This window comes from Quercus lobata, chromosome 4 (assembly GCF_001633185.2).
Source record: "Quercus lobata isolate SW786 chromosome 4, ValleyOak3.0 Primary Assembly, whole genome shotgun sequence".
Lineage (NCBI taxonomy): Eukaryota > Viridiplantae > Streptophyta > Magnoliopsida > Fagales > Fagaceae > Quercus > Quercus lobata.
This window is the reverse complement of record NC_044907.1, coordinates 47,228,965-47,285,413: the sequence shown is the minus strand read 5'-3', so window position 1 is coordinate 47,285,413 and position 56,449 is coordinate 47,228,965. Positions and strand designations below refer to the sequence as shown.

At 34.9% G+C, this 56,449-nt stretch overlaps 4 protein-coding genes across 4 annotated transcripts in view; 1 reads left to right on the top strand and 3 right to left on the bottom strand.

Moving 5' to 3' along the window:
- Nucleotides 1-267: 267 nt before the first annotated feature.
- On the bottom strand, nucleotides 268-5,115 carry LOC115986714 (NADP-dependent glyceraldehyde-3-phosphate dehydrogenase-like). Its single transcript, XM_031109973.1, has 7 exons — nucleotides 4,769-5,115; nucleotides 4,217-4,410; nucleotides 4,008-4,136; nucleotides 2,176-2,295; nucleotides 1,630-1,766; nucleotides 1,376-1,531; nucleotides 268-668 (listed from the first exon to the last, which is right to left on the bottom strand). Exons 1-7 carry the CDS (start codon nucleotides 4,914-4,916, stop codon nucleotides 284-286), a joined length of 1,269 nt encoding a protein of 422 aa, XP_030965833.1. The 5' UTR covers nucleotides 4,917-5,115; the 3' UTR covers nucleotides 268-283.
- A 21,114-nt stretch (nucleotides 5,116-26,229) lies between these two features.
- LOC115984087 (protein CHROMOSOME TRANSMISSION FIDELITY 7-like) lies at nucleotides 26,230-30,015 on the top strand. The gene is made up of 6 exons (XM_031106991.1): nucleotides 26,230-26,784; nucleotides 26,998-27,262; nucleotides 27,546-27,641; nucleotides 27,915-27,983; nucleotides 28,893-29,245; nucleotides 29,617-30,015. The coding sequence occupies exons 1-6, from the start codon at nucleotides 26,624-26,626 to the stop codon at nucleotides 29,768-29,770; spliced, it is 1,098 nt and encodes a 365-aa protein (XP_030962851.1). The 5' UTR covers nucleotides 26,230-26,623; the 3' UTR covers nucleotides 29,771-30,015.
- A 6,106-nt stretch (nucleotides 30,016-36,121) lies between these two features.
- Nucleotides 36,122-46,187, bottom strand: LOC115983827 (multiple myeloma tumor-associated protein 2 homolog). Its single transcript, XM_031106652.1, has 4 exons — nucleotides 46,031-46,187; nucleotides 45,135-45,224; nucleotides 42,035-42,302; nucleotides 36,122-36,597 (listed from the first exon to the last, which is right to left on the bottom strand). Exons 1-4 carry the CDS (start codon nucleotides 46,071-46,073, stop codon nucleotides 36,330-36,332), a joined length of 669 nt encoding a protein of 222 aa, XP_030962512.1. The 5' UTR covers nucleotides 46,074-46,187; the 3' UTR covers nucleotides 36,122-36,329.
- Nucleotides 46,188-51,088: 4,901 nt separating this feature from the next.
- The window catches only part of LOC115985348 (zinc finger BED domain-containing protein RICESLEEPER 2-like), a 26,180-nt gene continuing 20,819 nt past the window's right edge, over nucleotides 51,089-56,449 (bottom strand). The window contains exons 4-5 of the mRNA XM_031108295.1: nucleotides 51,318-52,614; nucleotides 51,089-51,210 (exon numbers count right to left, since the gene is read on the bottom strand). Of these exons, the coding sequence (XP_030964155.1) occupies nucleotides 51,089-51,210; nucleotides 51,318-52,614 (1,419 nt within the window). The remainder of the gene's footprint in view (nucleotides 51,211-51,317; nucleotides 52,615-56,449) is intronic.

Genomic DNA, 56,449 nt, shown 5'->3' with positions numbered 1-56,449 from the left:
AGCTATGCATAATCTTTAACAAATAAATAAAAGGCATTCATTTTCTGCAAACTCCAGACATAATCAGTGAGAGCTCCCTAAAACCATTTCCCAGCTATCAACAAAATTACAAGGCAGTGATTGAATGAATAAATTGGCCTGTGCTTGTATCAAGGAAAACAGGGCTGCGCTAAATTGAATTTGATAGAATTTAACAAGTAATGAGAGTATAACACCACATTTTTCCCTTGACCACACACAGTAGAGGAAAACTAGAATACCGATATCAGAAAATAAAAGAAATTTATACCTGGAGTCCAAAATTGCTAGCATTGCAATGGTGGATTCCTTCTTCTACAGAATTGATCCTAAGAACTGGCAGAACTGGTCCAAATGGTTCTTCCCATGCAATCCTCATATCAGGCCTTACATTATCTAACAACAAAGGCCAGATAAGGTTGCCCTCTCTTTTGTACTCTTGGCAAAATGTAGCTCCTTTTTCTTTAGCATCCTTAACCAATCCTTCAATGTAATTGGCAGATGACTCTGACACCACTGGAGTGATATCACAGTCATCCTCAGGTGGCCCAACAGTCAATTTTGCCACTTTAGCCTTCACTTTCTCAACCAAGGAATCAGCCACAGATTCCATCACCAAGACAACCTTAACAGCTGTGCATCTTTGGCCACTGTCATAGATATTGGTAGAATAGAATCATTTAAAAAGTATGTCTTATCAGCCAAAATTAGAAAATGTAGCAGAAACAATTAGGCTCAATGTATTACAGAGAAGTAGATCATGAGACGTGGTTTCATAATGCTTCTATCCACCTTTTATTTAAATACAATAAACATCGAAAACTATGTTGAGAACAATTTCCATATGCCATTAAAATGGAGGAGAATGGCATCCTTCAGAGATAGTTGTCAACACTGACTCTGTAAGACATAAGCCCAATCCATGCAAGCCACATTCATCTCACATTATGTATTAGATTGAATATTTTAATAATAGTTAGCAACATTATGATAAAACCTCATTTGCTAGTTGTTTCTGACTATATTTTCAGCTAAAACAAATGGAAAATAATGAAGTTGGAGGAGCAAATAATGTTGTCAAATCAGAACTTGGTCTGATGTTTGATGCACATTATAAAATGAATGATGCATTTATAGCCACCTTATATCTGAAAATGACTTCCTGCAGACATTGGTAAATAAGTTTTCCTTTGTTATTGACAACATAGATTGTAGCTTGAAAAAAATTCACTCCTTTTGTGCTTAATTAAGAAGAGCAATTGGAATTTCATAGAAACAGTCCCCAACTCTTCTTTTCTCTTGCCAAATGCAACACTAAAAAGTACAAAGTACGGACATTTATGGAAAATCCTTTCACCTGTAAGAAAAGCCCCCCTTTATTATGTTTGCTGCTACCAAATCTAGGTCAGCATCCTCAAGTACAATGCAGGCATCCTTTCCTCCCAATTCCATCTGAAGAGGAATCATGCCTGCCTTTTTTGAAATTGCAATTCCTGTGTCTCCACCAGTGAAGCTGAGCAAAGCAACAAAGCAAGTTAGGGATGACCGATTATAAACCATACAAGGGAAGGGGAGATCTATTTAGTATGATAGAAAATGAACTGGATTTACCTTATGCAGTTCACCCCAGGATGCATAGTAAGGAAGTCTCCAATCTCAGAGCCTTTCCCAGTGACACAGTTTATAAGACCCTTGGGAAAACCAGCCAAGTGAAAGCAATGCACCAAATGGAGAGCAGAAACAGCACCCTGAAAGGAAGTTGAGGATGAGATTAAGAGACTGAAACAATTCAGAAGGGTTATAATGTTCAAGAAGCATCCCTGGGAATGTTGGATCCTCATACATAAGTGTAAATATTCCTCTGTTTTCAGCAAAGTAAACCATCTAATTTCGAATGATTTACTTCACGTTACAGACAGGATCACTTTTTGATCTTAGTTTTTACTCATTTTTGGCCATGACTTCAGTCTTTGGCACAGAATCCCTTTGAAGGATGGAGATTTCCTCCTTCAAATGCTGTGGATAAATTTACTTTTTCTAGATCTCTTCATTCAGTTTCAGTAATGAGGGTTGGAGGTGGATGTATGGAGATTATATACACTATTATGATGAGCAATTGGCAACATAACTCATAATTTTATTCATAGGGCAAAGTACCTGAGTTGGAGGCTTGAGCACAATGGAGTTTCCAGCTATCAGTGCAGGAGCAATCTTTGACACAGCAAGGTTGACAGGATAGTTAAATGGGGGAATGGCTAAAACCACCCCAAGTGGAATCTGCAACACAATGCAAACATAATATGTAAACAAAGTCCAAACTCCAAAATCACAAGGATGTATACATACATATATAAAATATACGTTATGTGTGTGCATCTGTTACTGTTTGGTCTATATTCATAAAACTAAACAGGATTTGCCAAGCAGCTAGCTCACAGATCTGCTAGCTGATGTAGAAGATACACCATTAGGTTGATGGTTAACACTTTCAGTTGTTCAGTACTTTTTATTTCATATCCTCGCTTACCATCCCCCCGTGGAGCAAAAAATAATTTTCTAGATAAAATTTTAATCTGTTATCATTCCCATATGCACCTCATATTTGCAATATTCTATCTTCAATGAATAGATGACTTGGAACCTCAGGGCAAGACATGTTTCTGGTTCTTATAGTTTTGCATTTTCACATTTATGAGAAAAATATGTCCTTAATGTAAACCATAACCTTCTCCATTAGACTGTCATGGCCAATTTACTGTCTGCTGCATCATATGTAGGACCTTTATGGTACCCTGTATTTAAGATCTCATTAGCATTTTGTTTCTCCAAGTTCTTTTTTTCCTTTTCATTTTTTCTAAGTAAATTTTGATTTCAAGGAGGAGGGCAAAAAGGAGATTAAAAATAGTGACCAGCCAATTGTACTACCTCTTGTGGTTTCCAAAGTTACCTATAGATAATGAAAAAAAATAAAAAAAATAAATAAAAAAATAAAATTTTAGATAAGAATAGCCTGGAGAATATAAGAGTAGAATTTTCTTTTTCTTTTTTCCTTGTCTTCCTAGCTATCAAATCAACCATAAATGAAATTGGCAGACTACTATACAGAAAAAATTGAATGAATTAGGTGCTTTCTTGTGCAGTACTATGGGCAGACTACTATACCAGCGGTTTGTTAGGCCGCTGGTGCAGGTTTGACCTGGTAAAAATGATGATACCATATTGTAGAATTGTTGACAATATCACCAACAAAGTAAACTAAAGAGAGGGTATGAAAAAAATCTGTAACATATTATAGTTTTAAAAGATTGGGTTTTAGGTGAAATTGTATTAAAAGATTGCCTTCTACCTGCCCATATCTTATCTCCAATGTCATCAAATGGGACAAAAAAACGTCACCAATAAATAACAATGGCATGAAACTTAACAATCTTTATAAATGCAAGGGTGTATGCCTATAATACCATCACCAGAGCAGTCTGTAAATTCCATATTGTGGGCTTATCATCGTAGGATACACAGGAATCAACATGTGTAGGGTGAATTTTGACCTTACATGTAGTTAGCTTTTCATTTCCTGACATGCTCAGAAGCTCTACCAGATTTTGAAAACCGTGACAATTTTTTTTTTTTTTTTTAACTTACATCAGTAAACCAATTTAGTACCACCAGATTATCTATTTTCTGAGCCCATCATCTCATCTGACTACCGGGGCTAGGTGACCAAGTCTGAACAAAATTCCTTACTCCCGCATATCTCACTCTCATAATTTAAATTTATTATTTGGTAAGAAAAAGTAACAATGCTACAAACACAACAAATTTCATAGTTGTTTTCACAACTTGTTGAGGTGGTTGACTATAATTAATGGAACATCGCTTTTGCATGGACCACGGCTGACACTACTTTTAGTGTACAACAATCACAAGAAGTTGTGAAATTTATTGTAAGGCAAATAAGAAATTTCATAAGTAAGAATGGAAAATTTTACCTTAGAAGTGAGGCAGTACTTGGTTCTCTCATTTCCAGGGAAACTATCAGAGACCAAGAACTTTCCCTCCCCCAGAATCCTAACCCCTTCTTCAGCAGTGTAAGAAACCAGGTCCCCAGACCTCACAACCTTCATCAAATCCAAAAATTCACATCAATTACCTTCATAGTGATACCACAAAAACATGAAAATCAGAACAATATTGATACCTCAGTTACTGAATCTTTAGCTGGCTTTGCGATTTCTTTTACAAGGCATTCAGCAATTGGGGCTTTATGCTCTTTGAGGATAGCAGCTGCCTTGTGAAGGAGTTCTGCTCTCTTCCAAAGTGGAGTCTTTGCCCATGATTTCTGTGCAGTTTTTGCCAAATCCATGACCTTATTTACCTCTTCTTGTGAACAGGCTGTAGCAAAACCATAAAGTAGTTTGGTTACTATAAAAATTTGATCACAGAGTTTCATTATTTGCAAAAAAGAAAACAAATCCTCCATTCAACTGAGTTGAACTCACAATTTACTCTGTTTCAGAAGGGAGTATAACATTTCTTTGAAGAAACCAGTTATTTCAAATCAAAATATGGTCAAGGTTATTGAGATTCACAATTCTAAAATTAAAACAAATTAATGTCATCAACTTAGTTATCACTTGGTATATGTCACATAATTCTAAGTTTTTAGTTCAAACAAAGAGCTAGCTGGCTAGCACATGAACAAAAACCAATTTTTCAAGTCTAAAAAGAAAGATGATCATAATTGGGTCACCTTGAACCTTGTACTGAGTCTTTCTTGTAGTTGGGTTGATGATAGCAACAGTTTTCCCAGAAGTTGACTTCTTCCATTCCCCATCCGCATAGTACTTGTACACATGCTCTCCATCCAAAATCTCTGCAAACAACCCAGTCCCAGCCATAGTTTTAGTTTGTGAACAAAGAAAAGAAGCAACTTCACCAACACCCTTTTAGAGATTCCACTCCCTTGAGAGTCGGAGAAGAGTGTAAGAATTTAAGAAGTGAAGGTGAGAGGAGTGAGGAGTGTCTGGTGAGGTTTAAATTTGGTTATGGTTTGGTGGGTAATGTAATGTAATCTATCTATATATAAGAAGAAGGTGAGCCACGCTTTGCTCTGTTCCATCAACTAGGGACCAAACATAGCTGTGTTGTTAGTTAGGTGGTTCAAAGCGTGCCAAATAAGCGGTAATTACCTTCTTCTTCTTCTTCTATTTTTGAGAAAAAATATTTTTTATCATGTTACACGCAATTATAACACCTAACAATTAACTTTTTGTTAATCTTATAATAGTTTGTCACGTGTATATTTTTGTTTTCACAATTTCATAATTCATACATCCATTTTCTAATATGTTTGATTCTCAAAAAAAAAAATTCTAATAGTTCTTCTCAAAAAAAAAAAAAATATATATATATATATTCTAATGTTTTTTTTTTATTTAACTTAAATTATATTCTTTATTTGAATCTTCAATTAAATGAAAAAAATAGATAGTTTAAAGTATAGACATAATTATAGTAAATATATATTATTTATTAGTAATTATCATTAATAATTTTATAAATAAATATAATAAATATTTCAAATATCAACTTTCATATTTAATATTTTATATACAAACAAAATCAAAATAAAATGTTTATTAATAACTACATATCATAATTAATAAATTTTATATTTATAAACAAAATAAAAGAAAGATAAAATTATTTTTTCAAATAAAATTATATTTTATTGAATTTTCGCACGCTAACGTTTTTTTCTTTGAAAGGAATGGGTTGTTGACCGGTAATTATAAATTTTTTTGTACACTCACTTAAAAAAATTATACACCCTGCCCATTGAGTGGTGCCTTCCCTTTCCCAAAGGTGTACAAATTCTAAAATAAGTTATCGTTATCAACAAAAATTAATTATCAGAAAAAAAATAATCAGCAAAAAATCAATTTAAATACACATCCAAAGTTTTTATTAGCAAATTTATCCAAGTTTTTATTTATTTATTATTATTCAAGAATCAATAAGAGTGCAGTATTTGAAAACTTTTTTTTTTTTTTACAAAGTGCACAGTGGGACGAATATTCGGGAAACATGTGGAGTTCAATGAACAGTGGTTCAAAGTTCAAACGCATGATTAATTGCAAATGAAAACTGGGTCAAATGGCAGGGCGTAATCCCTCTCCCCATTTTGAAAGTAATTTAAAAAAAAAAATTAATTAACCGATACTCTAAATAATTTTTAGAAATCTTTTATAAGAAAAAGAATAAAATGACTGGTTTTATTCACAACTTTTTATACCCTGACCCTTAATTAATTAGAGGGAAGATATTAATGACATTATGGTATTAGATGACACCTATGGTTGTAAACTAACCGAGTTTTATCGAGTAGTGAGTGTTTAAATTCAACTTGAAAACGAATGTATAATGTTTTAAACTTAGCTAAGCTCGAAACAAATCTATAAATGATACTCGAGCTTAAACTCATCAAAAAGTCTAAAAATTTGAGTTTGGCTTCGCTCAGCTTGATTCATTAGTCAAGTAAAGTTCAAACCTAATATCAAGTTTTTGAGCTTGAGTAAAAACACAAGTACATTATCATGCCCATATCAAACTTAGTATCATGCCTATTTGGTTTTGACAAGTAATCCTAACTTCCAATTACTTAAAGATTTAATAAGATATCTTTATACATACATACATACATATATATATATATATATATATATAAATAAATTGTATTTATTTTTATTAGTTGTTACTCTCTTGTTGTGCCACATCATCCACATATTTTTAACTATTTCTCTCTTATTTTTAACTCTTCTTCATCTTATTAATTTCTCAACTTATTATTATACTTTCTCCAACCTTTTTCATTCTCTTTTACCTTTTCATCTCCCCACTAATCTCTACCTTAATGTCAGTTTTTATTTTAGCCATTCTTATCTCATCATTTTATTATAAATTTGTCATTATTTCTCTCATTTTATGCATATTTTTCCCACCAAAAAAAAAAAAAAAAACAAAAAAACAAAAACAAACAAATTGTTATTTATCTCTCTCTCTTTCTCTCTCTCAATTCTTTAATCTTTCTAACAACTCTACTTTAGGTTGATGAATCATTGTGTTTTTAATAACTCTATTTTGGGTTAATACATTTTGGTATTGTGTTTTTTAGTTCCCCATCACGAATAGTCTCTCCCTCTTATAGGCTTGGTTTGATTTTTGTTTTAGTTAATAATTAATTATTTTGTAAATGAGAATTTGAATTTATATGAAAACATAATTTTTGCTATGCATTTGAATGTGCCTATCAATCATTTGAATAATATCAAGTATAATTTTGTTATGAGTTTTAATTATCATGATAATTTCCTTTAAGATAACGGGGAAATTGAATAATTGCACTATAACGTAATTTCAAAGAATAGATCATGTCAATAATGAATAATATCAATCAAACAAACCAAAAATAATATGATGATATATTGGTATAGATAGAAAGATGAAAAATAATTTTAAAAATTATTTAATTTTTAGGAAGAAAAAATTATCTCCAACAAGTTTTAGAGAACAAATTAGTATATAGTACACCACAATTACAAAATAATTATCTTTTCCCACACATCACATAGATTTGTGACTAGTGAGTTTACTGTCAAACTCATATTAAACTTATTACTAAGCCCACAAATAAATCTAAGCTCAACATGTTTTGTATCAAACCCTAATGTTCATGAGTTTGTTCATAAATAATTGTTTTTCCTTCGGCTTGGCTCGTTAATTAAATAAGCCTAAAACTAAAGTTCAAGTTTGACTTGTTTATAAACAAACAAGTATAACAGGCTATTTATAGAGCGAAGCTTAAGCTGTTTATGAATGACTTAGTTCATTACCACCCAAATTGTGCCTAACCATCAATGCCAATTGGGTGCAAATTAAAATGCAGTGAATTCGGATTAGTTGTTATTAATTACTATAACTGAGGGATCTTCCAAACAAGACAAAAAAGTTTCAAGAGAGATAGAGAGCTCAGACTGCTTGTACAAAATTTGCCAAATTACTTTCAAATCTTTAAGATTTTTATGTAAATGTTTTCTTTTGAAGTGGATTGAACCTGAATTCAATTGTCATGAGTGGATCGACCTGACACAATTCGTGTGCAAATGGTAAGAAGGATGAACAATACCTGCGTAAAGTAAATGCGAAAGTTTAAGGAAAAAAAAAAAACTAAGGCGAAAAGATATTATTTGTAATTTTGTACTACCCTAGTGACTAAAAACCAAGTTCAATATAATGTTTTTTATTTTTTATTTTTTAAGTAGAAAAATAGAATCTCTTTCTTTATTTCTTTTATTATTTTTTTTTTAATCCGAGATTGTTTCATAAGAATAAAAACTCTAAAATTGCACGAATTTGCATGGCAGATGACATGCAAGCAATGAAACCTTGATATTATGAGGGAAGGACTTAGAAGCATAGAGATGTTAGAGCATTTATTTTAAAATTAACAAGACTGATACCTGAAAATTGAAAAGCCCTGCCATTTGTTAAAACTTTTTGCTGAATATTGGCGCCATTTGTTAAAACTTGAATATTGGAAAGTTGGGCCATTCTTGCTGAAGCATGCTTCTGCTTCTTCTTTCACATTTGATAAAATTCTTTTATGGGAAATGCTAACGAGTATCCTTAGGGTTCTGGTTAATAATCTATATAAAGAAAGTTTTTATGGAAAAAAAAAAAAAAGTAATTAATATTTTGATAGATTTTTTCATTTCCCATAAAAGTGGTATTAAAACTTTCCTAAAATGAATTATTAATAAGTGTCCTAAAGGCAAAACCCTTCTTTTATAAATATTCCAACAAGAAATATTACTTTTATTAGTCTTAATTGTTATCCATCATAACCGCACTTAGTAATTGGCGTAGTCAACTCCGTCAAATTGAAACAAGGTTAGATCCTCACTGTCCGGAGCTTATTTTGTTCTTTTACATTTTTTTTAGGAGGTCTAAGGAGCTTATCTACTACTCCTATGAATTCTATTTATATTTATATTTAAAAGCAATTGGTTTTGTAATCTTTATTAGTTTTGGAATCTCACATCGGTTAGAAGAATAATGAAAAGGTGGTCTGATTATATTAAAAATAGTTAGTTCCACATTGAAAATAAAAGAAGTATGGAGAGGTGATAGTTATCAATATTCTGATTCAAATCTTAGAATCTTATTAAGATCCTACATTCTTAAAACATCTTGAATCTTACTAGGATCTTTAGTAAAGTGTAATTTGTGTGCGGATCCAGATCTTAGGATCTCGATCTTAGGATCTCGATTCCATAGCTATACTAAAGATATTGTGCTATGAATGAATTTTTTATTTACCTTTTTTTTTAATACTTATTTTGGGCCTCTAAATGGAGCCCAAAGACCCCAAAATGATTATTAAAAAAAGTAATGAACAGACGAGCCTAGTAGCCCCAACCCAAATTGATTAAAAATAAATAAAAACATTAAAAAAATGCACAAAAAGCCCCAAGTCTCATGCCACCTTAACTGCTTAATTTTTAATCAACAAAATCATAGAAGATATAAGAGAAGAGAAGAAACTAAAGACTAGAGAGTGAATGCGTTCACGGTGGCGCCTCTGTGAGAGAGACCATCAACATCAATGGTGAGTTTTTTTTTTTTAAATTATAGTGTTGATTAGTTACTTGTTTGACACAGACACTCATTGATTATAATTTCTCAACAAACACTCACTTATTATAATTTCTCAACGTTAGAAAGATTGTTTGGTGAATCTTACTATCTTAGTAATTGTTTAATGGAATTGTTATTTGTTTTGTGTTGTTTATGTGAGACATTAGGAAATGTTATTTATTTTGAGTTGTTTATGTGAGACATCATGTATGTTTGTGGTGTTGAAACTTAGAAATTGGTATTTGTGAGTTGTAATTTTTGAACTTTGAACTGTTTATGTATTTGTAGTTTGGTACTTTGCCTTTTATTAGTAACTAGTTTGTTACCCCATGCATATGCATGGATATACTTAAAATATACATTAAGATGCATAGTATAATTCTTACATATATAATTTAAATATTATTGATAGTCATTTTTTGAACTCTTTAAAATGTCTTGTAAGAATATTATTAGGTAGAAAATATAAATTGTCTATTTAAAAAAAAAAATTATGTTCATTAATTCTAGATTCTTTGGTTTTTGTATGTGTAAGGACACGATTCGTGGCGGACCGTAACAGTGTCGGATTCGCACGTGAAGAGGCCCTAACAATATCATTTGTAGAGCGTGGGTTTGGAAGGTTAGGCCTTGATCGACAGGCGGTGGGTTTTTCGTGGTGTTTATACAAGGCTGAGTTTTCCTTCACCCCTGGAGTCTTTCTCCTAGAGGTGGGCTGGGAGGCTCTGGTTTTTGGCCATTTTTCCCAGCCTCTCCTTTAGGTTACTGATTTTTCCTTTTATACTCGCCTGTGTTCACTGTCCTTCGTCCACGTATAGGGTCAACATTTCCAAGGCTGATATTTGTCCCATCAGCCTATACTCAAAGTCGTTGGGGGTGGTTGTAAAAGCCAAAGAATGCGGCTCTGTCAGGTTCAGAGCATTGAATGGCAGTAACAGCAGCTTTCCCTGGATATTTTAGATCTTTCTTCCAAGTTTCAGTCCTATACCGTTTTTACCCTTATTTCTGGGGGTACTTTGGGGTCTGCCGAGGACTGAATTGCCCTCGGCGGTATTCAAAGGCTATCTTGTTGAGTTTGGGCCATAGCCCTCCTCGGCTTGGGCCTTTGGATTCTCCCCGGGTAGATGGGCCTGACCCATAAATCATTTGGGCCCCACAATAGCCCCTCAAAACCCGGCTGTCCAACCTCTTGGTTGGAAAGGGGGGTTTTGGTGATGCCGAACCTCTTCCTACGGCCCAATCAATTCGGCCTATTAATAATGCTGGCGGCTCTTCATCTGCCCAAGAAATGCACCGGTCTACGAGACAGTTTTTTTTGATTTCGCGCTTGCTGCGTTCTTATCGTTTGGGTATCCAAAACGTGCTCTTAATGACCACTATTTACGAGACTTCTTTAATTCGGCGGTCTGTTTTGATGGGGTGGAGAAACGGAACCGGCATGTTTGTGTTTGCAGATTCCTTTGGAGATCTGAACCTATTAAATGTCTTCCGCTCCACCCTCTGTATAAGAAGGAAGGGAGGAGGTTATTGCTTTTGTAAAGAATCCCTTTTCATCCTTCTGAGATTTGAAATACTTGGCCTCCCCTAGGGTTCATTTTACCCATTGATTTATACACTAAATCGTGATACACTTTACCATAACAACGAGTGATGCAGGAGCCAAACCCCTCCCATAAACGCCACGTTCCAGTAAAGCTCATTATGGCTCGATCGGGACAGGGATGGCGAAGACTCAAAATCAACCTCACCCTTCTTTCAGTCAAAATCCGAAGCAGAGACTTGTCACGTCAAACTTTCGGCGTGACTGAGTCGAGAACACCCATCATCAGTACCAACCGCTCTCCTATAAGCATACCTAGTATGGCTCCAGTGTGTTGGGAGTCAGGATCGAGGCAGGGACTAAATGTCTCTACTTCTTCCTCTCTTCCTTCACTGGTGCTATCCTCCGTCTCCTTTTCTTAGTCTTCCCAGCACCAGATCCATCCTGGTGCTTTCACTTCTCCCTCTTTTGCTCATTTTTCCTTCTTTTCATCTCTTCTCTCTTCTTCTCCTCCTTCTTTACTCATGTCCTCCATCTTCTTCATTTATCTCCTCCATCTTCTTCATTTATCTTCTCCATCTTCTTCATTGATTTCTTCCTTACTATTTCCTTCTTCTTCATTTTTTTCAAAGAAGGTTCTTATCATAATATGAGCAGTATTAAGGTAGAGATTAGAGGGACTTTGAAGACGAGTTTAAAAGACGCCTGACAGTTTACTTATCTGTACTACGGATGTAATTGTTGCTTAGGCAGTTCACATTTTGTATAGGCTCGTTGGAGTCCCTTTTTGTATGTTGTAATAATTTTTCATATTAATAAAAATTGTTGTTTATCTCATTTCGCATGTTATGTCTCTATGTTTTTATAAATTTGCAAGCGCTGCTCGGCACAATAATATAACATCTAAATCAATGACGACTAAGACCAAAATACTCGATAATAAACAGATGTCGCCATAACTTTAATAGAAGTGTTTGGCACAATAAGGCCGACCAGTGAAAAGTAATACTTACCCCATGCTAGCCGAGGAGAAAAACGAAGGTTTGATGCCGTGTGAGGAATAACCATTTGAAGATATATCACCCACCAAATGAACAGTCTTCTTATACGACTGAATGCTGGGGCGTTCCACCACCTTCCTTACACCTTTATTGGCCTTAACCTTTTATGGTGTTTAAGCCGTGGATGAAGTGACCTGACGTTTTTATTAAGTAGCCCATCTTACGAAATTCAAACCTTTTCTTATCCAAGTATTTGGTTTCCCCATTGGCTTGGGTCCGAGGACCATACAAGGCCTTGATTCTGTCCAAAACTTGTAATAATTATAATTTTTTGTACTTGGTTTTCCCATAGGCTTGAGTCCGAGGACCATGCAAGACCTTGGTTCAGTTTATCCCTTTCCTCAGGTATCTCACAAGTTGCCGAGCAGGAGGTTGTCCTCGGCAACGGTAATTCCTCGGCGTGGGCCGTAGTCCGAGGACCCCCATGCAGAACGGGCCTGGGCCGCGATTTTACTAAGCCCACAAATTAAGAGGCATTTCTGTAGTCTTTGGTCATGCGGTACTTTTTGGCGTCCCAGTGTTCGAGGTGCGCCTTCGCAAGACTCCTTTAATCTCAGGTTTGCAGACGGCATTGGAAATAGAGCCAGAGACGTTTTGTCTGTAGCGTTCCTTGGGACGTTGCGTGAATTAAATACCACCACCTTATCTTTTAAATAAATAGGAGAGTAAGTTGCTTTACTTTCGCACAAACCCTTCAGTCTCTTCTCCTAGTACATCATGTTTGAGGCAAGGATTGGGGCAAAGGAACTCTCTCCGCCACAAAGGCGCCGTGTCCTCCTGAGACTCCAGATAGTGAGGTACGGGCAAAGGAAGCATGAATTCAAGAGAATATTCCAGTTTGACAGAGGGGAAAGGGTGTTTCTCCCTCTTTTAGTCAAAATCCGAAACAGGTTCTGTTCATGCCAGAATTTTGGTGTGTCAGAAGAAAGGTTCTCCGCCCCCAGCGCCTCTGCCTTGTTGCAGGCAAATTTTTGGTGAATGCTCCTCAGCTTCCGGCTCCCTGCACCTTCCCCTCAGCAGTGTGAGGCTTAAGTCGGGTTCTTTTGCTGCCTGAGTTATGGGCGTGCAAAAGCATTGAGGAGGAATAAGGTCTCGAGGCAGTAGCCAACTTCTCCTCTGTGCTACCTCCTCGGCTTTATCTTCACTCTCTTGTATTTTTCGTTACTTACGTAGTTAGCTTCAATGTAAGCTCTGTTTCAGCTTTTCATTGTACACTGTACTGTTCCTTTGTCTTAATAAAATATGTGTCTATTTCTCTATACATATCTTTCTTCTCCGTAACAACTACTGTATGCATGAATATTAAATGTAAGCTTGCCCTCAATGACATTCCAGGCAGAAAAATGCCTTAACACAGATTCCTACTAGTTTAAACTCACAAATATTACCAAGCATAACAAGGTTAATCCTCAATAAATTAAACTCTTGGAACTAACCGGGATAATCGCCGAGTGCTGCGCGATGCATGCTAGAGCGGTGTCCGAGAACGATAACCTCTAAATAATTCGTCCGAGAGGATAGTCGAGTAGCGAGGGACTTTGGTTGTGCTTTTGGGTAATATATTGCACCGTACCGCATCAACCCCTTTGATACTGGGGATCTGAGGGTAGACCGAGGAATCCGCGCAATCAAGGTATTAACCCATCTGTTAACGCGGAGTTCTCTTCGGATGGATTTTGAGGTTTGTGTGCCATAGTTTTTTTTTTTTTTTTTTAAATAGTGTCTCATCCAGGTAGTTGGTTTCCCCATAGGCTTGAGTCCGAGGACTATGCAATGCCTTGGTTCTGTCCAAAACCTAGTTTTCCTCATCCAGGTAGTTGGTTTCCCCATAGGCTTGAGTCCGAGGACTATGCAATGCCTTGGTTCTGTCCAAAACCTAGTTTTCCTCATCCAGGTAGTTGGTTTCCCCATGGGCTTGAGTCCGTGGACCATGCAATGCCTTGGTTCTGTTCAAAACCTAGTTTTCCTCATCCAGGTAGTTGGTTTCCCCATAGGCTTGAGTCCGAGGACTATGCAATGCCTTGGTTCTGTCCAAAACCTAGTTTTCCTCATCCAGGTAGTTTGTTCCCATAGGCTTGAGTCGTAAGACCATGCAAGCCTGGTTCTGTCCAAAACCTAGTTTTTCCGCATTCCAAGTAGTTGTTTCCCTAGGCTTGAGTCCGAGGACTATGCAATGCCCTGGTTCTGTCCAAAACCTAGTTTTCCTCATCCAATTAGTAAGTTGGTTTCCCACTAGCTTGAGTCCGAGACTATGCAATGCCCTTGTTCTGGTCCAAAACCTAGTTTTCCTCATCCAGGTAGTTGGTTTTCCCCATGCTTGAGTCCGAGGACTATGCAATGCCCTGGTTCTGTCCAAAACCTAGTTTTCCACATCCAGGTAGTTGGTTTTCCCATAGGCTTGAGTCCGTAGACCATGCAATGCCTTGGTTCTGTCCAAAACCTAGTTTTCCACATCCAGGTAGTTGGTTTTCCCATAGGCTTGAGTCCGTAGACCATGCAATGCCTTGGTTCTGTCCAAAACCTAGTTTTCCTCATCCAGGTAGTTGGTTTCCCCATAGGCTTGAGTCCGAGGACTATGTCATGCCCTAGTTCTGTCCAAAACCTAGTTTTCTTTGGCACTGGAGCTTGGTTTTACGGGAGTTAGCTCCTCGGCCAAGCCCCTAGAATTATTCACGCGATTAACGCTGACAAATGTAGCTCCTAATCAAGAAGCATAGCCCCTAACGGAACTTTATGCTGAAACTTTATAACCAATCGTTAGGAATAAAAAAGGAACTATTTTGACCTACCGCCTATGCCAACACACAAGCCCTCCCCATAGACGGCGCCAATTGTAAGGACACGATTCGTGGCGAACCGTAACAGTGTCGGGTTCGCACGTGAAAATGCCCTAATAATATCATTTGTAGAGCGTGGGTTTGGAAGGTTAGGCCTTGATCGACAGGTGGTGGGTTTTTCGTGGCGTTCATACAAGGTTAAGTTTTCCTTCACCCCTGGAGTCTTTCTCCTGGAGGTGGGCTGGGAGGCTCTGGTTTTTGGCCATTTTTCCCAGCCTCCTCTTTAGGTTGCTGATTTTTCCTTTTATACTCGCATGTGTTCACTGTCCTTCGTCCACGTATAGGGTCAACATTTCCAAGGCTGATATTTGTCCCATCAGCCCATATTCAAAGTCGTTGGGGGTGGTTGTAAAAGCCAAGGAATGCGGCTCTGTCAGGTTCAGAGCATTAAATGGCAGTAACAGCAGCTTTCCCTGGATATTTTAGATCTTTCTTCCAAGTTTCAGTCCTATACCGTTTTTACCCTTATTTCTGGGGGTACTTTGGGGTCTGCCGAGGACTGAACTGCCCTCGGCGGTATTCAAAGGCTATCTTGTTGAGTTTGGGCCATAGCCCTCCTCGGCTTGGGCCTTTGGATTCTCCCCGGGTAGATGGGCTTGGCCCATAAATCATTTGGGCCCCACAATAATTTAATGTTCTTAAGTTTTAGGTTTTTTTCTTTATCTTTTCCATTCAGCCTAAAACTTAGGACACTATCTCTTTCTTATTTTTAAATATTATTCCACGTTACCTTACCTCTTTGTTAAGGAAAAAAAATACAAACAGTTATTTATATATCACTTTTAAACATTTTAACACTAAACTAAAAAAATAAAAAATAAAAGAGTATTATTGCACGTGAAAAACGAGTGTGATGAACCTAGTTTTTCGTAAATGGTTGTGACTTCTGAATGAATGCGAGTTAATTGTTAGTGCTTAGTACTATATGTATTGGCTATAGCTTCTTAATAGCAGTAGATTTTCTTTCCTAGAAACAATCCTTTGCTAGATTCTAGGCAGCTCAAGTTTCTCCAACGCATGGCTAAACTTAATGTTGGTATCTTACATGGCTCATTGTCTATTGTTTCCTCCATGCACTCTCACTTTTCTCTGGCCATGTCATTGTGCAAACTCCAAGTGTGACCTTCTTGGTCTACTCGCTTATCATAACCATATGCCTTATCTCACTCGCTATCCTAGAGGTGAAATGGGCTGGTATTGGATTAGAAGAGTGGTGGAGGAATGAAAAATTTTGGCTCATTTCTGGGATTGGTGCTCACTGGGCTGCTGTGGTACAAGGCCTACTCAAAGTGATTTCAGGGATTGATTTATCTTTGACTTTGAGGACATTTATGCAGACTTGTACCTTGTGAAGTGGTTGCAGGATTAACATACTCTATCTATTGCATGTAATGTATTGATTTCTATCATTTTTAAAAATCATAGGGTGCTATTGCTTAGACTTTTTCCCCTCATTTCCCATGAATTTCATTTCCAAAAGTGAAAACTTTGCTTGAATGAAGATTATCTTACAAGTGAGAAACCTGGTGAAAATAGCATTACTCATTTTGTTTAACTTTTTCATTATTCAGACAAGTTTCATAATCTTAAATCTTTTAAATAACTTTTGAAGCTTAAGCAAAATGCATTGTAGTCTTCTACATTCGATTAGTGCAGTTTGATGGTTTTGTTGATGCAATTTGGTATATTACTATATTTCACAGTTTACTAGTAGGATTAGTACGCTGATATGCTAAAACTGAAGAAATTCTCAGTTTCTCCAAATAACTCTAATGAAAAAACTATTATGCCCTCACTTATATATGAACTTGTCTTTTTCATGTGCCTACTATGTTGTGGGTATAGATTGTTAGGCTATTAATTAAACATAATTTGATCATTAATATTTTTTTTAAGAGAGTTTCAACCTATGACGTCCGCTTTTAATGATAGCTCTTTATCATCAGACCAAGACACCAATCGATTTTTGGTGTAGGCAAAAATTAAATCCCAGATTTCTTATTCAACCCTCAATGACTTTACCAGTTGAGCTAAGTAAAACTCACATTTTATCACTAATACAATGCTTACATAATGCCCAACTTTTATTTTATTTTTTCCCTTTTCCATTGCTTTATTGTCCAAATTATTTTATTTAAGTTAACTCATTGCTTCTTTTTTTTACTCCTTAGAAAAATACAAAAGCGGGTTCTGAGCACTTCATAGCAAAGAAAAATCAAGAGCAACCATAACCTTTTGGTGAAGATATACATGCAGTGTTTCAAAGGTTTCTGGACTCACTTAGCTTGAAATATCTAAAATAGTTGAGAAACTAATGCATGAATGTGCAAAGAACTTTAAGTATTTGAAAAGTCTTTCAAATGATGATGATAAGAAAGACCAAATACAACTTCCAATTAGTCCCCATTAGTTCTATTTTCGAGTGCTAGTTTGTTCTTTTAGATGTTGTGTTAAATACATATTTTGAGTATGCTAATATAGTTTGAGATCTTGAATGTTGTGAAAGAAACCCATGTATTTTGGGTTTTTTCTCTCTCTAGAGTTGGTAAGACATTTTTTTTAGTTGGTTATAATAGAAGATATTTAGTCATCATCTTGTCAATTGATCTATCAATGGCTTCTTCATTCCCTACATGTATGGATAAAAATGCTACTAAAATTAAAATATGAAAGGTTTTAAAAAATAATTATTTAAAAAATATATTTTATTGATTCAAATTCAAATTCGAATATAAGTATTTTATTGTGCAAAGGACTTTAAGTATTTGAAAAGTCTTTCAAATGATGATGATAAGAAAGACCAGAAAAAACTTCCACTTAGTCCCCATTAATTCTATTTTCGAGTGCTACTTTGTTCTTTTAGATGTTGTGTAAAATACATATTTTGGGTATGCTAATATGGTTTGAGATCTTGAATGTTGTGAAAGAAACACATGTATTTTGGGTTTCCTCTCTCTCTAGAGTTGGTAAGACATTTTCTTTAGTTGTTATAATAGAAGATATTTAGTCATCATCTTGTCAATCGATCTATCCCTACATGTATGTATTAAAAATGCTACTAAAATTAAAATACGAAAGGTTTTAAAAAATAATTATTTAAAAAAAAGTTATTGATTCAAATTCAAATTTGAATATAGGTATCCAAACAATGAAATTTCAAATCCTTCCATTTATAAGAAGATCCAAAGAAAAACAAAATTTAAATCAAAGGATTTAGAATCAAGGTGTTTTAAATCAATTGATTTAAAATCTAAATATTGCAATTGAAACATGGGTATGGCTTGTGTCCAGTGGCCAGTCTTGAACACGTGTCCGCATCACAATGTGTCTAGTGACGCTGGCCACTAGACACAAGCTCCACCCTTGAACACTACGGGCCTGTTTGGTACATATGTTTAAACATCTGTTTTCAATTTTTAAACAACATTATACATATTTTCATACACTTTTTCAGCCACATGTATTTCAAAAAAATATAAACAACGTTACTAGAACAACATTAACAAACGGCCCCTACCTAGGAGAATTTCCTTTGTGTGGATCTGTTTGGTACATATGTTTAAACACATGTTTTCAATTTTTAAATAACATTACACATATTTTTATATATTTTTTTATTATATATATTTTTATAAAATATAAATAACGTTAATAAAAAAAACATTATCAAACGCCCAATCTCGAGGAGTTTCCTTTATTGGTTGTTGGTGGGAGTCTAGAGACATAGCTGCCATGCTATGATGTACGGAGCCACGATTCCCTCTTTTAAACCACTCGAGTGAATCATTTGGTGCGTGGCACAACCTCCTCCCAAAGAGTTTTATTATCAATGATAGACAGATGGTCGAGCCCATGGCGAGTTAGATAACACCGTACATTGCCTAACACGCAAAATGCATTTTCTATGACAATAGCATTCGCGTGGAAGCAAATTCCTTGGAGAAACTTGCACGGCAGTCCCAAAAAAAAAAAAAAAAAAAAGATATCACATTGGTTCCTTAAGTGTCACAATTTATATGACATCCAATCATTGGGATTGATTAATTCTATACCTAAGCCACTAGGCAGTGGACACCAACTACAGACCAAAGAGAAACTAGCATTTATTGCCTAGCTAGCATCCCCACAAAATGCGCATCAAAAAAAAAAAAAGCTTCCCTTCTTAATGAGCAAATAGGGCTCCCAATTTCCAATCCTAGGTCCCTATATGCTGGTCCTCTACCTGCTTTATGGAGATTCCCATGACGTCTAAGAGCATTGTTAAAGCATCACAATTGTGAAACTAAAAATTTAATTTTTAGCTTTGTTAAAAGATATTTTATTTATACACGTGCTGTAGTTGTGGATCTATTTTAACTTTTAACACAATAAAATAATATATTTTTCACAATAAAATAATATATCCTACTATCTAAAAAATATTCACAGCACCAACCACAACCACCTCTACCATCAGCTACAGCCACAACCACCACCACCACAAGTCCACAGCAAAAAAAAAAAAAAAAAAAAAAAAAAAAAGAAATCTCCAATCTTTTTCCTTAACCCAGACCAAACAAAATCACAAATCACAAACAAAATAAAAAATCACCAATCATAGAGCTTGGCTTCGGTGAGGAGGATAGTGTTGGCGTGGGTCTGATCGATGGAAGAGAAGTGGGTCTAAGGCGGATGGGTCTGATTGGCAGAAAACCAAAGCAATGGTCTGATCGGCGTTGGGTGAGCGTTGAGATGGAGGACTGGGCGAAGGCGTGGGTCTAATCGACAAAAAACCAAAGCAATGGTCTAGGCGGAGGCGTTGGGTCGGAGACATGGATCGGCGGAGCATGATTTGGGGTTGGGTGAGTGTTGAGATGGAGGACTGGGTGGAGGCGTGGATCGACAGCTTGGGGCTTGGGTCAGCTTAGGCCAGTGACGTTGAGGCCAACGGAGGCGTGGGTCTGAGAGAGAGAGAGAGAGAGAGAGAGAGAGAGAGACTTTTTATTATTTTAATCAACCGGCAAGAATAAAATAATTTTTTTTTTAGCTTTCATGAACAATGCACATTTATCTATAGATGTGCACTGTAGCAATGGAGCTAAAAAAAATAGATTTAGCTCCACTACTGGAGCATGATTTTGGTGTTTGAGGAGCTAAAATATAGCAATAAACTAATATAGCACCACTGCTATAAGTGCTCTTATCAAGCCTTGCATATGCTATAAATGCTATTTTTTAGCACCTTAAACCCAAAAATCCACTCCATCAAACCTGGTAAATGTTATAAAATTTGCAATATTGCTATAGTGCATTCTCATTTTTGAGAGCACACTGTAATAGTATTGTATAATATTTTATTAATTTATTTATTCTCTCTCTCCAACTCTTTGTCTCCAACATCTCTCTCTTTCTCTAGTTCTATCTTTGTCTCCTACATCTCTCTCATTTCCTCATTCCCTCTCTCTTTCTCTCTCTCTCTCATTTCCTCACTCCCTCACAACAAGATCGTACGTCTGAGATCGGCTTGGTGGCGAGGAGAACGGCGTGGAGGAGAGACGTGGAGATCGGTGTGTTGTGTGTTTTCTTGTGGTTGTTGTGGCCGGTGTCTTGTGGTTCTTTTGGCAGCTTTTTGTGGTTCTTATGGTGGTGGTTTCTTGTTGTGACCGAAGCTGTGGCTGTAATGTTTGGTGGGTATCAGTGGTGCTCGGCGACGATTTTGGCTGGGGTTGAGATCGGGGTGGTGGGTTTTGGTTGGGGTTGAGAAGGAAGTGGGTGGGTGGTGGTGGAGGTGGGTTGCTGTGGCTAAGGTGTGGGTCTTGGGTTTGATGGGTTTCTCTATCCTTTGCCTCCCTCTCTTCCTCTCACGGTGAGGCTTCTCTCTCTCAAGTTTAGTTTAGTTTTTGTTGTTGTTGTTGTTCTTTTTTTTTTTTTTTTTTTTTTGCTATGGGGTTGATTTTTGGATGGATGCTGATTGATTGTGGTGGCAATGGGTTGGCCATGGCTCTGGGTTTGCTGTGGAATATTAATGGTTTATGGTGGTGGTGGTGGTTGTCAATGGCTAGCCGTTGAGAAGAAAGTGGTGGAAAGAGAGAGAAAGTGGTAAAATAAAAATATTATTATTTAAATGAAGTTGTAAAAAAAAATAGAATGTTTAATATTTGGTGGATTGTAAAATGGTGTGTTAAAATTGATAAAGTAGGATTTTGAAGTGGTAAATGCTAAAATATTTAGCATTCTTGATGAGAATGCTCTAACAGCCTAAAATGTATAGAATTCAAGTGAAATTGACCGCAACCTGTATGTCACCATTTTTATCATAATTAGTCGTAAATTCATGCATTGCGCAAGAATATTTTATTTTTTTAATAAATTATAATTGATAATTTATTTTTTTTAAATATTCATAAAATCATATATTATGATTAATCATTTGTAACAAAGTGGTTTTTTTTTTCATAAGAAAATTTCATTTTAGATATATTAAATTATTAATTAAAAAATGATCTTTGTTTATATATCCCTTTACCAAAGGGTCCAAACCAAGAAGGGCAATAATCTAATAAATTTTTGTTAAATAAACAATGTTTTATTGCTTTATTTCCTTTTTTTAAGTAATGAAATTTTGTGTTCTTTATAAATAAAAAATTATATATATTGTGGGAGGAGGAAGCCCGAAGAGAGGGAATCATCAAGTAGGATACACCTGAGGTGAAACTGGGCCTAACTATTCGCCAAACCAGGCCCAGAATAGTCAAGATAGCCATGTCAGGGAAATCGAGGAGGACAACCTGCCCGAGAAGCTTGAGAAAAAAATACTTCTCGAAATACTAGAGATAAGCCACCAAGACCATAAGGTTGAAGGTTGAGGAGGATTGTAGTGACGTACAAGCAAAGGTAGGAGGAAACTTTCAGATAGAGCTTCCATCTCCTCCATATTTAATGCACTATACCAACTCAGTTTGCCACATTAATGGCAAATTGATCTCTCAACAGTGCCCCCACAGCCTATAGACCCCTCTACCACTACCAGCAAGGTAGTAATGGGACAAGTATTTAGAGAAAGATCAACAGCCTTCCAAGTGGAAGGCTGAGATGCAATCCAAACAACTATATATAGGAAGGAAGATCCACATTGAAGGGGGGATTAGAGAAATAGGAAGTTAGAGAGAGAAAGTGAACATTGTAAAATCGAGAGGCGTTTTGCTAAAGAACAATTGTTTCTTGACTAGCCCAAGGAATGACATAAATAAGAATCTCTCTTTTCCTACCATAAATCTTCTCATGTATTGCTGTCTTTATTGATCATCTTTCTTTAATTACCCCTATGTAGCTGCTAGGGATCAAAGTGTTGACATTGACCACCCACCTCTACAATTTAGTTGTATTGGGCTTCCATCTTAAGGCAGTCTCATTTGGGTTGGGCTTGGTTTCAAGCTTTGCCCCTTATATATATTACTTTCTTTTTTGTATTGAAATTTTCATTTACCCATATTATGAGTCAATTCGCTAGTAGTAGAATATAGGGAGAATTAAAATTTTCAATCATGATAGTTAAAAATGAACGAGAAAAATAGAGTATTTCCATCATTCATAAAACTTCAAATTGTAGCCTTCTATTTTAATGTTATCTTTAATCCCAAACCAATCTATCTCTTTTGAAGTATACAAAGTTTGATCATATTTCTTTTCTTGAATACATTGCTTATCTCAATATATTCATAAATATATACCGAATCAAAACATACCCATATGAAGATGCTTTGCAAACAAATAAAATGGCATATCAATCATCGCTTAACAATGATTAATTGGACTGATTAAGAAAACAATTTGTTGTTGATAATCTATCGAGATTATTTTCTTTATAGAAACTACAAATTCGTCCATCCAATAAGATTATTAAATAAACAATTATTAGCAAAATCTCATAATTAAGTTTCTATATGTATCCTTATATAATAATAATAATAATATTACAATTGGAAAAGCTATGTGTTGTCACTCATCTAATTATTTTGGTTTGACTAACCTTTGCTTTTGTCTGAATAAGTGGCACTATAAAGTACTTCTAATACACCTGTTAAGAGTACCTTCTCTCAAAAATTACAAATTTATCTACCCAAAAGGATTAAAGTATAAACAAAACTTAGTAAAGTCTCATAGTTGAATATCCAAATGGATCACTAAAAAAATCAAATCCTAACTTACAAAACAACTAAGTATTAACCCAAATCAAGTCAAACTAATCGGATAAAGAAAAAGATTAGGTGATCGGGAAATACCGAAAGACCTAAATTTGCATATAATCGATACAAATTTGCCAAAAAGAGAAACAAATGTGATGTGATAATTAAATCAACAATATAATAACAAAAAGAACCATTAGTGAAAAAAAAAGTGTAGTTGAAACAATAAAAAAAAAAAAAAAAAATTTGGAGAGAGACCAAGAATATTGACTATTTTTGTCATGAACAACTTGGAAGGAATAGGAGAGAAAGTTGGAAATGAAGTAATAAGAAATTTATATGAAAAATGAGATGGAAGAGGAAGGGTGGAAGTAGATGAAATGTTTAACAAAATGAAACGGTAGAATTTAAGAAGATATAAAAGAGAAAATCTAAAAATCTATAAAGGGAATCAAATTAAGAATTAAAGAAGACAATGATTTGAGGAGATGAATGGTTGAATTAAAAAGCCAGGAGTTGAAGATGACGAAATGTTGAATAAAGTAAAAAATTACAAAAAAAGAAGAGAAAAGAGAGGATTCTAGTGATGTAACACAAAAATTTATTGCAAACTTCCATTATTATATTATAATATATAATATAAATAGATATGTATAGACATTGTTTTTGGTTTTTGATTCTTTGTTGATTTTATTGTGTGTGTATATATATATATATATATATATAGAGAGAGAGAGAGAGAGAGAGAGAGAGAGAGAGAGAGAGAGAGAGAGAGAGAGAGAGAGAGAGATAAAGAAAAAGTCATATGTAAAGTTAAAACCGCTAAAAATATATGTTTAAAGTCAATATATATATATATATATATATATATTTTGGGTAAATCTATTTATATATTTAATATTCTAAAAAATTAGAAATAAAAAATAACTAAGAAAAAAAATGATTATGTGGCCAATGACGTGATAGATGAGTTGGAGCAACATGAGTTTAATAACATTAAATGCTACTAGTCTTATCACACACGCTTCATGTGTTTTATTTTGAAAATCTAATTTATAAGTTGATAAAGTTATTTGAAAATAGCAGAAGAGTTACTCTATTTTTTAGGCAATGTTTTAATGGGAGTTAAAGTAGTATTTTTACTTAATTGTCCTTTAGTTTCGTCTCTACTTAAACATAGGGATGTAGAGACATTTTTGAAAAAAAAAAAAAATGAGGAATCCAAACAAGGAAAGCCCCTTAAATAATAGTATAAATACTTCAAAATTTTTTTTTGTATATATATATATATATATAAATATATCTATATTCGGATGTTGCAACTTTCATATAAACCCTCTATCGTAGGAGAAGCATCTTCGCTGTTGTAGTGAGAGAGAGTGTCGAAGCAAAACACAACCATTTCACGGTTAGCCGCCACCATTTTTTTCTTTTCTTTAAGAAACATCAAACAAAAAAACAAAAACAAAAAAACGTTTTTTGTTTTTGTTTTGTTAAATTAATGTAAAAATTGATTTTTTTTTCAGGTTAAAAACGATCAGAACATATAAGGTTTTTGTTTGTTGAGTTTGGTTTTGTTTTTGGTCTTCGCTGGTTTGTATTTAATGGGAAATAAAATGAAAAAAAGAGAGTCTGAGAAAGATTAATAAAGATGGTTCTTGAAATAATTGAGGATCATGGAAGAGAGAGAAAATCATAACTCATAACACAACACAACACAAACACTTCAAAACACTAAAACTAAACACAAACACAAAGCAAAGCTTTCCGCTTTCCACTCTTCACAAAACTCTCTCTTTCTCACGTGATTGCTATTGCTATGTATTTTTTTAGTGTTTCTACACAACCACGTGATTGCTATTGCTATGTATTTTTTTAGTGTTTCTACACAACCATACGGAATCTTTCTGCAAATTAAATAGTTAACTTTTTTTTTTTCTCTTTAAATAAATATAATAAGTGCGTGTTTGGTATTGGCTTAAAAAATTATTTTTTATTATTATTTAGCTTATTTTTATTATTATTTTTGTTACTATTTAGTTTATTTTTACTTTTATTTATGAGTATTATTGCACTTTCTTATACTATTCATGGGTCCTATTATATTATTTTAGTTACCTTTGAACTTTATTTACAATATTTTTAACAAAAATTTTTTAGTTTCAGCTAAATAAGTGTTCTCGAACCAACTCTAGCTAAAATAGTGACTACTTTTGTTTCCTATAATAATCATCACTTTTACATTATTTGCCTAACTTTCATTTCTTTTCTCTTGTTTTTTCTTTGGGAATTCCGGTACAGGAAATATAAATGAAAAAATAAAGTCCATGTTAAAATAAAAATTTCTTCCATTTCAAGGTTAAGATTAGATTTCTTAGATTTGAGTGTATAATGGGACAATGAATACACATTTAGATTTGTAATGGGTTTTGATATTTACACATCTACAATTTCACTTTTTTTTTTTTTTTTACATCATTTTTTATGTGTTAAAATATGAACATTCTTGCATCAATTATAGATATATGTGTAAAATAATTGATGTAAATTAATGTGAATGAATATTTAACCATCTATAATATCTAACGTTTAATACGAACTATAAAAATACTAAAGGTCTTGTAACTGAATTGACACCTTTTCATTTACAAAGTGTTTGTGGATCTAGAGGAAAAATGGTTCGAGTTGCGGTATTAGCAGCTTATTGTATTTATTTCTCTAAAAAAAAAAAAAAAATACGAACCATAAAATGGATACATGATAAGGAATCAAAAACCAAAGAGCAGAATGCAGTCACTGATTCAATACTTTAAAAAACAATTTCTTTTAAGTACTAATTTTGTTTGAAAAAGAAAAAGAAAAAAAAACAGAAAAGAAATGAAAGTCACTATTTTTTTTTATATATAAAAATATAATGCGTATCTTCGGTTCCCACCCGAGTTTCTGGAGTACCGATCGATCAAGTCTACAATAATGTTTCGCCGATCTTCTTTATTTATTTACTATTGGTTTTTGACCGATGGTCTTCTTTGATTTGATTTGCTTTGCTTAATTTTCTGCTTTCATGGCCCTAACAACCCATTTTGATGATATACGTAAATCATTTTACACATTCAATTTACCTTCAAACCATTTCCACTCTCCTCACTCACTCTCGTGCTTGCAAGTTGCCGGTGGTGGCTGGGTTTACGGTGGTGATTGTGGTTGTTGGGTTTTCTGAAAATAGGTTTTACATGCAATACCAAACACTGAAAATTATTTTCCGGCAAATTTAGGCAAGAAAACCAGACACATTGCCATACAACAATGCAAGCTAAGATCACTACTTTCTTCAAAAACCCAATTTCTACTTCTATAGCACCCAAGTCTCCAGACCCACCTCCCATTTTTGACGAACTCACCATCTGGGAGAACAAACAGCACCAATTCTTCAATACCTACTCACGCAGAGCTCAAAACCCAGATAGGTAAAGCTCTTTGTTTATGGGTTTTGAATGATCTTATAACTTAGGCTCTTCATTTTTGCTTCTATTTAGCTTTAATACACTGTTTTGTTATCTGGGAATCTAAACAATAATCAATTAAGTTAAACATTTGGGTGTTTCAACTTGTTTGCACACATGGGTTTTGAAGAATAATGATGAATTTATATATTCTATGACACTTTTTTGGGTGTACAGTAACAAAGGGTCAATCGGTGACATACTAGTGAAGAAACCCAATTCAGATAATTTGCGTTCAATAGCGAAATCGAAGAGTTCTGAAAGAGCAATTAAGACGAACAAGAAGAGAACTTATGCACAGTTGCATTTGGATTTGGGTCAGTCTGATTTTAATTTACACACATGTTCAACATGTGGGGTCAAGTATGCTCCTGGAGAGGAAGAGGATGAGAAGGCTCACAAGGGATTTCATAGAGACTATACCCTTGGGATTCCATTCAAGGTATATTACATTAAGAACTATGTGATTCGCTGTTTGATTTTAAGTCTAGTGACAAAAAAAATTCATGATATTTCCACAACTGTTGATGTGACATTTTATAATTGGTTTACAATAAAAGTATTATCAATGATGGGTCGATGTGAAAATAGTGTTACACCAATCATAATTTGCTACCTTGGCAAGTTGTGGGAAAAAAGTTTTGATATTTTTCTCTCTAGCACTGCTATTTTTTAGTGATTTATTTTTTATATTGCTAACTTGGAGTTTTTTTTTTTATTTATAGGGTTGGTGCAGTGAAAGGGTTGTCCCTATGCCTTCAATTGAAGGTGGTCGAATCGTTTTGGTGTTAGATTGTGATCCTGTTGCACATAGGAGCAAGGTTTGTGTTTAATTTGTGATTTCTTTGAAATTAATGAATAAGATGGTTTGTAATTGTTAGCTTATGCCTGCACTAATGAGTTTTGGCTTAAATGGAACTTTTTCTTCCCATAAGAATATGTAGAGGGTGAGGTTGCTGATTTAGAATCCATTAGATGCATGTGTAATTTACCAATAAAAAAGAAAATTTGTTAGTTTATATTAATTGGTATGCAAATGGGACTTGTGAGTTAATGCTTTGCGGTAATAAATTGGGACAATATTGTACTGGCAGGTGGAGGAAGTGGTAAAAATGATGGAGATTGATCTTGGAAGTGGATGGATTTTCCATAAGAGTTGTAAGGTATCGGCATTATCTTTTACTTGATAGTTTCATAAGGTTTCATTTCCTCTTATAATGAAAGAAATTGCTAGAGGAATCTTTCACTGTTATTGATTTGTTTGTTAAATTTTACTTGATTCCATTCAGATTTCAATGATTCCAGAATAGAACATCAATTTTATGAATTCACGTTCAACAAACTACAACTTCTATGATGATTGCTTTATGTTTCCTTCCAGTTCTGTCTGCATAAGTTTCTCATCCTTGAATTCTCTCTCATACATACATGTGTGTGGATTTTGAACTGAACTTTATTATCTTCTTTGTGTGTTGAGTGTGTGTGTGTTTAGCTTTGCCTTCTTAGAAACAGAAAAACAATAATCTAGACTCAAAAGTATATGGAAATGATAGTTCCCCAGCATCTTCTCCTAAAATTCTTCCTACTGATGGAGGAAATCTGTTTTCCCATGACTGAAATTATCCATAACAATACCCAATTCTAACACAGCAAAGCTACTCTATTTACTTCCCGATGAGTATGATTAATTCCTGGCAGTGATCTGATGAATTAATAATATCTTGGTTCAGCATCCATTTTCTTCAAGGCATGACAGACTTTCAAATAACACAATTGGTGACCACTTTTGAGTTGTCTTCTATTTGGATGTACCTAATTCCATCTTGCAATTGATTGGGCCAAACCTCCCCTTAAAGCCCCACTCTGCCGCTGTAATAGATGAACCTCCTTATGGTCTAGTTGCACCAGATAGAGGGTTCCGGTATGCTATCTGTAGATTTTAGAGTCATTTGCTATATTTTCTAATTTTTTTGGAAGAACAGTGCTTGAATCAGGGGTCATGCCTCTGTTGTATAAGATAGTGCATTGAGGTGTTGACTTGCTGTTCTTTGCTTTGTTTCTCATGTTGGCAGGTGTATCTGTTTATTTCCTCCCAAAGGATTGTAGGTTGCCTACTTGCAGAACCAATAAAACAAGCATTCAAAGTTTGCTCATGCTCATCGAATGGGGGATCTGAGGGCACTTCTGCCAAGGAAGTGGCAAGACAAAGTTCAACCTCCCTCCAATTTGGGGATATCAGTTTTAAAAGGGAAGTCAAGAAAAGAACCCGTTCTGTTAATAGTTCTGAGGTTTTGGATGGGAATCTCAATGGAGCAATCATTTGTGAAAACGAAGGGGTACCAGCTGTCTGTGGCATTAGAGCTATTTGGGTCACTCCCTCTAACAGAAGAAAGCACATAGCTAGCCAATTACTGGATGCTGTGAGGTAAGGTTTTTTATAATTTGAGTCATTTGACACACTTGATCTCTATGTGTTCTATTTCACTGGGGTTTTTGATAAAGTAACTGAATTATATATGGCATCTTCAAGTATTTCTATCACATACAGCCAAATCATGTCAGCTAAATGAAGATCAAGACTTCTTTAAACCTTGGATATCTTAATAACAAATATGAATGTGTATCACTTGTTTCTTGAAATGGAATGGAACATTTCACAATCGTTTTTTTCTTCAATGCAAATCTGAAACCTTTTTGCAGCCCTTGAAGTAAACTGAACTGATTGCTTTTTCTTAATCAGTTGCCAATGTGTTTTGGTCTTATTTTGGCTGTTCTCTTATGTTATGCTAATTGCAGGATGAGTTTCTGCATGGGTTCTGTTCTTGAACTCCCTCAACTGGCACTCTCTCAGCCAACCTCAGCTGGAAAGGCACTGGCATCCAATTATTTTAGCACTGGATCTTTCTTGGTGTACAAAACCTACAGTCTAAACTCACAGATGGTTAATTAAAAATTTCTAGACTAAGCATCTCCTGATGAAGTTGTTTACTTCAATGGAAGCTTTGCAAAACCTTTTTTTGCTTTTGCATTAATTTTTAGGGAAACTATTGCTAATATTGATGGAAGTATTTACCACCTCTGTTCAGCTGAGTCATGCAGATGCATATCTGCTGTGTTATTAATTGTTTGTATCATAAGACTAAATTAGACAATCAGTGGGACTAATTTTGCATGTATAAAGTTCTATAATTTCCACACTCTGGTTAGAAAGAGATTGTATCATGTTCTAGTTCAGTTTTTGGGTGAGAAAGATTGTAAAATTGTAGTACCCCTAGCATTTCCATGTGAGAAAAGTGAGCGTTTGTAGATTGGCATTGCTGGATTTACATGGTTTCATTTCATCTCTCAAGTTAAATTCCCTGAGCAATAACCAAAAGAAAAGTTGATTTTTTGTTCATGATGAACTGGCCTTTGTATGCATGCAATTTTCTTTTTGGGGTGGGGGGTTGATATCTGTAACTCTCTTTTGGGGGGCGGGGAAGTAAAAGATATCTGTAACTCTCTAGGGTAACCCAAATGAGAGGGGAAATAAATATGAAAGAGAAAAATAAAGCAGATAGGACCATTTTTAAGAAAAACAATAATTATTTGCACACTATTGTGCACACTCAGTAGTGTGAGTGTGGACATCCTTAAAAAAAATGAGGATATCTTTTCAGAACAACAATATTTGTGTTTTAAGACCTAAAGAGAGGTCTAATAAATTTTCCTTATAGTAATAAATTAAACTATTACTGTCAGCACAAGTTAGCTCTACCAAACTTGATTATACTTCTCTTAGGTGAATTGGTGTTTGTTTACTATTTCTTCGCTTGACCACCAATAATGGTTTGACTCTATCTCTGACTTCAAATGGGAAGTCATAACTCCTACGTTAATTACAGCCGCGAACCTAGCTATTTTGGCTTCCTAGTTTTATATATAATATCCCTTTAACCAAAAAAAAAAAAAAAACTCCTACGTTAATAACTTAATAGCCGAGGTGCCAATATATCCAACTTAAAAATGATGAAAAATATTGTGTAAAGATAGTTTTTCATGTTTTTTAATGATTGATAGTATCATAAAAAATAAGTTAAAAAAAAAAAAAAACTATCTTTAATCAACAGAAAAAGTATGGTTTATTTTTAAAGATTATTTTTTACTTTTTTTTTTTTTTGGGAAGATAACTCTATATCACAGTAAGCTAAAAAATGGAAATTAGGAGATTGTTTTTCAACTCATTTAAGGTTTTGCGATCAAACATAGGAAAATGAGATAGTTTTATAGAAAATACTTTTTGAAAAATGACTCATTTTATAGAAAACATTATTGTCGAAACAAATAGAGCAGTAGTCCAAAGATGCATGATGCTGAAATATTTCTATCATAATTTGAGTTATATTACAGGACTCTGGCTTATTAGTACCAGATGCACATTAGAAAGGAGTAATTTAGTAATCACACCTCATCACACACCATTTTGTGTAATTCAAGAAAGTATCTTGTGTATCATATGAGGCATATTTACTCTCACAAAGTTTGGGTTTCATATATTTGTCAATTCACACATTGTGATATGGAGGATTTACATACATATATTCAATATATAAGATAAAAATTGTTGTAACTCGACCTCAAAATCATGGGATAATTGATTAAGTCCTAGGTTTTTTAGTCTTGTATAGAGCCAATGAATGTTTGGAACCCTGTTTCGGCTACTCTGAGAGAGAGAGAGAGAGAGAGAGAGAGAGAGAGAGAGAGAGAGAGAGAGAGAGAGAGAGAGAGAGAGAGAGAGACTAATGCGACAACTTTAAGAGCTATTTGGTTTTTAAAAAATTATCACTCATCACTCTTTACTCAATTTTCGTCACTTAGTTCTAAGTGTCACAATTTATATGACATCCAATCATTGGGGTTGATTAATTCTATACCCAAGCCACTAGCCAGTGGACACCAACTAGAGACCAAAGAGAAACTTGCAATTATTGCCTAGCTAGCTTCCCTACAAAATGAGCATATAGGGCTCCCAATTTCCAATCCTTGGTCCCTATATGCTGGTCCTCTACCTGCTTTATGGAGATTACCATGGCGTCTTACAGGCTTAAAGGTATAGAATTCAAGTGAAATTGACCGCAACCAGTATGTCACCATTTTTACCATAATTAGTTGTAAATTCATGTAATGCGCAAGAATATTTTATTTTTAATAAAATATAATAGATAATTTATTTTTTAAAATATTCATAAAATCATATACCAGGATTAGTCATTTGTAACAAAGTTTTTTTATTTTTTATTTTTTTTTTTTTTCATAAGAGAATTTCATTTTAGATGTTTTAAATTATTAATTAAAAAATGATCTTTGTTTGTATATCTCTTTACCAAAGGGTCCAAACCAAGAAGGGCAATAATCCAATAATTTTTTGTTAAATAAACAATGTTCTATTGCTTTCTTTTCTTTTTTAAGTAATGAAATTTTGTGTTCTCTATAAATAAAAAGTTATATATATTGTGGGAGGAGGAAGCCTGAAGAGAGGGAACCATCAAGTAGGATACACCTGAGGTGTAACTGGGCCTAACTATTCACCAAACCAGGCCTAGAACAGTCAGGACAACCATGTCAGGGAAATCGAGGAGGACAACTCGCCTGAGAAGCTCAAGGAACAGATACTTCTCGAAATACTAGAGATAAGCCACCAAGAACATAAGGTTGAAGGCTGAGGAGGATCGTAGTAACGTACAAGCAAAGGTAGGAGAAAACTTCCAGATAGAGCTTCCATCATCTCCACATTTAATGCACTATACCAACTCAGTTTGCCACATTATGGCAGATTGACCCCTCAACAGTGCTCCTATAGCTTGTAGCCTACTCTACCTCTACCAACAAGGCAGTAATGGGATAAGTATCTAGAGAAAGATCAACAGCCTTCCAAGCAGAAGGTTGAGATGCAATCCAAACAATTATATATAGGAAGGAAGATCCACCCTGAAGGGGGGGATCAGAGAAAGAGGGAGTTAGAGAGAGAAAGTGACCATTGTAAAATTGAGAGGCGTTTTCCTGAAGAACAATTGTTCCTCGGCTAGCCCAAGGAAGGACTTAAATAAGAATCTCTCTTTTCCTACCATAAATCTTCTCATGTATTACCATCTTTATTGATCATCTTTCTTTAATTACCCTTATGTAGTTGCCAGGGATCAAAGTGTTGACCTTAACCACCCACCTCTACAATTTAGTTGTATGTGGCTTCCATCCTAAGCCAGTTTCATCTAGGTGGGGCTTGGTTTCAAGCTTTGTCCCTTTTATATATATATATATATATATATATTACTTTCTTTTTTGTATTAAAATTTTCATTTACCCATATTATGAGTCAATTTGCAAGTAATAGAATATAGGGAGAATTAAATTTTTCAATCATGAGAGTTAGAAAGGAATGAGAAAAATAGAGTTTTTCCATCATTCATAAAACTTCAAATTGTAGCCTTCTATTTTAATGTTATCTTTAATCCCAAACCAATCTATCTCTTTTGAAGTATACAAAGTTTGATCATATTTCTTTTCTTGAATACATTGCTTATCTCAATACATTCATATATAAATATATATTGAATCAAAACATACCCATATGAAGATGCTTTGCAAACAAATAAAATGGTATATCAATCATCGCTTAACAATGATTAATTGGACCGATTAAGAAAACTATTTGTTGTTGATAATCTATTGTGATTATTTTCTTTGTAGAAACTACAAATTTGTCCATCTGATAAGATTATTAAATAAACAATTATTAGCAAAATCTCATAATTAAGGTTCTATATGTATCCTTATATAATAATAATAATAATAATATTAATATTAATATTACAATTGGAAAAGCTATGTGTCGTCACTCATCTAATTATTTTTGTTTGACTAATCTTTGCTTTTGTTTGAATAAGTGGCACTATAAAGTACTCCTAATACACCTGTTAAGAGTACCTTCCCTCAAAAATTACAAATTTATCTACCTAAAAGGATTAAAGTATAAACAAAACTTAGTAAAGTCTCATAGTTGAATATCCAAATGGATCACTAAAAAAATCAAATTCTAACTTACAAAACAACTAAGTATTAACCCAAATCAAATCAAACCAATGGGGTAAAGAAAAAGAATAGGTGATCGGGAATTAGAATACCGAAAGACCTAAATATGCATAAAATCGATACAAATTTGCTAAAAAGAGAAACAAATGTGATGTGACAATTAAATCAACAATATAATAACAAAAAGAACCATTAGTGGAAAAAAAAAGTGTAGTTGACACAATAAAAAAAAAAAAAAAAAAGGATAGACAAAGAATATTGACTATTTTTGTTGTGAACAACTTGGGGAGAGAGAGAGAGAGAGAGAGAGAGAGAGAGAGCTGGAAATGGAGTAATAAGAAATTTATATGAAAAATGAGATGGAAAAGGAAGGGTGGAAGTAGATGAAAGGTTTAATAAAATGAAATGGTAGAATTTAAGAAGATATAAAGGAGAAAATTTAAAAATCTATAAAGGGAATCAAATTAAGAATTAAAGAAGACAATGATTTGAGGAGATGAATGATTGAATTAAAAAGCCAGGAGTTGAAGACGATGAAAGGTTGAATAGAATAAAAAATTGCAAAAAAAGAAAAAAGAAAAAAGGATTCTAGTGATGTAACACAAAAAAGTTTTATAAAATTTATTGCAAACTTCCATTATTATATTATAATATATAATATAAATAGATATGTATAGACATTGTTTTTGGTTTTTGATTCTTCATTGATTTTATTGTATATATATATATATATATATATATAGAGAGAGAGAGAGAGAGAGAGAGAGAGAGAGAGAGAGAGAGGTAAAGAAAAAGTCATATGTAAAGTTAAAACCACTAAAAATAAATGTTTAAATTCAATCTATTTATATATTTAATATTCTAAAAAATTAGAAATAAAAAATAACTAAGAAAAAAAATTATTATGTGGCCAATGACGTCATAAATGAGTTGGAGCAACATGAGCTTAACAATATTAAATGTTACTAGCGTTATCACACGCGCTTCGCGCGTGCAATAAGGCTTTCTTTTTTTTAGTGGTCCTATTTTATAACCAAAAAAAAAAAAAAAATCTGTGTTTTTATTTTATATATATAATTTTTATTTTGAGAATTTAATTTATAAGTTGATAAAGCAATTTGAAAATAGCAAGAGAGTGACCCTATTTCTTAGGCAATGTTTTAGTGAGAGTTAGAGTTGTATTTTTACTAGATTGTCCTTTAGTTTTGTCTCTATTTAAACATAGGGATGTAGGGACATTTTTGAACCAAAAAAAAAAAAAAAAGATGAGGAACCCAAACAGGAGAAACTCCTTAAATAATAGTATAGATACTTCAGCTTTTATGTATATATATATATATATATATATATAGATTCGAATGTAGCAACTTTCATATAGACTCTCTATTCTTTCTTCACCATTCTATTATGTGCTTAGTTTTTATTAAATTTTATTATTTAAGATTTTGTTTTTGTGTTTAGTTTTTATTTAATTTTATTATTTAAGATTTTGTTTTTGTTATTAGGAGTTGGGTAATCAAATAATGAATATGATAAATTGTTAGCTTAGTATTTGAATAAATCTTATCTACTTGTTGTAGATAAAGATTAGGTTTCTTTTGAATTTAAATCTTAGGTTTATCTTATAAAGCCATCTATTTATATGGTGGATTAATAAAGGAGCTGAAAAATATTATTATTGAGTGAGTATTCACTTTGGACTTTGGAGGTCTAGACTCCCTCGAAGTTATTGGAATGCATGGACAATGGACAAACTGAAAGAGATACAAGTCATGCGTTTGGCTAGATTTGAACAAGAGACACCAACTAAAGAGGGTGGTGGGCAATGCACAACCCAAGAGAGGAATTTGGCTCTCTATGAACAAGAGAAGCTAACTAAGGAAAATGATGGGCAATGCAAACTCGAAGATAAGGACATGGGAGCTCCACAAAATCAAATCATTCCACCTTCACACCATTCAAGCATGCAACAACTTTTAAATCAGGTTAAAGATAGTTTTGCAACACCAAATGGCTTTTCACATCTGCAGATACTCGGTCATAAGATCCTTTTAAGCCCATGAAGTGATCTGGTAGGTGAGAAGCAGCTTGGGCAGATCGAGCTCTTATGCAACAATCATTTTCAGATTAAGAAGTCTTGGTTCTCTCAAAGTAACCAACAAATTCAATTGGATTTGTAACACATTCACAGTCAACTACATCATGATTTTGATAAAAATTGCAGCCATGAGTTGTGAACACAAATTTTCTCTTCTATCTGCGGTTATATAATAGGCTGTGCAGTCGTGCAAGTCTGTCTGTCTATCACCAGCACAAATACAAATAAATGATCTTCATTTGAAAGTTGAAACTACATAAAATATGTAAAATCTAATTCCAAAAAATATATCTATCACAAACATAGAAGAGTGAAATACAAGTTACAGATTTTTATGAACATATTAGTCTGAGTCATGTCTCCTTCTCTCCTTGTCTTTCTTGTGTTTCCTCTTGTCATCCAAATCATGAGAATGCCGCTTCTCGCGCCTTTCATGCTTTTCCTTTTTCTTCTCTTCACGCCTCCTTTTCTTTCGACTGCTTTCATCCTCCGATTCCTTTTCTTGAGTGTTTCTTGGTGACTGATCAGCCATAGACACCTTTCTCGTTTCAGGTGAAACATCACTCACTGTGGGTTGAAGAGAACTTGTTTCCTCCCCAGGGCGAGGTAATCTGCAGTACATAAAAAGAATTAACATAGAGGAGAAAAGACAAGAAAGATGAAAGAAAAAAGTAAAAGAGAAAAGAAACAGGTTATTGGTACAAAGGTTGGTGCCAAGATTCACACTCAATGAACATACATAAAGTAAAATCAAAAGAACCAAATATAGTAAAAGGTCACCAAGTTAGAGTTAAAGGGTATGGTGCCACAATTTCATTAGAGTCTTTTCAAGTATTAGAAAGAGCAGCTCTACACCAAACATGATGTGAAAAAAAAAAAAAAAAAAATCCTAAAATCTCCTTAAAATTCCCCATATATGCATTAGTTGGCAACTCTAATGCTTGACCATTCATGGATAATTTAAGTAATTTGTATGCGTCTCTCCATATTTAAATTCCAAAATGTTCAGTGCATTACCGTATGCCATGTCAAAGAAAACAGAGAGTAGACAGCTAGCTACCATAAATCTACTCGGTTGGAATATAACTTTACAAATTTCACCACTAGGATATTTAATTAGATGTCCAATATAAAATAAAACAACACGCTGAAGTTGCGTTGAAGTGATACCATCTTAATATGTGTATTCGTTTCTCAAAAAAAAAAAAAAAAAAAAAAAAAATCTTAATGTGTATTCAATGGTGAATCTTGAAAGGTAAAAATGCTGCAGGTCCAGGTTCAACAATTATCCCTTCAGTAAGAAATAGCTGGAAAGATGCCATTTAGTAGCATATATGTCAACAAGTCTCTTATTAAGAACAAGAAAAAAGAAGAAAAAAAAATTGCAGAGAACTCATTTATAGCAAGGTGTTTTCTGAACTTTCCTTTTTTAATAAAAAAATTGCTATTAATTAGAGCAGGTGCAACCTTTTGTTTTCAGGAACTTTTTAAAACTTAATTTTCTAAAGCTGTAGCCTTCAACCAACTAAAAATGATGCAAAAATGGCAAGTTCTCAATTAAATATCAGTTTCCTTTTCAAGGGTGGGAGTGGGAAGATACTTTGCAATGCGAAAAATTATAATCTCATCCTAGGAAGCACGGACTATTCATTTAGGGTGCCATACCCATGTCATACCGGTTTTGTACCGGCCATTTCATGTCATAATTTTTCAAAAACTACTCATGTCGCTGTGTCGTACCTGTGTCCGTGTCTGTGCTTTCTAGATCTCATCTCTGCAATCAAATGGTGGGGCATGTAAATTTTAACACTTGATCATTTTAAAAACAAATTGAGGTAAAACAAAATTAGGAATCTGCCTACCAATCTTACATTGAGCTTTAGGGTTTTAAAGTAGTGGCTTTAGGGCTGATAGATGGATTAAGGTTTGAAAATTGAAACTTGGCAGTAGAAGAGTTGTAGAAATTCCAGGTAGCAGCACAAAAAGGTTATTTAGGGTTTGTTTTTATGGTTAAGGTTAAGTAATGGCTAAAAGGCTAGGAAAAAATATGGGGTTCATGGTTTTTAATAAGATAAAGAAAAGGATTTGATAGGTCACAAAGAAGGAATTTAAAGGGGAAGTTTGTGGCTGTTCAGGGACTTTAACATTATCTGTGAACAGTATCAGTGTGCAACAAAGAAGAAGAGCTCCAGGCTTACATGTTTATATAGACCCATTGACTCTTACCTACTAGGACTACTAATTTGACTAGTAAACAAAAGACCTGATAAAACCAATACAGGACTCTTAATGCATTAGAAATTCTAGAATAATCTAGGCCAAAGACAATTAGGAAAATAACACTTAAAAGTACAGTTATCTCTGATAACTTATGAGATTGATCTTCAAAACCACACAAGACTTGTCCCTGTCAAATCTTGCACATAAGTCGGACGCAAGAAATTCTTTATGTCAAAATTGAAAACTAATCTAAAGACAGCAACTAGATCTTTCTCCAATGGCTGTCACAATTAAGCAAAGTCAGTTGTGGGGCTCCTAGCTTGCTGGCAAGGTAGGTTTGGTCATCATCAAAATGGTCAAATATGGACAAATTGTTCCCCATTGTTTAATGTGGTGTCATTGTAGGGAAAGAAATAGCAGGTGTTTTGAAGATAATGAGAGATCCATGCCAGACCTAAAGTTATTTTTTTAGAACCTTATTTGATTGGTTGTCAGCTTCCAAAACCAATCATTTACTTCTTTACTTGATTTGTTGCCCCCTGTACACTTCCTGCGTCCTAGGGTGTGCCTTTTTTGATATCAATAAATCTTATTACTTATAAAGAAAAATTAAGCAAAGTGACGGGATGTATGTGGAGAACGATCTACTGTGTTGGTTATGTCCCAGGTTTGGGAGCCAGCAGACCCCAGATTGAACAAAATTAGTGTCCGTACAATTTTGGGGTTATTTCCAGTAATTGAGCACGCTTTAGATGCCCTAGGCCCATTGTTGTAGTTTCTCATGTGTGTAGCCCAGGGTCATATATATGTGCTAATGATCCTGTAACTCTTGTTGTAGCAATATTAAAAATTGCAGCAACCCTGTGGACATAACCACATAACTCTTGTTTTGGGTAAACTAAATCTGTGTTTTTGTTTGTGTGTGAATTGATCTTTTCTGCTCTTTCTTTTCTATTGTTTTCATCCCATATATCTGAATTAGGTTTCCTGTTTCCTAACACAGTACATTCCTACATAACCTCACTTGGAGTCATGTTTCTTTTCTCTAGCAGGTGTGCATGCTCACACATGCACGCAAAAATTGGAATTGTGCAGTTAGAAGGCCGCATAAGCACAATGATTAGCAAGCTACCTATGCCAGATATTGTTCAAAAGACACGTGAGGCACACTTTTAGGAACCACATTCAAAAGATTAGAAGCACTGATTCTATTCCCCAAAACCAAACCCAAACAAAAAAGGTAGAAAATTCAAGCTGAAATCAGGCTGATCCAGGCATGAACAAAGAAGCAGGTAACTCCTGTGCTAAGAATTATAAAGCTATGGCAAAAGAAAGAACCATCTCAACCCACACATCCCACCTTCATATTTGAGAGGCCCATTAGGCCCAAGCAAAGACTACTTTCTAGAACTTTAATTCTTGGGCCAGGCCTGGACTATGGTAATTCAAACTTGGACTCACCCAAATAATAGATAATAAATCAAGATAATTATAAGACAAATATAATTTTTTTTTTTTTTGGAAAAATTTAGACAAATATTTTAGAGCAAATTATAACTTACCCATCTGTCGTTTGGCCGAAATTTAAGTTACCTACCTACGGTTTAAAATTTGACACTTTACCCACTTGAGGTTAGCTCAGTTAGAATTCTAAAACCCACCTCTGTCAAAAACAGGGCTAAATATGTAATTTTGTTCCACTTTTATGTCTCTATCCTCCAAAAACACAAAAACCATAAAAATACAAGATCAAATAAGATAAAAAAGAATCTAGCAGAACACTTGTATCATGCGATTTCAATCCACAAGTAAGCAACTTTAATTTCTGTCAAACCTCAGGTGTGTAAAGTGTTAAATTTCAAACCATAAGTAGGCAACTTAAATTTCGGTCAAACCATAGGTTAGTAAGTTCTAGTTTGGCCAATATTTTAATATACATCTAAGGATAATTTGTCACTCTTTTTGATAAGAAAAAAAAGAGTGACAAATTATCCTTAGTAAGTAATTTTTTGATTTTTTATCATATATGGCTGGGCCTGCGCCCAAGCATTAGTAAGTCATTTTTTTTTGATAGGTAAGCATTAGTAAGTCATACTATAACTCAGAAGCCAGCAGCACCATCATCATGTTCTGTGACCTCAGCACATTGCCCCTTCATTCCTAGCATACATATTTTCTTCTGAATTTGCATTAAAACAAATAAAAAATGTGTCTGAATACCAAAGTATTCAAACTATTATTCAACTTATCACATAAAAGTTGGAGAACAGACCAATCAAGGAAAACTCTAGTCTGCTCCAAAAGATGCACTTAATTAGGGGTGTGCAAAAAACTAGTAACTGAAAAAACCGGCTGAAATTGCCTGAACGGAGTCCAATTTTTCAGTTCGGTTTTGGTATGGTTCAATTTCGGTTTGAATTTCTTGAAACCGAAACATTTTGGTTTCGGTTTCAGTGTCCCACACAAAAACACCAACCCGACCAAAACCGAACCAAAATATATTAAATATTAATATATACAATTTATATCAAGAAAGTTCCTGGTAGCATAGTGGCAAAGACACACGTGTTCAAACCTTTCACTCAAGTTTGACCCATGGTAAATGAATTTTTAATTTTTCTCTCTTTATTAACACAAAACTACTCGGTTTTGGGTTTGTTTTATAACCCTACTAACCCTATGTTTTATCTCTTCTCTCCCACTTCAAGCTGCAGCCATTCTCCCCACAACCTTCCTCTTCTCCATTTTGCCATTCTCCCCACAACTTTCTTCTTCTCCATTTCTTTTAGTCTGTTAGAAACAAAGTTGCACACAAGCGGTACCACAACCTTCTTCTTCTCCATTTCTTTTAGTCTCTCAAAAACAAAGTTCGAGAATCCAAAAAATGTTTAACCCAAAAAAAAAAAAAAACCATAATCTTCTTGATTTTGAGTATATGTTTCTTGTGTTTGCTTGGTGCTTGGTTTTTGGGTGGTGAGAGAATGTGGGAAAGCAAAGGGAGATAGGTTTTTTCTTATTTTGGTATGTTCTCTGAATATATACATGATTTTGAGTATATTTTTTTGTGTTTGCTTGGTGTTTGGGTGCTGAGCTGCTACCTTTTGTTGTAGATGGTAGCTTAGTCTTAGTTTTTGTTTTATGTTTTTTCCTGTGTGTTGCTCTGTATTTTGTGTTGAAAACAGAGTCTGTGTTGGTCTTGCTTTTCTTGTTAGTTGTTGTACTGCACAATAATATCTCTGTTTGATGCAAAAAAAGTCTTCTCCTCTTTTTTTTTTTATTGCTTTTGTTTCTCACATCCTAAACACCAAAACCCAACCGAACAGAACCGAAATCGAATGCAATCGGTCAGTTTGGCGTCCCTTCCTTACAAGTCGGTTTCGGTGCTCAATATGTTAAAACCGAAATTCTTGGTTCGGTGCAAAAACTGCCAACCCAAACCAATTACACCCCTACACTTAATTATCCACAACTTGTCCCATGATAAGGTTAATATAGACAAGCTTTCCGGGTAGTTCAACCATATGGGCATATATTATCCCTTGCCCAACCAGTTGAAGTCAACTATCGTTTTTTAAAACTTTTTAACCCACTCTGTCATTACTTAAACCTTACATTGAACCCAAAAAAGGATGGCATCCTTCTCTGTATTTGTACTGTGTCACAGTATTTCAAACACTTTCTAGAAAAAGTTGCAAGCCAGAAATGCCATTATGTATTTCAAAATTGGTTTTGCATCATGAAAAAACTAGAAATACAATATCAAATTGGAAGAATGGCATAAGGGCAGAACCTAATCAATTTTTTTTTTTTTTTTTTTCTCAGACATACCTTGCGAAACCGAGACCATGAACATGAGCAGCTTCAGCATGGCCTGCACCCAAGTCCTCTGCAGTAGAGCCTCGCTTCACAAGTTCAGATAACTCATGCTTATCAAGCCGATTACCTTGAGGTCGGCTAGCACGTTTAGGAGCTAAGCCTAGGGCCTCCCTCATGGCTTGCTCCTCCTGTTCCTTAATTCTTTTTATTTCTTCTTTTGCAGCCTCCATTTCTGCATTCCAAGATTTTTTGTCCTTGGTATACCAGTGTAGATCTTTCCCTGTTGCATCAATAAAAGACAGAATTGCTTATCAGCTAAGAACCACAATTTGTATAGTATTACATGAAAGAGCAGTAAGCGAAGTTTCTAAATTCAAAAAACAAAGTTTGTACAAAATTCAGCAACAAAACAACATTGCTAGTGGCTGTCGAATCAGAGAGTCACTTCAAATTCAAGCCATTAGCCTCATACTGATGAAACTGAAAACTTTATTTTAAAAATTACTGATGACACTTAAAAGAACCCTCGAGTATGCAGACAAAAGTGGGGAAAGTTCTAACTGCACTACTTATCAATGTTTCTAGAGATGGATCATTAATCTATTTGACCATGACCAGGATTAATTCCATATTAAGTCATTATATGAGTCTTTGCAATGTCTACCAAGTAAGCAACAAAATGAAAATGATCATATGATTACTTAACCATCATAGATACAATAAACTGAAGATAAATTTAAAGACTACCTATAAAGTTATAATTAAGACATTAAAACCCAAGCCGCAATTTTTTATTATATGTGATATCACAAATTAATGCCTTTTGCTCTTTTATAAATTAATAACGAAAGAAGATAATGCACAATTGAAAAGGAAAGACAACTACCACTTCAATGCAGTTCTCAAAACAGCTTTCTGATCGTAATAACAAGAACAACCACCAAGCCTTAGTCCCAAAGATTTCGAGTCAGCTATCTTAATAACAATCAAATTTTATACAGAATCATATGATAGTAGAATATGTTTACTCACATAGTAATAGAAAAAGGAACCGCGGAGAAAAAAATTAATTCAAAAACCCCCTCCCTCCACCTCAACAGAGAAGTAGTCTTCCACCACAAAAAGTCACTAGAACATGTTTTGTTTTTCACTAAAAAGGGCCAAAAAGGAGGAAAAAACCTTGTCACAATAGGTATGCAGTAGTTCTACCAAAACAAATAAAACAACCTAGCTTCTAAAGTCAAAGGCCAAGATTTCAATCAAAAGTCTTGAACCAACTCCAGCGCGTTCTTACCCCCCAAAAAAAAGCTTCCTATTTTTAGCATCTTTGAAGCTTCATGGAAATATTGGAACTAACACTATGCCTTACTAGAGAAGATACTTTATCAACTCATGCTCTTATATGAGAATTTGAGAATGCAAAACATAAATAAATGCATTTATGATATAAGAGCAGCCACTTCACATTAAAATAAAAAAATAAAAAAAAAGTTGAAGGTAATATTAAGTCCAAGACACACCTCCCAAGACTACAATACCATACGAAGGTGCACTTAATCAAAGCCAAAACCATGGTAACAAACCTCTTACCAAGCCAGTTATGAGTGTAGCCAACAATGCTAAGACATTTATGGGAATACTAGAAAAGATAAGATATGAAATGAAGTCATCCTTTCAAAGCTTGGGGTGGCTCCTCTTGGGGGAAAAATGAGGGAGAGTTGAGTTGAGACTTTGCCATTAATTCCATCAAAATTAATGCTAGTAGTCAAAGGTGAAAGGCAACCTTAAGGCACCAAGGCCTTGTATTGCCCAAGGCATGAGGCGACAAAAAGACACTAGCCTGATTGAAGCGAGGTGTCAAATTATAAATATAGTTATTAAACATATAGAACTTAAATAATATGCATTTTTAATGTATTGAAATATTATAATCACGTGTCTTTGACATGTGTTGCATGAAGAAATTAGGTCTTTTAATTGATATCAAAATAGGATTACACGGTTTAGGCTCTATTAATTATTCTAACAATTGGTTTTATGACAAGTTTCTATAAATTAATAAATCTAACAATAGGTTTTAAGAAAAGCATTTTTTTTTTTTGGGGGATAGGTAAGAAAGTAATATTATTAAAAAAGGAAGAGATGAAAAAATACAAAGTGTTCACAATAGTGATCAAAGAACAACACAGAAAAATAGAGAAATAAAGGAATGAAAAAGCTATTCTAAGAGACAAAAGAAAATCAATAAGAGAAGAACAATCTGAGAGACCCCAACACCAAGACCAATTGAAGAGAGTTCACTGTCACAAATCTAACAATTGAGCCAATGACTTCTTAGTATCCTCAAAAGAACACTAATTATGTTCTATCCAAATAGTCCACATCAAACCGCCTGGAACCAAATTCCAAATATCAGAATTATGTTTCCCAAGCCAATGTTGCCAACAAAATAATAAGTCTACAATAGAACCTGGCATGACCCAATCAATCCCAAACGTCTAAAGCATATGCACCCACAGGGAATGAGCTAATGGACAAAAAATAAGAAGGTGATAAAGTAACGATCTAATAATAGATCATACAACGAGCTTCTATAAATAATTACTCTACCAATAGGTTTAACAACAAACTTCTAGAAAGAGAGACAGAACTACCAAAGCTAATGCCTAAAAAACTATATGATGAAAACAAAATCTATAGTGAAGAGGAAATAAAGAGGCAATACAGAGAAAGGAGACAGGGAGGAAGGAGGGAAGTGGGAACACAGAAATGAAATAGTGCTACCCAAGAGGTGAAATGAAATACCGCTAAGTTTATTTCCATTTAGCTAAAACCGTTAGATTCTAAATTATCCCTCAAACCTCCAACTTAGAGTTAACTCCCACTATCATCTCAACAATAGACAATCTAACACAATATCATTTGCAAAAAGTACAAACCATGGAACCTCATCTTGAATCAGTGGTGAAGTCTAAAATAAACTAAATAGATGTGACAAAGAATGGTAAACATAAGACAGATCCATACCCAGTAAAATGCCATCTATACAACCAAGGGCTTCGGGACTGTAATATTTAATGGCAGAAGTTAAAGTCACATTACAAAATCTCACCTTTCTGCCATCTTCCAACAGGAGCCTTGATACTGTGACCAATATAGTTCTCCCGATGCTTATCAGCCTTTACGTCATCCCAACTAAATTCTGTACATCACAAGCAACACACCAAAGATTAACAGAAAGATTCAAATAAGAAGGAAGATGACATCCTATCAAAACTATTTTTCAACTTAATCCCCATTAGAGGATTTATTTTTTCTAAATTTTGCATCATTTAAGAGAAAGCAGACGCATTAATTGCTTACCAAGTCACTGAAGCAAAACCCTCAAGGTATTGAATTATGCTCATCAATACATAACATGCTTGCAAACCAAAATTTAGATGAATTTTTTCTTGCTTATAATACTGAAAACAGCATGTTTGAGCATGATAGACATATATATATATATGCTCCTGGGCATGAGCATAAACTGCTTAACCCGTCAGGGGTGAAGCCAATTGCTCATAGATTCTATTCCTACGTCGTCAACATATATATAAAATGTATTATCCAAATCAACCTGTGCATCATCACACAAGGGAATCAATTCAATCACTTTGAGTTACACTAAAAAAAGCTCTAGTGATTAACAAAAAAAAAAAAAGCATCATCTCCTTTTTCCTATTTATTTCAAATTCAAACTAGTGAGACAACTAGGGTTTGTTCATGGTTATATAAGCATCACAGAAACCTGCAATAACAACATTTTAAATTTCCACGGGAAAAATGAATTTGATTATGCAATTCTCCAAAGATCAAGCGCAGTAGAGAAAGGATAACACAAATTCGATTAATTCTAAGGAAAAAAGGAATTCCATGAAATCAAATTACATAGCAACGGATTAAGCGTGGAGACAAGAACCCTAATAGAGAGAGAGAGAGAGAGAGAGAGAGAGAGAGAGAGCTTACGATCTCGACCACCGCGAACGCCACCTCTGGTAGGATGATACATCTTTCTTCTTCTTCTTCTTCTTCTTCTTCGCTCTCGCGATGGACTTCGATTGTGGCCTTCTGCTGGTTTTGTTTTACTTTTTCCTTCTCACGATGAGTCGGTTCAGATTCTGAGTTCGATCTATCTAGGAATGCCACGGGTCAGTTCGGGGCCGGGTTTTTATACCTGGATCCGATCTGCGGACCCGACCCGGTCCGTTTACTAAACGGGTTTTTTGTTAAGATATTGGGCCAATTCGTGGCAAAAAAAAAAAAAAAAAATAAAGAATTGAAGCCCAAATTTATTTTTGCCTACATTCAAGCTTGCATATTCTAATTCAACCCTGGATAACGTGGCCCAAATGCCAAGCCCAACCAAAAAATTAAAAAAAGAATTGAAACCCAAATTTATTTTTGCCTACATTCAAGCCCGCATATTCTAATTCCAGCCTAGATAACGTGGCCCAAATGCCAAATCAGTCCAAATCATAAGCTACTAATCATAAATCAATAAATCATCTGTTACTTATAAATCTATAAATCAATAAACCATAACTAATATCATAATCATAATTCAATAAATCATAACTAAGATTTTAAATCAATAAATCACCTAGCTTTTTTTATTTTATTATATATATTTTTTTAAGAAACTAGACCAAAACTTGGCCCAACAGAAACTATTATTGCTTAAGGAACATCAAAAGAAAGAAGGTGAACAATATCATCCAGTACATCTTCAAGCCAAACATCTAGGCTCGAGGAATTTTTTGCTCTTTTAGCGAGTGTCAACAACTACATTACAAGTATGTTTCATATGACAAAACTGAAATGGGTTTAAGTCTGAAGCTAAAATCCTGATATCATCAATAATGTGACCAAAGTCTAGGTGGTCCGAATTCTCTAGGATGATTGCTTGGATCACTTCTGCAGAATCACCTTCAAAGATCATATCTGAGAGTTCTCCTTGGTGAATAGCATTGCCCTACGACAAGCCAAAGCTTCCATGGTTGCTACTGAGTTGGCTAAAGGGATTGGCATTGTTAGAGCTCCAATTGCTTCTCCCATGCTGTCTCGAATGATCACACCGATACCAACAAAGGAGCTGGTCTTGAATACCGTTGCATTGAAGTTTGCCTTGAAAAATGGATACTCTGGAGGTCTCCATTGATGAAGAGCAGCAGTTATGGGAGTCGGAACAGGGGAAGCTTGCACCAGTAGAAATTCTTGAAGCATGGCACCTGCCTTGGAGTTGATACAGTCCACGGCTACGGTTGGATGGCCAAATTTCAATGAGTTGTAACGGTTCCACATAGCCCAGGCCACCATGATGAATAGTTCCTTCCTGTAATCCTCTTGTACTTACAGAAAACAATCCAATAAATCGTTAAAACTCTGAGGGCAGGCTAGAGAAGTAGAACGAGCCCAAGATAGAGAACCCCAAACTCCCTCCAACTCTTTGCATGCCCACAGAGCATGGATGGTGTCCTCGGGAGTAGCCTTGCATTGCTCACAAAGATCAAAGGTGCTAATGTGCCAATGTGCCAAGTTTGACATCGTAGGGAGAGCATTGTTGCAGGCCCTCCATGCGAAATGTTTAACCTTATTCGGCACTCTTAAAACTCCATACACCCTTCCAAAATTTCCTCTGAGAGGCTCCATTTGAACTGCTTGCAGATTCTGAGTTATCAAGGGAGACCAACAGCTTGTAGGCACTCTTTGTAGAGAACAATTCATTGGCTGTTAAACCCCATGTGGGTCGATCAGGGGGCAATCTGCTGCTAAGTGGGATACCCAAGATTATTGAGGCTTCATGGGTGAGGAAAAAATTCTCAACCATCTCTGTTTTCCATATACCAAGATCTTGATTAATCAAAGCACTTACCTTGGTTTCGGGTTGAAGAGAGGTAAGGGGAGAGGTAACAGATCTATTGGACTTAACGAGCAGCCAATTATCTTCTTTAATTCTAGTTGTACTACCATTCCCAATCCTCCAAACCATTCCTTTTCTAATCACATCTCTAGCACCTAGGATGCTCTTCCACGCATAAGACCCAATGGATGAATCTTTTGCTTCAAGAATTGAACAATTTGGAAAAAATCTAGCTTTGAACACACGGTGGCATAGAGAGTTCGAGTTGTTGATCATTCGCCAAACCTGCTTAGCAAGCAATAAATCATTAAACTTCTCTATTTCTTTGAACCCCAACCCCCCAACTTCCTTAGCCTCACATAACCTCTCCCATTTTACCGAATGAACCTTTCTATTATCACCGCTATATCCCCACCAAAACTTTCGTATAAGAACCTCCAACTCCTTAACAAACCCTTTCGAAAGCTTGAAACAACTCATCGTGTATGTTGGAATAGCTTGAATGATAGACTTAATGAGCACTTCTCTACTTGCCTGGGAAAGGATTTTTTCCTTCCACCCTTGGAGCTTCTTCCAAACCCTTTCTTTGAGATAGATAATACTTTGTTTTATTGCTCGACGCACAAGTGCTGGCAACCCAAGATATTTTTCATATTGGCGAATTGTAGGCACACCCAGAAGCTGTTGTATGGCAATCTAATCCCTAGGAGGAGTATTAGAGCTGAAAAAAATATTAGTTTTATCTCTATTAATTTTTTGCCCCGATCCTCTTTCATAAATAGAGAGTAAATAAATTTTTTTTGACATTCCTCCTCCCTACCTCTACAAAACACCACATTATCATCTGCAAAAAATAAGTGAGAAATTCTTGGACCATTACGGCAGATAGCAACGCCATTAATTTCACCATTAACCTCAGCTTTATGGAGCAAACTTTGCAACCCAAGAGCACAAAGTAAAAACAAGTAAGGGGATAATGGGTCCCCTTGCCTTAAACCTCTGGAAGGTTTTATATTCCCCACAGGTTGCCCATTGAGGAGAACAACATAAGTGACAGATGACATACACGACATAATCAGTTTTACAGTACTTTCAGCAAACCCCAAATGCCTCATAACCTTCTCCAGAAAAGTCCATTCAACCTTATCGTAAGCTTTGTTTATGTCTAATTTTAGTGCTATATACCCATCTTTCCCCTGGGTCTTACGTTTGAGGTAATGTAGTGTCTCAAAGGCTACCAGCACATTATCAGTTATAAGTCTCCCTGGTAGGAAAGCACTTTGGGAATCAGAAACAATGTTAAGAAGGATTTTTTTCAACCGATTAACCACCACTTTGGATATCAATTTATAAACCACATTACATAGACTAATGGGCCTAAAATCTGAAACCTTTTTGGGGTTTTTGACTTTTGGAATAAGGGCAATAAATATTTCATTGAGGGATTCATGGACATACCCTGAGTTAAGAGCATCAAGCACAGTTTTAATCACATCATTACCCACAATATTCCAAAAAGTTTTGTAGAAGATAGGAGACATACCATCGGGTCCAAGGGTAGTGGTAAGGGCCATTTGCTTAAGGGCATGTTGAATCTCATCAGTAGTGAACTCCTGGGTCAAGACATCATTCATCTCATTTGAAATTGCCGGTTGGATGCCACTAAGAATGTCATCAAAATCAAACGGATGAGAGGTGGAAAATAAAGAGTAGAAGTAGCCCTCAATTAGCCCACCCATTCGGCCTTCATCCTCCCACCATGTACCCGTATCATCCTCCAAACCTGCAATATAATTTCTTTTATTTCTTTGGTTAGCCCTGCAATGAAAATACCTCGTATTTTTATCACCCTCCTTTAACCACTCGGTTCTAGACCCTTGCTTCCACATACATTCTTTTCTATTCTTCAGCTCCTCAATATGAGTTCTAAGCTCAAAGAAATGCCTCGGATTGGACTTGTATTCATCAGATTCTTCCGCCAACTTCAATTCCCTCATACTTCGTTGCAAAGTGTTACGGACATGCCTAAAAGTATTTTGGTTCCACACCCTAAGATTATCCTAACATAAAGAAATGTTTCTGTTGAAACTCCACACCAACCTAGGCAGATCATATTGTTTCCAAGAGTTTCTAATCACCTCCTCACATGTGTTATCTTTGAGCCACATAGCTTCAAACCGGAATGGCCTGCTTTTCCAGTAAAACCTGTTCAACTCTGAGTCCATGCATAGGATAATCAGTTTGTGATTTGAATGAAAACAGTCCAAATGGTGGATCCTAGTAGTAGGGAAGAGAAGGATCCACTCAACTGTTGCCACACCCCTATCTAGTCTAATCCACATAATCTGATCTCCAAGTCTCCTATTACACCAAGTGAAAGGAAAACCATTAAACCCTAGATCTTTCAACCTACAACAATCCAAAGCATCTCTGAAACCTTGCATTTGAGCTTCGGGCCTATCCAAACCCCCTTGTTTTTCTTCAGCCAAAATAATTTCCTTAAAATCCCCCATAGCCACCCAAGGATAATTGCTTCGGTGACTCAATGCTCTGAGTAAGGACCAGGAGTTTTCCCAGTTGGCGGTCTCCGGATCTCCATAGAAACCCGTAAACCGCCAAGTGTCATCAACTCCATGGTTTATGAAAGCATCAATGTGACGATCAGAATACGTTTGAATATCTAAGTTAATCTCCTCTCTCCATAACAATGCTAGACCGCCAGCCATGTTCACACATGGCACAACAAAAATATTGTTAAACTGCATCTTACGACCTGTTATTTCCATTGGAATTTTCTCAAGTTTTGTTTCCATGAAGAAAACAATTTTGGGATCTTTATTGCTAACCAAAGCAATCAGTTCATCTTCTATCTAAGGGTTCTCAAGCCTCCGACAGTTCCAGCTTAAGTAAGCTCATTGCATCCGGTGGTGTTGGAATCCAGCCACCACCTGAAAATTTTCCTTATTATCATAATTAAAATTACCAGCTAAACATAAAAATAAAATAAATCCAACAAGTCCAAGAAATAAGTATCAAAAGTCCAACGAGTCCAAGAAATTAAAAAACTACAAAATAAATCTCACAAGTTTAGAATAATTACAAACCAACAAATTAATCCAACAAAGCTAAGAAATTAAAAAAGCTACTAAATTAATACAAAATGTTTAATCTTCCACAATTGTTACACAACTCCCATCAATTGTGACACAACTCCCTTCATCTTCATTTGGCTCCCCATCATCAAGAATTGATTGAAATGTACAATCTCTAGATATAGTTGAAGAACCTACAACAACAATGAATTAAAAAATGGAATAAACTTCATCAAACTGCAACTAGCAAATATAAAAACACAATTTTGATTTTATAAATAGAAATTAGACAATTGCTAACCGTTGATTTCACTCCATAACCAATTTTGAGCACACATCATTGCCTCTATAGTCTTGGGATGTAGCCTACTACGATGTAGACTTAAAAGTCTCCCACTATGGCTAAAGGCAGATTCTGAAGCAATAATTGTAACAGGAATGACTAAAATATCTCTTGCAATTCTTTGTAAAGTAGAATACTTGAGACCATTACTTTTCCACCATGCTAAAATATCAAAGTCTTCACTCCTATTCAACACTCCCTCATCAATGAAATGATCAAATTTTATTCTAGCCCTCCCATGTTTCTTTGAACTACTTGAATTATTGTTCACAAACAAATCAAAACATGACATTGCCCTACTCAACCTAAATTTCATTTGTGCCACTTGATTTGAAGTACTTGCAGGCATATGAGAACTTTCTTCATTATTTACAGGAGACTCATCTAAATCTCCATATTCATCAAGCAAATCATAACAAAGATTCTTAATTTTTTCAATCTCCAAATCAGAATTATCACCATAAATGTTAGGATAATAAAACTTCAATAACTTCATCTTATATCTTGGATCTAAGATAGCAGTAACAGCCATAACAACACTAACATTAGCCCAATAAGAATTAAATTTAGCAAGCATGCTTTCTGCCACCATACTTATCATCTCACTTGAATACAAACTCCATTCATTCAATGCAATTTTCAACTCACACACCAATGCAAAATACATATTAGTTGTGGGGTACTTACAATCAAAGAAAAACTGAGTCACACTATGAAACAACTCCAACCTCCCACAAATATCTTTGGCTATCTCCCAATCATAATCATGTGGTAGACAAGTATAAGATGTTTCACGTTTAGTCAAACGTAAGAAAACATCTTTATAAATCAATGCAGTAGAAAGCATTAAGTAAGTTGAATTCCAACGTGTTTTACAATCTGAGACTAACTCTTTGGTGCATTGAACACACAATTGACGTGCATTTTCTTCAAATTTCTGCCTCCTTTTTGGTGATCTAGTCCAATAAATTACACTATCACGAATCCTTTCAATACCATCACCAATAAGAGACAACCCATCTTGAACAATCAAATTCAAAACATGTGCAGCACACTTCATATGCAACATAAACCCACCCAACATAAGAGAACTAGTATCAAGCTTATTCAAGAGAAGTCTTATCATGACATCATTAGTACTATAATTATCAACAATTATTGTGGACAACTTCCTATCAATGTTCCACTCTAAAAAACAATCAACAAGGACTTCAGCAAAGACATTTTCATGTGTGGAGAAGGAACATAAACAAACCTAGAAAAATAATATGAATAATTATAACATAACTCAATAAACATTCTAAATGTAAAGTTTTTAACATTCAATTTATAGATAAAAAAATTACCTTAAAACCCGGCTTTGCAACGTCCAAGTATGATTAATAAAATGAGCGGTAATGACTATAAACCCTCTCTTTTTGTTACTTGAAGTCCACATATTAGTTGTAATTGACATCCTACTTCCATTCTTGTCTGTCATCTTCAAAACTTTCTCCCTCTCATTATCATAGATTTTAAGAATGTCACTCTTCAAAATATTTCTTGTGATAAATTTAAACATAGGTTGAAGATCAGCCATAAATTCTCTAAACCCAATGTGGTCAATTGTTGAAAGGGGATATTCATGTAGGATGACCATATGACAAGCTTATTCCTAACTCTAATTTGATCAAATTGGTAAGTATTCAAACTCATAGTTCCATCCACCTTATTTTGTTGTTTAATTAAGACTTGTTGTCGCATATCCCTTATATCTTTAAACTTCATCCGTGGACATCTTGCTAAATGATTACGCAAATGAGTTGTACCTTGGCTAGACTCACCCTAGTAAAGTTTGTTACAATGATGGTATTGGGTTTTAAATTTTCCATCAACTTTCTTCCTTGTAAAATGAGCCCAAACATTTGAGGTAGTCTTTCTTTCTTTTTTTACTTGTATCCAAGTCCTCATTTATAGGCTCTTGCTCTCCCTCTTCCTCTGTCCCTTCTTGTTCCTCTACCTCTAAGTCTTCCCCCACTAAGTCCACCGTTGAGGATTTCGGATTCCTAATTGGTTCAGAAGTTTGGGAGTTAGAATAAAAACAAATTGTTACAAATTTATTATTATACATACTCATTGATTAATAGGCACAAATTCATAATTACACAGATTCACAAATGCTATCAACGCAATTATAATTAAACATGATTAACTACAAATTCAAACACTTACTCGTTGTTTAATGGTGATCCTGAGGGTGAGCAGCTAGGCGACAATGGTGAGGGTGATGTGAAAATGGCAAAGGATACCGTATAGTTGGCAAGGGACAATGTCCGGTTCTCAAGGGAGAGCCGTTTGGCGAGGAAGAACTAGATTTGTTTGTGTTTGTGTTTGTGTCTTCCATCTCCGTTTTAGGCTCTACATTCCCAACAAACACAAAAAACTATAAACAATTTCTTCCATTAAAAAAACTATGGAAATATGAAGGGAAAGAACAGGGGAACAGAATGCTTTGAGACTTGATTCAGGTAAAAGATATGTGTACAAAAATTCACTACCATATTTCACACTTAGTTTCACTAATTTCAACATCCCCAATGTATTACTTATCATCAAATCAAATCCTAATTACCAAAACAAACCCAATAACACCACAAACACCTTAACCCATAAACCAAACCCTTACCCACCCAAAACCCAAATAAACATTATTATTATCACAACAAATTCAATGAACCACCACACAATCAAAACCTCCAAACAAATTTTAATGAAACATTGAACAAAAAAATCCAAAATTTTAAAACAAAAACCAGACATTTTGCCTCTTTATCAAATCCAAAAATCACAATGATAGATCATACATTTTGCCTCTTTATCATCAAAGAGTGAGATCATATAAAAAAACTTTACAAATTGGACAACAAAGGAAGAGCGAGGTATACCTGAGATCCTGAGGAAGAGCGAGGTCGTGAGAGTGAGAAGGCGAGGCGTGGCGTGACTGCGTGAGTGAGGGCGTGTGCGTGAGGCAGTGAGTGAGGGCTGTGAGGCCATGTGCTGAGGGAGTGTCGAAGTGAGGGTGAGGAGGCGAGGGAGGCGTGACTGAGGGGGAGTGGGAGTGAGGGTGAGGGAGGGTCGGAGTGATTGAGCTGAAATGAGGGACTGAGCTAAGGGAGAGAGTGTGTCGGATTGAGAGAGGGAGGCGTGAGTTCTGAGTTGCTGCTGAAGAAATGAGGGATTAGAGTTAGATTATAGGTATATATATATATATATATAAAGGGTATTTTTGTAATTTCAAGGTACCGGGTTTTTATTCGGGTCGGGATTCGAGTTAGGTCTCGGATTTTTTTGATAAAACCCGGACCCGCTTTGGGGTTTTTTTTTTTTTTTTTAAAACCCATACCCGACCCTATTCCTAATCGGACCAAGTAAAACTCAGCCCATTAAGGTCGAGCCGGGCTAGGTACCTGCAGGTGGGGCAAAAATTGCCATCCCTAATTCTATCCGAGAGGACCGATACTATTAAAGGATCTGATTCCCTTTTTCATTATTTCCTAATATAACCTAACAAAATAGTTTATATTCTTCTTAAAAATATACAAAGTAGGGGGTATATAAGTAAATTCATTTGGACGGACTCCACGATTTTTTTTTTTTTTTTTTCCATTTGACCTTAAGGGTGTGTTTGGTTAGAGTGAAAATAGGGAGGATGAAAAATAGGAAGAGAAAAAAAGGGTGAAAAATGTTGTTTTTCACTGTTTGATTAAGGGAAAAAAAAAAAAGGAGAGACAGAAAATAGGGGAGAAAGTTTTCCCTCCTGAGCCTACTTTTTTTATCCTTCCAAATTGGGAGGAAAATGAAAAGGAAAAAGTGATGAGTAATGCATTTTACACAAATACCCTCACTTTATTACATTCACTTACCCCTCTCACTTTCCCACTATTATATAATAAGGAAATAATAGTAAATTTATATAAACTACATTTTCCATCCTCCCATTTTTCTCTCCAACCAAACAAAAAAGTTTTCCACCCTCCCACTTTTCCACATAGGGAGGATGGAAAATAAGGAGAGGAAAATAAGAAGGAAAATGACATTTTCTACTGTTTGGTTAAGGAGAGAAAATAAGAGAAACAAAAAATAGAGGAGAAAATTTTCCCTTTGGGTCCACCTTTTTCTATCCTCCCAATTTGGGAGGAAAAGAAGGAGGAAAAAGTGCTGAAAGATGCACTTTACACAAATATCCTCAATTTAAGTTGTATTTTTTTCTATCTTCTCTCTCTTCCCTGGGTAGCAACATTGCCCTTTTTTTTTTTTTTTTTTTCTAGGCAATACATACTAGTTTGTCAACTTTTTTTTTCTTGGCATTAAAATGCCTTTCTGTTTTTTTTTTTTTTTTTTTTTTTTTTTTTTTTTTTTTTTTCTATTTTTTTTCTTTTGATTTTTTAGGGCTTGGGTGTGATAGTTTATTTTTATTTTACTGGATGTGATTTTTTTTGGAACATGCTTTTTATTTTTATAAAAAAATTTGGGTGATTGCTCTTTTTTGTGTAGTTATTTGTTACTTTTTTTTAATTTGGCATCATTCTTTAATAAGGGCATATGAGTAAATTTATTCAAACTTATTTTTTTCATCTCTCTACTTTTCCACTCCCAACCAAACAAAAAGGCGAGAAAATAAAATCTTTTCTATCCTCCCACTTTTCCATCCTCCCACAATTTTCTATTCTCCAACTTTTCTACCCCTTCAACCAAACGAACCCTAAAATTTTTTAACAATTTCTTTAGTGGTGATGTTTGCAAAACAATGTGAAAAAATAGCATCTTGAGTTTTTAAGACTCAAGTTTCGTGATAGAACTCGAGTCTTAAATGCTTGAGTTCCTGAGCTGGCAAGCAAAAATTATTCATATGGAATCCACGTAGAACTCGAGTTCCTCCTCTTCTTCTTCCTCATCTGCTTCTGCAAATTCTTCCTCCTCTGTTTTTCAGTCTACTCCTTCGGATATGCCCTCTATTTTTCAAATTGTTCTACATTCTCCAAATCATTGTTTTTCTTCTTTGGATTTGTGTTTTCCAGATCGTTCTTCTTCTTCCTTCAAAACTGGTTCTT

Bases quoted from the DNA above. Each gene is read 5' to 3' on its own strand.
- LOC115986714 (XM_031109973.1), bottom strand. From the start codon at position 4,916: ATGGCTGGGACTGGGTTGTTTGCAGAGATTTTGGATGGAGAGCATGTG. The intron at 2,296-4,007 runs GTAAAATTTTCC...ATTGTGTTGCAG, and splicing joins AGTACTGCCTCACTTCTAAG to ATTCCACTTGGGGTGGTTTT. The intron at 1,532-1,629 runs GTAAATCCAGTT...TGCTTTGCTCAG, and splicing joins CCTGGGGTGAACTGCATAAG to CTTCACTGGTGGAGACACAG.
- LOC115984087 (XM_031106991.1), top strand. From the start codon at position 26,624: ATGCAAGCTAAGATCACTACTTTCTTCAAAAACCCAATTTCTACTTCT. The intron at 27,263-27,545 runs GTATATTACATT...TTTTATTTATAG, and splicing joins CCCTTGGGATTCCATTCAAG to GGTTGGTGCAGTGAAAGGGT. The intron at 27,984-28,892 runs GTATCGGCATTA...TCATGTTGGCAG, and splicing joins TTTTCCATAAGAGTTGTAAG to GTGTATCTGTTTATTTCCTC.
- LOC115983827 (XM_031106652.1), bottom strand. From the start codon at position 46,073: ATGTATCATCCTACCAGAGGTGGCGTTCGCGGTGGTCGAGATC. The intron at 42,303-45,134 runs GTGAGATTTTGT...TTGATGCAACAG, and splicing joins TGTTGGAAGATGGCAGAAAG to GGAAAGATCTACACTGGTAT. The intron at 36,598-42,034 runs GTATGTCTGAGA...TATGTACTGCAG, and splicing joins CATGGTCTCGGTTTCGCAAG to ATTACCTCGCCCTGGGGAGG.